Raw genomic sequence first — 72,089 nt, 5'->3', positions numbered from 1 at the left:
AGCATTTATTTCTCTGTGAGACTGGTATACCTCTTTATTTTAATTCAGATTCACTGTAATTGAACTTTTTCATGGCAGGAGTCCATTCCATAATAATGTTATTATGCCATTATAACAATGGTATTATCCTGGTAGAGCTGTACTGTAAGTTTACTCATCTGTTAGATTGTGAATAACCTTAGCAGGAGTATCCCAAAATGGTGCCTGATTCTTGAAAATATCTAGGACTATCTATATTGCCTGATAAAAGTACAAATATGTGCATTTTGACCATACAGTTACTTTCTAAAGAGAAGCAGTGCCTTTCTGTAGATCTTTTGGAATGCTTTTGATGCTAAAATATTTGTTCTTTTTATAAAGTTTATCTTCTGTTGGCATTTACATCCAGCCAGTATTGTCTTAGTGGTATTCTTCCTATACTTTTCCTTTTCTTTAAAATGTGTAGATTTGGTGGAGTGATCTTTTAAAAATCTCAAATATTGGAAATGGCATGAGCTTACTTACATTCTACACCCCCAGCTTCTTTTTAAGAATTATTTTCCTTTGCTGTCCCACCCTCTGTTGGTGCCAGTCTTCATGGGTGTTTTAACAAAGAGTATGCCTGTAAGCCATGTATTTCAGATTCACCTTTCCTTAGTTCCATAACCTAAGAATCTGCTTTCTTTTAATCTACAGTAACTGAGTAGTTACTATCTTTCAGGATGCATAGAAAACAGTTGACTGAATGGGATAAGGTGCAAATCACAGTTCAACAGAACTAAACATTTCTTTTTCTAATCCATGCATACTTTTAGAATTATCAAAAGACATTATGAAAGGCTTAGTGGTATTAGTGTTCCCTACTGTATCTGTAAGAAGCTTAATCACCCTAATCCAGAGGTTCCAATTTTGTGCCCCCACATCTACTTGTTTATCATGTTCATTTAAAATGGGAGTGGGGAAGAGATCCATGTGGACATAGTTTGTGTTTACAGGGATACCCTCTTCCATTGAGGTGAATGGCCATGTAGGAGCTCCTTGTGAGCATTAAAGCATCCTAAAGCTCTGGAGGTGGAGATGGTATATTTATCCTTGTCACATAATTTTTCTTATGGGAAGTATCAGAATGCCAACGCTTCATACCTATTTACAATAAGTGCATATGCTGTAAAGACTTGAAATACATTGTCCTCCAAAGTCAGTATTATGTACAGTAGTGAAAGTATTTTAGCTTTATGTGGTACTGCAAAGATATCTGTTAGACTTTTCTGTTGTTTCTGGGGTTTTTTAATTAATTTTGGTGCAATTAAAAAGCCCTAAAATGTTAAGACTATTTAAGAACTAGGCAAACATCAATCCAATAACATAATTGTAGGTCCTAATTCACTATTTAAAAACACTGGGTGCAACTCTGATTTATACAGGGCATTGTTAACCCTGTGATTGTAGGATTTGTTTTGAATCCAACTCTGTTGGATTTGCTTTTTACCATGTAATTGTTTTGTGTAATTATTTTTAAGAGTAAAAGCTACAAGAATAGCTACGCTCATTTACAAGAAGTTAAGGCTTTGATAACATATCTTTTCTTTGCTTGATCATCATATAAATCTGCAGCTTTTGTGTTTTATTGAGGAAAGCTTTTCTATTTTCACTTGAAAAGCTACTTTTCCAAAATTAAATCAAACACGTAAAAAGTCTACATGTCCCTCACTTGCTGCAGACCATGAGAATACACCCAATAGCAACAATTCCCATTTTCTTTTGCTAATTGCCTTTTGCCCTTATGTGGCATCTCACTAGAGCTCTGAATAGTCTGGTGCTGTGAAAATGATATCCAGTGGTTTGGCTACACGTCTCTCACCTTGCTTTCTTCCTAGTGCTGTCTGAACATGTGATCCAGTCAGCAGAACGGTTAAATTGATGTTTGAAAGGATGAGCCTTCTGTAATATTGGAGGGTGTTTTTGTTTGCTTGCTTGCAGCTATTGCAATGGGGGACATTTGAGGCACACCCTGTTAATTATGCTGCTCAGAACTGAATGATCTTTCTTTGGAGAACCAGGGGCCTTGTTCAACCTGGGACCTTCAGGGTTTACCTCTCTACATTTAGTTGCAAATCAATCAGAATGTCCTCAATCATGCTGGCTACGAATCTGAAATCATTGGGAAGAATTTGATTTGGAGAAGGATGAGTTTTTGCATATTGTTAATGATGGCCGAGATCTCTATGTGGCTGTCCTGTGCAAACCCCAGTAAAATGAGTGGGGGCTCTTCCAGAATTCTGTGAGGGCCTTGTGCAGCTCTTCAGCATTTCACTGAGGCTCACACTGAACAGCTACCCAATGGACTGCGTGCATTCACTGTGGATATTATGCCATTGTACATGCTTGGGAAATATAGTATTATGCAGCCTAGTAATTTTTAAAAGGTGTATGTATCTGATTGTTTTTGTTTTGGAAAATATTATATTTTTATTTGCATTTTTTACTTTTTTATTGAACTGTATGTGCAGTCATTTTCATATTTCATAGCAGTTACTTTTAAGAAAGGAGGTTGTATCCAATTGTCACTGTGGGAGACGTTATAGGTCATTTCCATATCACATTCTGATTGTCCTATTACTGTAAAAACAATATGGTCCTGTAAATAATTGCAAGATTTAAATCACCATTTTATTTGTTATGCATTTCTACTTTATTGTGGCCTCTACTTCAGACTTAATTCAAGACTGAACCTCATAAAATGTTATGAATTATTTGCTTTATTTTCTTTTTTTAAAAAAATCAATTATTCTGGTTTCTCCTGTTCTTTTCAGTTTTTAAATTGTTCCTGTTTGAGTTTTGTATTTGGTTTTTGTTCCTAGCTTGTAAGAAGTTGATCTTCAGAATTATTTTTACACTATTTATGACTTATTTTCATAATGTAAAAAGTGTGTAATTATTAAACTCTTAAATCTAACCATTAAGGGTAGTTTGCATTGCTATATATTATTCTCTTTGCTCCACTTGATTACTAAAATTAGCCATACATCTTGAATACAGTATACCTTACAAGGTTTGTTTTCCCTAAAGAGTGTATTTCTAAATGGCATCCTGTTAAAAATGATAATAGGAAGAAATTTGCTTAAACACCAATTTTTATGCTGAACTCACTTGACACTGTTTTCTTTGTCCAGAATTTCAAAAGCTATAAATCCACATTGATTTTTCAGATCAAAAAAACTTCAGTTTAAGAAAAGAGGTAAAGTTCTTGCAAAATCTATGCAGGAGAACCATGAAAATTAAGGTTGTTCCATGCCTTAAGTGCCATAAAAGCAACAAAGAGATTCTGAAGTTTCATAATGGGGAAATAATTGGAAAATTCCATATTCATATTTGGAAAATGTCTAACCCATTCAACCCAATAATCACTTCATAGAATGTGTATGATGAAAAATACAGCAATGCAAGAAAACTCAGTTGTCTAAAAATATAACATAAACAAGAAAAGCAGAAAAGCAGTGCATACAAATCAGTTCAAAAAGCTCAGAAATGTATAGAATGAGGGCAAAGAAAAAGATATTCACCTAGTACCAAACAGCCATCTGATTTGGCATCAAGCAACCCTCCTTTGGGGAGAGCATTCCAAATTTGAGGTGCCACAAATGAGAAGGCCCTATAGTAGGTTCCCTCCTGGCTCATCATCAAAGGTAAGAGATGGCTGAGAAGATCCTCTATAGGAAGATTATTCTATAACCAGAACAACCTACCATTATCAGATAAATGTACTGAATGAACAGCTTCAGCATATGTACAGCTTCACTGAAATGTGGTAAAATGGAAGAGTTGTATGTCCTCAGTGTACTAGTGATATTGCACTTCAAAATTCTGTATTATATTGACTCGGTGGCTTAGTATATTACGCTTGCAAGTGTCATGGATTTCATGCACCCACACTTTGCCCTGGCAAGCTTTGTGCCATTTGGTGCATGCAACATGTTTTATCCCAGGGCTGGAAGGAGGAATGAAGAGTCTGGGTTCTAACACCTGCTCTTCAGGAGACAACCCACTGGGCACCACAAGACCAATGACTGGCACGGAGATGCAGCAAGTTGCTCCATCCTTACAGTTGCCCTTCTCTTGATGTTGAAGGCTAGTCTTCAAAGGCTAGAAGTGCAGAAACCTGTGTGAAATGTGCAGCCAATCATGCCTAAAACCTGTAATCCAGACCAAGAGGGAGGACACATCATTTTTAAAATGACACATGGGCTATTTTTCATCTGCTTTCCTAGAAATTTCACCTCTCACCAAGGACATTTTCCATATCAAATATATATTGTCAGATTGATATAAATAGTATATCAATTTTGCCATTTTATAAAACAAATTATATCAATAGAATTTGTGCTTTACGATAGAAGAATGCTAAAAATAAACTCTGCCTAACAATAGAGTAACTACTCTGACATTTCCATTGTGAAATTCTTTCTCTGCTTCCTTCTATGTTACCTTCCGTTCTGCAGTCAACATGCTTCCTTCCTAATCCACCTAAAAATAATGACTAAACATTAATAGGTTCCATAATCAGATTTCATCGGCTATGAAAAGTAGAGAGACTCAGATATTAAGCTGCAATGCACTAAGAGCAGCAGAATCAAAAGCTGAAAACAGTTTGGTGGCATTGTGATTAAATACTCACAGAACCCCATGGCAACTTATATGGGGACTACCCTTTGCCATAAGAAAGCTTACAAAGAGGATACATGCGTCTATCAAACTTGGAATTCTTTTTATTATTGGCTAGAGAAACGGGACTATGCGTAGACTCAAATATGTTTATGGAACACTATTAAAAAAAAAAAAGTACGGGGGGCTACCCAGTAGGTCTGATGTTGCTGATGATTGATGATTTTTAGTTTCTTTTTGTTAGTTAGTAGAAAAAATAATAATAAAACTTAATTTTTTAAAAAAAGATAAAACTTGCTAGCCTATGCCCTTTAACCCAGATTTCTGGAAAGATCAAGGTTAAAGACACAGCATTTGAAATATTAGGTGTTTATTAGTTGTCAGGTGGTAGATGGACAGTCTGCAGACCTTCCAGCAAACTCTGGCAACCAGGATGACTTGATATGTATTTCCTGTGATAGCAAGAGAAATCTCACATATGAACCAGGGAAGACGGCAGGTGGGGGGATCACCCTGGCATCTGCCACAGGCTGGGGATAGACAGCGCATCACACAGTCATTACGTTACAACAGGCCATAGAACCTCAGGCCTGTGACCCAATTCTGTCCTGCTAGATTTCCAGTATGGCCTGTGTAGCTTCCTAGGGTCAGCACACGCCTTTCCTCTTGCCCACCCAGCTGCCCCAGCCACCGATCGGGAGCCACCCACTGTGTGGTGGTTATCCATATTTTGTGCAGTTTTCCTTGAAATGCCTTTCCTAAGGTTGGTTTATGGCAGTATGACAATTATGCTACGATGTGCCAGTGTTTTGGGTATCTGGGCCCTAATCCCTTTGCCTTTTCCCCTGCCCATTCCTGGAATGCATCTTCCTAGCTTCTCTGAAATGGGATTTAGTCCTCAGAGTCCCCACCTTGCAAAGGCAGAGGACCGTGCTGTCAGTATCTTACATCCATGTGATATAAATGCATCCTACATAATTATCATATGCCGCATTAACTGGATCCATATTCGGTGTCCCTTGGCAATCCTTCTACCCCCTACCAAATGCTACACAGAATTTAGGGAACCTCCTGAATGTGGTGAAGATAGATGAAGGTACTTCCTTTGAGCTGTTTGCAGATCCTCAATCTAACCCACTATTAACTCCTACTGATTATGTGTTACTCTCTTGTGCATCATATTTTATGCTCAGTCTAAGCAGAATTTTATACAGAGCCTTTAGGCTGCAATCCAATTGAGATACCTGTAAGAGTCCAGACTGGAGGATTATGACCACCCTGTGCAGAATGAGAGGTGTGTTGGAGGCTGTCTCCACCTTCCTTCTCCTCCCGCATTTCTGCTGGATGGCCATTTGCATCCATCTAGCCATAGCTCTTTAGTGCAGAGTGAAGGAAGCTGCAGAGAAAACAGGATGCATTGCAACTGGTCTCTGCAGCCTGTTCTCCCACACAGCCCTAGGGTCATCCTGTTTCCTTCCCTCCCTGAGGTTGCATCCTGAACCCCGAAAAAGCAGCCATCATTGTTCTTTGCTGTGAGGGAAGCGATGGGACTCTGACCACAGATTCTTAGCTCTGTTGCTGGCCTTGGACCTGGGAATCCAAAGGGGCTATTTCTTCAACATTCAGACTCTCAAGTGGCTGTACATTTTGATTGTTTGTACTAATCTGACCACTCTGCATTCAAGGACTGACTCTCTAACATTCCCAACTTTTCATAAGCAATTTAAAAACAGAAGTAATTGCAAAGTGCCTTCTGAAGTTTCAGTCTTTTTAATAGCTGTTTTCGACATGGTACTTTTCTTAGAGGTGTGTACTAAAGGCACCTTTGCATTGCAGTATCTGACTTTGAAATCTCAATTCTATTAACTCATAATAATTGTCTTGTGTGATAAAGATTCTGCATATACCTGGAGTTTTATATTATGTTCTTTTCAAACCCCCTCACAGAGTGCCATCTAGTGGCTTGATTATAAGACTGCTTCCCCAAAACTACCCATCTGTCCTTTGACTGGCTCAATGGCTGTTACTTCAAAACATCACAGTTCCATGTAACGAAATGTATAACTTTAACATGCAATTCTAGACTGTCTCTTCCTTCTGAAATTCTAACCTGATGCACTTGCTTGCAGGCAGTATACTTAGGCCGTTTTTATGCTCAATAAAGGCCACATTTGATGCAGGTATGAATTCCATTTCTGTGGAAGAAAAATGTTTTTGAACTGATCTGCATTCTAATCAGTATAGATTTTATATTCGAATTGTAGACTTAGGATATCAAAATATATTTGAGGGATGTCTATATCCTTGCATGCTGGTCACCAAACATGAGAGTTGTGCAAAGGCAGCTAGCAAGTCAATGACTATGCTGATTGGGGTTGATGGGAACTGTAGTTCAGCAGATCTGGAAGGTACCAAGTTGGAGAAGATTTCTGCAAAAAGGTGAGCCTTATTCTTCTGACACACCTCTGGAAGAAATGGCTTTTTGTCGTATATGCTTGGATGTTGTGGCTGCATTAGGGACAATATTTATGTACAGTAGATTGTCCGTTAACCAGAACTCCAGCAACCAGCACTCTCAAGCAACTGTCAAAAAATCAAAGAAATACTACTTTAAATAAAAATTAAAATAAAATCAATTTCCAGTGGAAATGTAAGTCTAAACTTGGGGCTCTGAGTGCCACGTACCATGCCGTGAAAAAGCCCGCACTTTCACACACCACACGTTTGTCTCCCACTCCCACCAATTCACCGAGTGTAAACACGCCAGTTGTTGGAATCTGTTGTTATTCAAATGTTGTGTTCTCACCCAACCCCAAGTGTGCCATCCCAAGAAAGCATGAATGCAGACTGCTTACCCTCAAGCAGAAGACGGAAATATGCAAGAGGCTTGAGAAAGGTGAGAGTCTTGCAGTGCTCATGATGGAACTTAATGTTGGTTTGGCAACCATCTCTGACATTAAGGCTCAGTCTCAGAAGATAGAAATGTGTCCTTTTTTGTCTTAATTTGCTTTTAATTACTGTATTTCAATATTAATATCAAGTCAATACAGAGGGTATGGTATGGTAAGGGGTATTGTATTACTTAGGCCTATTTTTAATAGAAACGCATCTACCAATCGGAATGGGTGCCGGTTAACTGAGCGTCTACTCTATTTATTTATTCCACTTGTATGCCACCCCACTAGCCATAGGCTGTCTAGGTGGCTTACATCTTATTAAAAACCATAGACAACATAAAACAATGCAAAACATGACATGATGCAATTACAAAGGTTCAATAACAATAAAAGCATGAGTCAGCTCAGAGAATTCAATAAAACCAAATAAACAGAATAACAATAATAAATAGAATATATAAATAAAGCTCCAAAATTAAGACAATAGCATCGTTGCCATTTGAGAGCAGAGAAAGAGTCATTACTGCCCAGTCCCAAATGCAGGTAAGGGTGTGACTTGCATTCAGGGCAAAACATTTCCATGGATTTTTAGGACAAGCAGCTTGTGTTGCACAGGGTTTGGCAACTGTCTATATCTAGCTGTCATTTCCCTTTGCGGGATGCTTCTCAGGAATAGCCATATTCAGATACCTTTTCCATAGCTCACGAAGTCTTCGCAGTTTGCTTGCAGCACATGCAGCCCAAGAACATGAAAGCCAAGAAAAACAAGATAATAAGGGGCTTGGAACACCTTTCTGAAGAGGAAATGCTATGTTGGGGTATGCATAACTGCAATCCACCCCAAAGGCTTCTGCCAAGCAGGGGCAAAATATATTTGGAGAAATGACTAAGAGAGACAGCATGGAGGTTTATGCAATTGTTCGTGTTGGTGGAAAGGCAGGATAATTTTCCCCAATCCAGCATAACAGTCCCTTCCTTGGCCATCCAGTCAGACAGACGGAGACGCAAAATGAGGCACTTCATGCCACAGGTACTGAATGTGAGGGTTCGCTGCCACCCGTTACTTGCTCAAGTGGCATGCCTATACCCACCTCATGGGGCTTACCTCTGAGCTGACAGGTATAAAATTGCACTGCAAGGCTGCTTTAAAAGGAAACCAAACACCGTCATGGAGAATAGGCTTATTGATGGCAAATAGCCATGATGACTGCACAGCACCATCACTTGTACCAAAATCCCAGCTTAGCCAGCTTGTACACATTAAATAATATTCTAAATGAAAATAAAAACAATTTCTTCAACCCTTCTAAACTAATATCCGCTTTTCCCATCAGTCTTTTGCTATGCCCATTACGTACTTTTTAAAGATTCAAGATATTCCTGAGGCTCTTTGTTACCAACAGGTGGCAGGCACTGACAAGAGGTAAATATTCTGTCCTCAAACAACCTGTTTATTTCATGTTTACTTTTCATGATAAAGACTTGAAACAATGCCCAGACTTTGGTGCTTCTTGTTGACATTTCATTCAAAGTCAAAGTTGGTAACTAGGTCACCATCAAGCATGTGGAGCTGGAGCTGCATCTGATGAATCATAATTCAGCTCTAACATCCATTCTCCTGGAGGTCTGAGAGCAAAAACAAAAAGTTGCAAGCAGGGAAAACAAAATTAGGAGGCAAAATTTAGATTGAATAGACTACATGGAGTGGTTTGCTGCCTGGCTGGTTTTAAACAAGATGGACTGTTTATTTCATTTAGGTTTTCATATCCAAGCAAGAAATTGTTGTGGAAATAAATAAATGAGCAAAATTACCTCACTTCCCACTGAACACATTCCTCTGTTTGGGTCTTACTTTGCATGAAATAGGTAGCATTTGGATGCCGGTTTCATGACCTTCACAGGGCAGCAGGGGAAGAGGCAATGACAGAAGATGCTGACAAGCCATTTCCAACCCCTCTTTTTTCTGAGTCACATGGCAAGGAACATTAACACATGGTTTGATATGTCCAGGTCCCTCTATCAGTTGTATATATAAATTTAATAGAACCATAGCATGTTTCAGTTTCTGTGTCTGACCTTCTTGGTCTGCAGTCCTGTGTATGCACTCTCTTGAGGAAAGCCTCCACTGAGCAAAAGAGGATCTGGGTCAACCTTTGCACTGGCCTTCAAGTCACTGGCCAGGTCTGGATCACCATGGGGAGAAGAAGCTGAGTACACACCATGCAGTTTGCCTAACCACCCCTGCGGTCTTCCAAGCTCAGCATCTTGAAACCCATGCAGGACCCATGGCTTATTGTGGGGTGCAGAGGTGGTTCTGAAGCTACCCGTTGGACATCTCACCAGGCTCAGAACTAGGTAGCAAGTTGGAAGTCAGTGTGATATAGCAGATACTCCTGGAATGAAACTGGGGAAACCTGGATTCCAATCCCTACTCAACCATGAAGTTTACTGGATGACTTTGGGCGAGTCACTGAGCAGCTGTGCATGTCATGAAACCCCATCCTGCGAATAAGTTATGCAGAGGGGTTGTTCATCAATTGGGCTCAGTATGGGTTGCTCATTACTTCCTCCCACCAGGTCTCCAACTGATATCTCAGGAGATTTGGTGGCAAAGCCACTTGGTCTTCTCTCCATGCTGCAGTCACAAACACTGTTTGCTTGTTTAGAATCAAAACAAAACAAACCTTCAGCTCCCCCACTTTTTGCCCCATAGATAATTTTTCATGATCCCTGGCTTGACAGACAGCGACAGCCCTTCCAAAGTGCCCAAACAGCAAGGTTTGCCACCTGTCATTGCATTTTAGGGTCCCAAATGTGTGCAAATATATATATTTAATAGTAGGCACACATGCACACAGTGCATACTTTCAGGGATCCAAAATGGGCAGACTCACTCAGGCAAGATCTGCTGTCAAAGGGCAACAGGCATCCACCATGGACATTGTCCAAGAGATGTCTCAAAGACATTTATTTTTTATTTTGTAGGGGAAAACAAAGCCACAAGTGATCTTTGATCATGAAGAGGGGTGGCCAGCAGATCACCCCCTTTGTTGTGAGATCCTTAACTTACTTGGTTGGACCTGACTTTTCTCAGTATTCTGCATCTTTTCACCTTTTCTCAAGACACTAGGTACTCACAAATATTGAAAAATGCAAACCACCCATTTACGGGAGGACTGGGCTTTCAGTTAACTTTCAAAATGCAAGGTTGCTATTAAAATGGGATTTTTGACATGGATAATCAGGTGGTGAGGGTTGCTTGTTTATAAAGATCTATACATGCATACATACATATACAGACACAAACACACATACATATGTCCCTGATATTTTTTTAATTGATTAGTCTTGTCCAAACGAGCCTCTGATTATGCAGAGCAGAAGAGGCTCATGAAAAGCACATGACTCACCAAACTGTAGCTTAATTAACCCACAATTTGCCACCATTAGAAAACAGGTCCTTTGTGTCTCCTAATTTTTGAACAAATGTTAAATTTGATAAACAAAGCAAAATGATAAATTTGATGAGTTGGTGAGATACTTAGGGGCAGTGAGGGTGGCAAAAAACAGTATCACTGCTTTTTATTTGCCATCCAGCAAAGCTTTTTAGTGACAGATTTTATTTTCCTGGGCTCCAAGATCACTGCAGACAGGGACTGCAGCCAAGAAAGAGCAGAGACATCACCCTGCCGACAAAAGTGCGTATAGTCAAGGCTATGGTTTTCCCAGTTGCAATGTATGGCTGTGAAAGTTGGACCATAAAGAAGGCTGAGCGCCGAAGAATTGAGGCCTTTGAATTGTGCTGGAGAAGACTCATGCGAGTCCCTTGGACTGCAAGGTGATCAAACCGGTCAGTCTTAGTGGAGATCAACCCTGACTGCTCTTTAGAAGGCCAGATCCTGAAGATGAAACTCAAATACTTTGGCCACCCAATGAGAAGGAAGGGCTCCCTGGAGAAGACCCTGATGTTGGGAACAATAGATGGCAAAAGAAGAAGGGGACAGCAGAGGATGAGGTGGCTGGATGGTGTGAGCAGTTGGTGTGAGCTTAAGTGGACTCCGGGAGATGGTGGAGGAAAGGAAGGCCTGGAGGAATGTTGTCCATGGGGTCACAATGGGTCGGACACGACTTCGCGACTAACAACAACAACAATGGTATGCTGGTCTCAAGGACATCTTAAACGTATATGAGTCCTGCTGTAATATATTTGCTAGCATCACCAAGATAAAATCTCTTATCTGCCAGGGCTTTGACTCCAATTTTTCTAGCAGCTGTATCTGGTAAGGTTGCCAAAGCACATCTTGTCCAGTTTTCCTAGATGAGTTTCTGTTTGCTCAGCTCAAGGATGTTGAGAAGCAGCTTGGACAGGTTCATGCAAACATGTTTGTACTGGATCTTTGTCCCTCCTGGCTTATAAAAGCTAGCAGGGAGGGAATAAGGAGGGTGAGCCATCCTTCTTTACAAGATGCAGTGCTCCATCCTGCCTTAAAGAGGTGGTAGGGAAGCTATTCCAGTAGAAACCCTCACAGGATCTGGAACACCCAAATAATTTTCGCTGATGGGCATACTCCAGGCACTCTTGGATGATACTGATTATCTGGGCACCTTTCAGTCAGGGCTCAGGCTGGGTGCTGGTGCAGAAACAGGTTTGGTCACCCCATATGATGACCTATACTAGAAGAGAGGCAAGGGAAATGAAATCCTGTTGATATCCCTGGATCTTTCAGCAGGCTTCAGTACCACTGAAATTAGTATGTTTCTGGGATGACTTTCTAAGCTGGAAGTGCGTTTATGGGGGTACTGCATTGCAATGGTTCTACTCCTACTTGGATGGTTGGCTCCCAGAGGGGCTGCTTAGAGGATATGGCTTAGTCCCCTGGACTTTTCAGTGTGGTCAGTTCTGTCCCCATGCTATCAAACATCTACATGAAACACCAAGTTTATTGTTATCCAGAGTTTTGGAGTATGCTTATGACATGCAACTCTATTTCCCTTTTTCATCTTCAGCAGTTCAGACTGTGAATGCGCTAAACTGGTGTTTGGCCATGACAATGAACTGGATGAGGGCTAAAAAACTGAAGCTGCTTACAGACAAGGCTGAAATGCTGTTGGTGGGCAATTTCTCTGACCAGATGGAAGGGTCCTTGGTCTGATCTAGACAGAATTGCACTCCACTTGAAGAAGCTGCTCATTCATTGGAGGCGCTCCTTGATCTGTTTTTGTAACTTGAGGTGTAGGTGGCTTCAGTGCCAAAGGGTCACCAGCTTTGGCCGCTGGCCCAGCTACTCATATATTTGGACAGGAATAGCCTGGCTTCAGTAATCAACATTCTGGCAATCTCTAAACTAGATTACTACAATGTTCTCTATATAGGGCTGCCCTTGAAGATAGTTTGAAAGCTACAGCTTATGCAAAATGCAAATACAGACTAATAACTGGAACCAGATAATGTGAACATATAAAACCTGCTTTAGTCAATTGCACGTATTGCCTATAACAGGGGTCCTCAAACTTTCTGAATAGGGGGCCAGCTGAAAGGTGCCAGCCGCCAAGCCAGTGCAGGCAGGGGGCACAGGCAGGGCCGGGGGAGGGGGAGTGTGCGCATGTGTGCACAGAAAGGCAGGGGCATGCGTGCGCAAAGATCCTTTTCTCCAAGCGAGTCCGAAACAATCTCCTTGCAAGCAAGCCAGCACCTCGCTGCGCACATGTGTGGTGAGCTATGGCAGGCCAGATCAATGGGAATGGCGGGCCGGATACAGCCCGCGGGCCGTAGTTTGAGGACCCATGGCCCATAAGCTTCCTAATTTGATTCAAGGTACTGATTTTAACCTATAACCACAAGATTTTTTTTCTGCAACAATGCCTCATGGAAGGCGTCTCCCAACAACATTCCTGGACATGACACACTATACAACTGATGCCTTTCTTTGAATGCCACCTCCAAGAGAGTCTCAGTTCATGACAACAAAGAGGAGAGCCCTCTTTGTGGTAGCCCCCAAAATATGGAAGCGCTTCCTGCTGAGGCCTCCCTAGCACCAACTTTGCAGTCTTTTCAGGTGCAGGTCCAAACCACCCTTGTTGCTGAGTATTTCACAAACTCCAAGCAGCACGTGGGAGTGTGGGAATTTGCCAGCTGCTCTCTCCTCTCCTCTCCTCTCCTCTCCTCTCCTCTCCTCTCCTCTAGCAGGCCTAGTGGTACGGCCTGGGTTTGCTTGTTTATTTTAAAATATTTGAATGTAATTTTACTGTTCTATTTTTAAATTTATATTTCATTGTATTTCTTAATTTTTCACTGCCCAGAGCTTCAGCTATTAGATCTCTGAGAATTTCTGACTTTTACAGGAAAAAGATAAAGCAGCAGCAGCAGCAGCAGCAGCAAACCTTGGGCTCTCTCACCCTCCCTCTTTCCCATCTGGAAAACAGGTTAGGAACCCCCTATCAGGGATACTAATACTGCAGGTTTCCTGCATCAGCAAGAGGTTGGACTAGATGCATTGTGAGGGTCTCTCCAATATAGAAGTTCTATTAAAGGCACACCAAGAGCCCTAGGAAGGTGAGACACAGGTCTGCCTCATTACTTTGTAGGCACAAATCAAACACTGAGCCAACTAAGAAGGAAAAGCCCAGTGAAAGTGCAACCCATTGGTTGTGGCATCTTAAGAGAGGCAGTTGCTTTCCTTAATAATCTTGCTCCTCCCAGGCTCTGCTCAGCAGGATGGTGTTAAATCTGCATCTGAATAATACCCCTTGAATATGGCAGATTTCAAGTCTTGTAGTGCCTTAAGGATTTAACAGTGTCAGGATGTTGTTGCTTTTCCTGTGTTGGGAAAATTTGGATAAATCCTGTCACAAAAACATTACTTCTGTGTGCTTTTTGCATTGTGGGATCAAATCCTGTACTTCTCAAACCAAGCTAAGTCACTGTTTCAAATGGCCTTCCTCCCCCGCTCCTTTCTCTCACCTTTAGCTGCAAACTACAGTACACAGGCCATTTAGTCCAAATTTACATTGTATGCCTTCACAATGATTAAATAATCATTGTTGGAATTCAGTTTTACAAGGAAGTATCTTCCTAGCCCAGGGCTTCATATGCCCAGGTCACTCAGAATGTCTAGAGTCTAGTTAAGAGTTTGAGCTTATCATGAATAGTTTCTCAGTAGCTTGAATTTATATATCTAAGCAGACCTGGAGATGGGTTCAAGCTACTGAACTAAATGTCAATACGCTGCAATTAGAAATATTGTAATCTCATCGTCTCTGTATGATTGACTGACATTCCTTTATCTGTTCTGTATGTGATGACCTCAGAATCTTACTGTAATGTCTGCATTCTGTCATCAAATGTCCTGTACCTATAAAATACACTGCAATGGTATTGAAGCTTTGCAGCAGAGTTCACCTCTGCCTGCCCGGTAATGCATGTATTATCGTGAGTACCGCGGGAACCTTGGGGTAATACAATAAAGCCTCAGATGGTCTGGACGCTTGATCTTTCCCACGAACCTGAGTTTTATTTCCTCTTCTCAAATTGAGGTTCCGGGATTCTGACACCTGCAACGGATGAACTGGCCTTCCCCTTCAGGCTTGCTGCAGAGATCAGTGGTAACGCGTGGGGTGCTACCTATTCCCGATTTAACGAACAGAGAAGCGGAGAGCGGCTCCGTCGCGCACCCAGCAGCGAGGCCCGGGAAGAGACCGTCCTGAGCGCGGACAGTTCTCGGAGGCGGGACGGCGCTGGAGGGGGAGGATCGAGGACAAAGGGGCCTGTTTGCCGGGGCCGGAGGTGGGGCTTGGCGTGCAGGCGGCAGGTTATAAAACGGAGGTCTTTTCTCCAAGACCAGCGCAGTGCGAGATCCAGGTGCAGGCGTGCGTAGGGAGGGAACGCGCCCTAGAGCCGGCGGGATGGCGCTGTACAGCAAGGCAGAGACCCTGGAGCTGCGGAAGAAGCACATCGGGTGAGCCCAAGAGGAGAGAGGGGCGAGGCGACGGATCTGGACAGGCTTAGCCGGGGGAAGCCAGGGGGGATCGAGGCCCCTCTTGCGCCCGGGATTAGTCCCCGCAGCGCCGCTGTCTGCCACACGCACCCCTCAGTGGCCCTTCTTCCCCCACGGAAAGGCGGGTTCCACCTGGAGCAAAGACCTTGCCCGCCCCTACGGGGCGCCGCGTCCTCGTGGTGGCCGTCTGGGACATCACGACTCCAAGCCATCGCCCTCTAAACCGGGCCGGTGCTTGCCCAGTCGCCCAGGATCGGGCCGCTCTCTGGAGAGGATTAGAGGGTTGCAGAAGGCAGAGCGTGCGGACTCCTTGGCTGGAGGTGCGGTGCGGGGGGCCCCAGTCCATTCGCGGGAGACCAAACCGGGGCACCCACGCGCCTTCCTCTCTTTCTCCGCCTCCCCTACTCCTTTTAGAAATTGGATCTGGCTTTCCGAAACAAGGACTGCGCACGTGTGGCTGTGAGAATCTTAGTTAAGGAACGCAAAGTCCTCCGGGGAGGGTTTGCTCGCCTTTTGTCGCATCTGTCTGAAAAGATAACTTCAACATTGTACTTTCCTTGATATTTCACGACACTGAAATGACATTTTCCAAAAAGCTCCAGTTTTGTACCTTTCAACTAACACGGATATGCTCTTTTCATATTTAAAAATCGCATATTGTCATCCTTTCAAACAAAATCTAGGATATGATCCAAAGTTTGGTGATTTAAAATATCTAAAAGTATGTTGTGAATCTTCTTCTACCTTTCCTTCTGAAAACAACAGGGTGTGCAGCCTGAGATCATCTGAGGGTCTACTCACTTCAGCGGGTCTTCTGGAGGAATTTTGTTTAACTCTGAACAAAATGCTTATTCGTACATAAATTTTCAAAGGATCAGAGCTCCGCTTTATTTAACATACCCCTGTGCATTTTTGCTTTAATTTTCATTAGTACTTTCTAAAGAGGCTTATTTTAATTCAAGGGGGGGAAGCTTTCTAAAAATACATTTCTAAAGACATGTTCAAGATTGCTTAGAAACAAGCCATTCAAACCTGCAATAGCATTTAAAATTGTGTTCCTCCCCGTTCATTATGCCATCTGTGGAAGCCCCACTAAGTTACCATGATGCTAATTCTCTTCTCTGGGAGGTGCTACTCCAGGGTAAGGCATCTGTCTGAGTGTAAGGAGCCATCTGGCAGCTATAAAATCCTCCCTTTGCCTTTGTGCATAGGCCTTCTGTGACCTTACCTAGCCCCTGTATAAATAGTTAGATTAACAGCTAGGAAGGTGGATCTGTGCTTGACCTTCCAGAGAGAACTTTGACAAGTGTAGTAGACGCAGAGATAGGAATGTCCTGTGAGTGGCCTTAGGTCGGCTAATGTTCGTCTCTGGCAGTATCTTCTTGCCCTTGCATAACCCATGCGCACCAGTGTTATGTAAAACCAAGTCTGTGCTTCTGCCTCTCAAAGCTGAGAAAAGTTCTGTACAAACTGTGACAGTTGCTGACTCTCCTTGGTTATTGCAGCATTAATGTAACCAATGATTTGGCTCTGATGGCAGGCATATTTCAGAGTAATGTGGGGAACCAGTTGAAAACCCACACGGTCAGAACTTTAGACTCTTTTGTAAAATCAGTACAAATGTCTTCCCTTAAAATCTCAGTTACAAAACCAGCCTGTGTTGCTTTCTCCTCCCCTGTCTCTTATTCACACAGCTTGGTGCCTGTGAGTTGTCCCCTCCTCACCCCAGGCTGGCTACATTCACTTTCCTGTACAAGCCAAACAGCATTGTGGGTGAGACAGCATCCTCCATCATGTCCTAGGCCAGCAGGCCAGCATGGGGGCGGGGGGGGGGGCAGAACAGGCTGTGTTGCTTTGCCTCCCCCACCACTCCCTCTGCTGCTGTTCTTTGCTCTCCACAGTCCATTAATATTTCAGCTGTGCAGAGAACTTTCTTATAGGAGTAATCATCTGCTCCTAGAAGATGTTTCTTCCTGAAGAATCAGTAAGAATTACTGAAGAATCAGTAAGAATCACACTTACTGAAGTGTGTAGGGCAGGGGTGGATTGAGTCCTCTTTTAGTAAAGTGCTTGATGTGATGTTATTAGAAAATTGTTTCCGGTTTAACACATTCACAATTTTTGCTGATGCGATTGTTCAGAAGAAAGGGAAGAGAGTTCTCGACTCACCTAAAATAATTTAATCTTGCTTGATAAATCCTAAGCCTCTGATAGCAAGGGGGATAGAGCTGAGCAATGGATTGGATTAAGATCTAGATCTGGGTATAGTGTGCAAAGCATACCTACTTTTTTTCTTGGATAGTTCCTGCATTTCACATTAGAATGCCAAAGGAAGAAGTTGGGTAACAAGACAGAGTAGAACTTAATGATTTATCCCTCAGTGACTGGGAACAGATGATCAGCCAGAAAAGAAACCACGGCGGCTTCCCGGCCCAGCACAAGCGTATCACGTGCTGCACAGTTTGCAGTATGAAACCTTCCCTGGATCCTAGAACAAGCCATAGGTTTCCGAGTAGTTCTGAAGTTACCCTCACTGGGTGCCTTACTAGGTATGGACAACATGGAAAGCTTCATGACCCAAGAGCGATTATGAAACTGCACAGTGTGCAAAAAATAGCACGCAGGGGGTAGGGAAAAGAAACCATCTTCCCTCTACCCCACAATGGACATCCGAACCCACCTAGTGACTCATAGCCAAAGATGTGAATTGTCTCATTTGAATTTTATTGCTTTCATTGACTCCAGTCTAACTAGAAAATAGCCTCCAGAAGTGCTGGATTTCAACTCCCATCATCCCCAAGTTTGCACACTTGTAGAAGTCCTCAGCTGAGGCACCTAACCAGTTTTGCTTCTGTATAGCCCGCAGTGCTTGATCATGCCTAATCTTGGAAGCTAAGCAGGGTCAGGCCTGGTTAGAACGTAGATGAGAGACACGAGTCCTGCACTGAGCTGGAGATTGGACCTGATGGCCTTCTAGGCCTCTTCCAACTGTATGATTCTGTAACTCCTGATGGGCAGTAATGTGTTCGCACATATATTGATAAAGGCTTGAGAACAACTGTTCAGTCAACCTGAACTAAAAGAATTTTTTCTTATATTTTTCAGGCCTTCATGCAAGGTTTTCTTTGCTAAGGACCCTATTAAGATAATGCAGGCTCGTGGCCAGTATATGTTTGATGAGAATGGAGAAAAATACTTGGACTGCATTAATAATGTAGCGCATGGTAAGAGATTCTAGTTTAATATGTGAATGAAAATGCTGTGAAAGTTCCCCTTCATTTTAAGGGGGCAGTAGGTGAGTTCTGGGGGTTATTTTTGTCCCTGTGAGTCACACTTCAAAGAGTTCCTGAATAAATTCATAGGGTGCTAACAGCAAAATAAATAAATAAATCACTGATTTTGCCTCTGGAAATCTATAGCAAACCATCACGAAGAAATTATATTGGGAGTATAATAATCCAAGTGATGCCAAAGACTGTTTTAGGACTGGGATTAGGGTGTATTTGCAGATTGTCTGTATTGGCTAAACAACTCTCCTTTATTTGATCCTCTGTAGTTGGACACAGCCATCCAGATGTGATCAAGGCTGCAGTGAAACAGATGGAATTGCTCAACACCAACTCCCGATTCCTCCATGACAATCTGGTCCAATATGCAAAGCGCCTCACCGCTACCCTTCCAGAACAGCTCTCTGTGTGCTACTTTGTGAACTCTGGGTGTGTCTGAAGGACTTTTTGTTGCTGTCATTTTTGTCTTATATTTATACGTCCAATTCTTGCTTTAACAAATCTGGGCTTTCTAAGATTGTTGTTCAGTCACAGAGGCATGCCCAACTCTTTGTGATCCCTTGACAACATTCCTCCCAGTTCTCCTGTCCTCCACCATCCCTCAGAGTCCACCAAACCCCACACCCACCTCCCCAGTGACCCCATCCAGCCACCTCAACCTCTGCCTCCCCCTTCTCTTTTTGCCCTCAATCATTCCCAGTATCAGGGTCTTTTCCAATGAGTCCTTCCTTCTCATTAGGTGGACAAAGTATTTGAGCTTCAGCTTCAGTATCTGACCTTCTAAAAAGCAATCAGCATTGATTTCCTTTATGATTGACTGATTTGATTTCTTTCCAGTCCAAGGGACTCTCAAGAGTCTTTTCCATTTCATTTCGTTTCATTTCATTTCGTTTCTGCATGTCTTCCAATAGCCAAATGTACATGAACATTTTCATGAAGAAAAAAAAAATTACATGGGCAAACTAGGACAATGTTTATTGATTGTGTTTATATCATGTCCCTTCTCCAAGGAGATCAAGACGGGATACATGACCCTTTCCCTTATTATCATCACAGCAGCCCTGTGAGGCATCTACTCATAGGTTGAGAGTCATGCTAGGCAAAGCCCTACAGTAAAAGCTGCCTGAGGGTTTGAACTTGGGCCTCCCTACTCTTCTTCTAACACTTGAAGCACTAGATTACACTGGCTTCTCCCACAATTTGTCATTATCGGTACTCTACTTATCACTCTCTTACCATGGCATGACAAACTCCACCTAGGCACCTTTAGCAGGTAATGGTCCTGTTTCTGCAAATGAAATCTCTATGAAAGTATATTTCTACATATGAATCAGTTTCAACCAGATGGTAAAACAAAGGAATTCATCTGCATAAATGTTTGCAAGGGTCTTCCTGCACAGTGACCAATGTGGAAGCAATAATATTTTGCAATGGGGAACTGTGGGCTTGTGGGTGCTTTCAGGCTATTGCTATATCTCTCAATGCAGACAATGCTTCAGTGTGCATATGGGGCTGGCTCCTCCACTTGCTTCTACTAGTGGACCATGTTTCCTTTGCATGATTGGGCCATATCATTTCAATCACTAATATTGCAAGCCCCACCCATGAAGTGGGGCGTTGGATCATGCCCACAACCATGTTACCTTTATACATTTTCCATGGCAATGATCCAGGTTGGCAGTGTACCAAAAGCTGAGCTACCAACAATCTGATACTTTGCACCCAATTTTAGATTTTATGGTATTCAGAACATCAGTTTATTCTCAGAATGCATACAGTGTTTTTAAATGATTGCTATTTTTATAGGTGTGAGTGAAGTATTTGTGAAGCAATGTGTTCTTGTTCAACTTTTCACTTCAAATTGAATAGCATCCTATTCTCTCTGACTCATTCCTGTCATATTAATAGCTTCTAGAGATACATTTTAGATGTCTGTCTGCTGTTTTCTGTTTTGTTTTTGTTTGAAAGGTTAGTTTGTTACAGATTCTGTTACAATACCTGATTTCATTGCCTTCTAATTTTCTCCTCCAGGTCAGAAGCAAATGATCTTGCTTTACGCTTGGCTCGGCAGTTCAGTGGCCACCAGGATGTGATTACTCTTGACCAGTAAGCCTGTAGAACTTGTGGATGAAATCAGCTACTAGCAGTGTGGAATAGATAAGATAATGTGCTAAGACAGAGCCTTGTGGTTTCATATGAGGCACCCAGAGCCCCCTCCATGGGAGTTTTGATGCATGCATGAAAGTTCACCACATGCCCCTTTTCAGCTGAGGTCATGGATGAGTTCCTGCATTCCTTTCTGCATTGGAATTGATGTTTACATGTAGGTGATGTGCATTTACAACCAGGAATAAATATATTTATCACAATAGCACTGTTGGGCCAACTGTAGTCCTTCAGACTTGGTTGGACTACAGTGCCCATTAGCCCCAGCTAGGATAGCCAGTGTTCCCCAGCCTACAATTCAAATGAAAAAGAAGAGGCCTTGGAGGATTTTATTAATTCTACCAAGGCTTCTTCCTTCTTGTTTTAATTATGAAACTATTTTGACTTGAACATTATATGAAATATGGAGGGAGAAGTTGTATTTGAATAATTGTTTGTCAGGAAGGAAAAACACAGTCATAGTTTCTGTTAATTATATAGCAGATGCTTCTACAGTTTTAATACTAACATCACATCTATCAGGCTGTAGTTAAATTGAGCTGTCTCATATTATTTGTCTTTCATTTCAGTGCTTATCATGGCCATGTTACCTCCTTGATTGACATCAGTCCATATAAATTTAATCAGCTGGGAAAAGAGGGCAAAAAAGAATTTGTACATGTGGTGAGTATTGTATTATTTTTGGATTTTTAGTTAGCATTTTTGATCCAAATAAATGCTTTTAGGCTGTAATGCTGTGCATAAGAGTTGGGCAAAGTGTGACCTTCCAGATCTTTTGGTCTTTAATTTCCATCAGTCCAAGCCAACATAACCAATGGGAAACTGGAAGTTGCAGCCCACAACATCTGGAAGATCACACAACTTCCGTTAACCCTCACCACTGGCTGTGCTAGCAATAGAGTTATAGGTGAAAACACCTGGAGAAGCACAAGTTACCCACCACGGACATATGCACTTACATGGGATTAAGCCACACAGAACACAATAGGGCCTACATCTATGTATTTTTATTTATTTTTTTTATTTATTAAAACATTTTTATGCCGCCCCATTCGCCGAAGCCTCGGGGCGGCTTACAACACTATGTAGGCTTGCATAGGGAGTGTTCAGTGTGCTTTCTACATCTGACCTTGTTCAGAAAAAATCAAGGTGGCCCTGCTTAGGGCAGAAATAAAGATGCTGTGCTTGGAATCCATTTATGCTACATGCTTCCACCAATACAATGAGCTGAGTGACAGCTCTTGATATCTGCCTCTTCCAAGTTGGTCCAAATGCTTCGCAGTCATGATTTCATGGCCAGCCTGGAGTCTCTGCTATACTAAACTGAACTGACATCCTACAGTAGTTGTCTGAATGGTGTCAACATTTTTCCTCCTTTTTTAGGTAAAAAAATGGGTACAGACGTATGTTGAAAATATGTTTTTCAGCTACCATTTTTTTCTCAGATATGGCACACTTCTATGCATGTTCAAACCAAAGAAAGGTCTACAACTCCTGGCATGCCATAGAAAGTCAACCTGGCTAGCGCATGCTGAAGTTGTAGATCTTTTTTTCAGGATATGATAACACCCTGAATTGCGCAAAGTGGTCCCAAAGCTGCTGTGCCAAGTGTTCTAAACATTTAACAGATCCATCATGAGGTCAAGCACAGGGCTACTTCTTGAAAGATGAGTTGTACATGGATATCAATTTGTTGTTGACGATGATGTTCTAGAATGTACAAAATTTATGCAGAGCAATCACCCTTGTGTAATGCATGCTTGTTGACATCTGTTATTGATGCATGCCTGTATCCCAAGACACAAGTGTGGGATGGGGTAGAAAAGCTTTTAATAAATAAAATAAAATAAATAAATGCCTATAGTCTTCAGGCTGATGGAATAAGCATGCATTTTTTATATATATTGCAGTATCTGTATCCCATGATAAAGCATCTCTGAAGAAATGACCCTTAATCTAGTCATGAAGAATTAATTAGTCTATCAATGACTAAGTAGGTCAGTTGGTAATTATGATGATCAACAACAGAATAGCCATACCATAGAGGGAGGCATGATGCTTCTGATTTTGAGAGTCTGGAAATAAATACAACAGAGGATTGGTCTGTCTGCCATGTCTTGCTTCTGAGCTTTCCAGAGCATCTAATTGGGCAGAGCTGAGGACAGATCTTGAACTAGACAAGCTCTTGGTTCTTTGTCTTTCATGCCTGCATTATAGTTCTAAACTTCTGCAGTGGGTTGGCTTCACACTTATGATGCCTACAGGGGACCTATTGAAATCACTGACTCTCCTCAAACCATGACTAAATCTGGAACCAACCCAATAAATTAGTAGAAGTACAGACCCTTGCCATACCTCAGATACATAATTTATCACTATACATTGTAAAAAAAAAATAAAATTAAAAGATAGCCAGTGGTTTTTAAAGACATTAAAATTGAGAATGATAGCCCCAAGCGATGCAATTAAAATGACAGAGTTTCTAAATACTTTTGTGTTCCTTTTTAGGCTCCTTCTCCAGATACCTACAGAGGAAAATACAAGGAAGACCATCCAGATCCAGGATGTGCCTATGCTGATGATGTGGCAAAGATAATTGAAGAGGCTCAGAAGAATGGTCGCAAGGTATGCAAATATGAGAAAGAGAAGGAGAAACAAAAGTCTGTTTAGATCCCCCACACCCCCGAAAAATGCTTCTGCTGATTTGGTGAATTGACTCTCTTAGACAATTGAAATTTCTTTCATTTTTATCAGATTCCTGGATTTTAAGGTGTTTCCTTCGTCCCTTCCCTGCACATGCTTACCTATCACAGGCAATAATGCAAATGATATGTATGGAGGATCCAAGTAAAGAAGAAAACATATATTTATTCCTTATTTATCTGTTTTATACCCTACCCTTCCACCAAAAATGGCACTTAAAGGAGTTATAAATAAATCTAATCCTCCACTTCCTATATGATATCAGGAATAAATAATCAAAATCTGTTTTGATTCTGTTCTTCATCAACACATCAACATCTTATTGAACTCCATGGGGGATGTATGAGGTAGCAATCATAGCTGCTATAAATCCTAGTTTACGAAAGACATTCTTTTATCTGAAGGCTTTCCAATTTAGATCCTGTTTAACGATAAAGCATTATAAGGAGCGAGTGCCACAGGGGCCTTGCAGTTGCCCACCAGCTGTTAGCACTGGGAGAGCAAACACCGGAGGGAGGCATGCCAGCTCACAGTCGTTCCCACTATGTGGAGATGCATTGTACTCCTATTCAAATTTTAACAATCTAACAATGGTGATCTGTAGCTCTAGATTTGCATCTTCACATATGAATTAGTGTATGCAAGTTGTATCCAAACTTGGTTGTCTTTGATTTTCTTTTTTGGGGAATGCATTGCCTCTTTTTCAGTGACGCATAGGGAGGTACCCCAACGTGACTGTGAGGTTTGTGTAATGTACAGGAGTTAGCAGGAGTATCCATGCTGAAAAATGTACTCCCTCTACACCAAAGAGATTCCCTGTGCATGTGGTCTGAAAGACTAAAACAGCCTTCCGCAAGCCGGAAGGCATGCTGGGAGTTGCAGTCCAAGACATGTGGAGGGTACCAGCTTTGGAGAAGGCTGGTCTACAAGCTATTAAATACTGTAAGCAGAACAGATTGAGAGTCCAGTTTCAGAATTTCTCTTGGTACCTGTGTAACAGAATGTAATCTTACAGAAAGCCATTATGGTTCAGTGAATAAAAATGTTGCACTTGGACCCAATGATTGAGCTTAAATTGCGGTGTAATATGTGGCTTTCATTATTGATTTTCCTGTGCTTCTTTGAAGTTAAATAATTAGAAAATTTTTGTCTTCAGTCTCTAAAAGGTAACAAGTTGATACATACAGTGTAAAGCATAAAAATTGCAAATTGTGCATGGTAAGGATATGAAAGTTAGTGAAAAGAAAAAAATTGAAAGTTTATATGAATAGGAAAGGAGATATGAGTTATGAAGAGATACTCCTCATTTTAGATGGTTTTTTTCAATCCAAGAAGGGAATTACAATCATAAGGCTGATCAAAATAGAGAAGTTTTGGACCTCTGCACATAACGATGGTGCTATTAATTATTGGAGCTATCAGGAAGAGCTGATATATACTATAAAATAGGCAAAATTGAAGAACAAATGAAGATTAAAAAGCATAGTATCCCAATGGAAGAAATAATTTAGAGATATAAATATATTTACATTTCCTTATTTAAAAGACATACAGCTCTCATGGATGTTCATGACTTCAGAACCATTATTTTTTGCCTGTTTCCCCACAGCCATCACTGCCAACTTAAAGTCCTAAGGACTCTACCACCTGTCTTTAATTCCTTATTGAGTTTAAAAAAAAGAAAGAAACTAACGGATAGTTTCTATTTTCTCCCCCTTTTTCTGTTTTCTCCCCCCTCTCGCATATCTTTATAGGTTTTGGTGCCGTAGACCTGTGCCAGGACAAGTTGGTAAAGTTTCACAGACTATTGGGGAACCTTCTACTGCCTGGCTGTAGTGTACCCTCTTCAAATATAGTGTATGCTTCTTTACACGTTATCGCTTGACCTTCTTTCCAGGAAGACTGGATGGGCAGCTTACGAAGACCCCACTGATGCTCAGGGAGGGAGTGTGGGAGGCTGCCACTTAAGAGCAGATTTGGGCTGGCCCTGCAGCCACACTTGGGGGAGAGCAAAGGCATAATACTGCAAATGTAAGCTTCATGTTCCAGTCTTATCTGAACTGCTGATCATGATTCAAAATAATCTTTTTTATTTTTATTCCTAGCAGCTGGAATTACTTCAGCCTTAGACTCTTTTCTTTTGTCAAGTTCCTCACCTTGATGTCTTCTCTACATAAGTTGTTTCCTAAAGCAGGGGTGCCCAAAGTATATTTCTGCACATCTCTAAAATTCAGGCCTTTTGTTTATTGAGACTTCTTAGCCAGAGAAAGAGGATAACATTAACTACAGCAGCTTGTTGTTAATATTTCTGTTTCTATACCACCCAGTAGCCAAAAGTCTTTAGGTGGTTCACAACAATTCATAAAACCACAGAAACCATAGTACAATAAAAACAGCATGAAGTTATCAAAATACATTCTTAAATCAGTTGTTAAGACATTTTTCCAGAGCAACTAGGCTAATTTATTTATTTATTTAAAACATTTCTATGCCGCCCCCATCGCAACAAAGCCTTGGGGTGGCTCACAACAAAACAAAACAAAACAAACAAAATCATACAAAAATTTATACACTAAAAATATTAAAACCCGGTGCATCTCGGCTTAAATTTTTTTTAAAATCCTACATAATAAATTAACACTTAAAATAAGTTTTAAATAAAAAGGTCTTAGCCTGGCACCGAAAAACAAATAACGACAGTGCCAGGCAGACCTCTCTGGGGAGCGCATTCCATAGGTGGGGCGCCACCACAGAGAAGGCCCTCCTCCGGGTACTCACCCTCCTAATATTCCCGGAGGGTTCCCGGAGAAGGGCCTCTGTTGCTGATCTCAAGGGGCGGGCGGGCATATGTCAGAGCCTTCCCATATGCCATTAAGTACCACACCTTACTGAATAGGAAAGGCCTGAGCTGGTACCAAAATGGCTACTGGGATGGTGCCAGGTGGCCTCAGTCCACTTGGGGCATCTCTACTAAGAAGACTCTCCCCAACCCTGTTGCTGCCCTGCAGGCCTTGCTCAGAGATGGCACTGAGAAAGGTCCCCCATGTTAGTCCTTGGGTCCAGATATATTCAGCCAAAGGAGGTGTTCCATCAAGTACTGCAGTCTTGAGCCATGTAAGGCTTTATAGGATAGAATCAGGCTTAGAAGCCCACAGACAGCTAATGCCTCTTGTGCTTGGTTCACAGGGTCCTTGCCATTAATCTGGCTGTCACATGTTGAGCAAGCTGCAGCTTCTGAATAGTTCTCAATGGCCGCCCTATGCAGAATGCACAGCAGTAATCTAACTTACAATACCAGAGCATGGAAAACTGATACCAGACTAGCCTGTTCTTGACAGGGGCATAGCTGGGTCTCCAGACAAAGCCAGGAGAAGGCATCCTGTGCCACTGAGGCCATTTTAGTCTAAACTGGCAAAGGGGGTTCCAGGAGACCCCAAGCAATGAACCTGCTCCATCCAGAACAGGTCCAACACCCTCCATCTGGTCTGAGAAATCTCCCACTAACAGCATTTCAGTTTCATCTGGCCTGAACTTCAGTTTGTTAACCCTTATTCAGACAAGTGCTGATTTAGTGCATCCACAGCCTTACCTGATGGACAAAAGAGAAAGAAATGGAACCATGCCATTAGCATACTGATGGCAGTGACCCCTTTTAGTGGTTTACCTAGATTTTAAATAGCGTGAGGAATGTCATACAGAGTGATGCCACTATAACAGGGATGCAGAACTTCAGCTCAAGCAGCCAAATTTGGCTCCCTAATGATCTCAATTCAGCTGCCCAGGGTTTTGCAGGAAGCCACAATGCTTTCCCTGCTCACGTTCCTTTCCCCCAGTCTTCTGTGGTTTAGTAGTTTCACAGCTTTTGTGCAATGTTTACATCCCAGCTAAAAGGTTGAGATGTCTTCCTTGAACAGAATCATCCATCAGTATTTTTCTTTTGTATTCTGTAAGTGCACCCTGGCTGAAGTAGATAATTAAATATATGTGTCTGCTTTGAAGGCCAAATTAAACACTTTTGGTACCTGAAGTCCACAATTGGCCTTCATATCAAGAAGAATTTGACTGGATGCTTGCTCTGACATTGAAAAATTGGGCACCCCTGGGACTGTGTTGTCATTGTTTCTTGTAGCTGCTGAAGATGCAGTATAGCTGCCCATGCCATTTGTTCATTATCTTGCCTGTTTTTGTAGGGTTCATGCCTCTAACTGTTGGCTCACTTGCAAAAAGAGTAGGCAAAAGAATGTTCTTCTTACAACATCTTCTCTTGCTTAGATTGCTGCCTTTATTGCTGAATCCATGCAGAGTTGCGGAGGCCAAGTAATTCCGCCTGCAGGCTATTTCCAGAAAGTGGCAGAGTATGTATAGTGCTTGGAATGGGTTAATTATAGCATGTTACTTAATAAAGCAGAATTAGTTAATGATGCCTAGGTAGTGGTCCATTCTACTTATCTGGAAATATCTGTTTGTAACTTTCAGACAGTAAATGGCTTTGATGACTTTTTAAATTCCTTTGTAAATAAATAAGACAAGCGCTGCTCAATTAGACCAAATGTTTGTCTAGTTCAGCACTCTGTTTCCACAGTGGTCAACCAGTTGCCTCTGAAGAGCCCACAAGAAGGATGAGTGCAATAGCTGCCTTGCATTGATATTCCCCAGAAACTAGTATTCAGAGGCATACAATTTCCATAGCTCAGCTGCACACTGAATGAAGACGTACTTCCTTTGCAAGTGAAAAAAGAATAGCCTTTGTCCAGCAGTGTTAGCATGCTGGAGAGTCAAATTTGTCCGAATCAAATTTCATATATGCACATATGGAGCTGAGTTATCTAAAGAGATCTGAATATGCAAAGAATGGAATGCCTCCTTATTGCAGGTTTGAATTGATGGACACATTCAGGGAAATTCACATAGTACAGCTTTCCTACCCTGTACTATTTGAGAATGGAGATGGCAAAATGGCATTTTGAATCTCCCCCTCTTTTGTTTTGCTTTGTTTTTAGTTTTTAAAGGCCTGTATGTAGCAAAGGAGCAGGTTGTCAAGAAGGGCACATTAGAATTTTTTCACAAGCATATTAGCATTATATAACTCACTCAGGGAGATGTGTGGCAGGCTAAACATTTAATTAATAAATAATATAGAAAAAGTGTCTTAGATGGGGAACATTTAACACTGGGATCTCCATCTGTATTCTCTAAAACAATGTTGTATGAGGGTATAATTTTCATGAGCATTTGTTTATTTTTAATAGTCCCATTCTCTGCTTAAAGTAATGAATAATAATAATAATAGGTCAATAAAATAGGCTTATAATGCATTAAGAATACTTTCAAAAGCCCATTTGATTGCTGAATGTCAGCACTGAGCAACTTGTGGCCCTCCCAGCAGCTTTAACCTCACAGCAAATGCAGGGAGCCGCAGGCCAAAACATCGGGAGATGGCCACATATTGTGTGTTACTGTGTGCTGGATGCGTTGAATCTCATCCAGTGTCTGAAGTCCAAGTAGATCCTTCTGCAGCCTGATAGAGTAAACTCAGATCATCTGAATCTTCATCCAATAAAGGACACACAGCCTGATAAAAAAGCCCTTGTGGGACCATGTTTGAAGCCTTCAAATGATGGTTTATGTTTTGGAAAGCAGGGAATTGTACTTAAGCATAATCCAGCTCTTTGGGGTCTTCGAAGATGGTGAGGTATCTGGACTGTTCCTCTTTTATTTGCAGATATGTCCACAAAGCAGGTGGTGTTTTCATAGCGGATGAAGTCCAGGTTGGTTTTGGTCGAGTTGGGAAATATTTCTGGGGATTCCAGCTACAAGGTGAAGACTTTGTGCCTGACATTGTCACTATGGGAAAGCCAATTGGCAATGGTCATCCAATGTCTTGTGTAGTTACAACAAGAGAGATTGCTGAAGCCTTTGGTGCCTCTGGACTGGAGTATTTCAACACTGTGAGTGTCCCTTCTAATATTATGACTGAGTAATTGGTCTCATGGTGGTTTTTTTTTTTTTTTTCGATTTATATCCTACCTTTTTCCTACAAAGGGCTCAAGGCAGCTTACATCTCCTCCTCCATCTTATCCCCACAACAACAACCCTGTGAGGTAGGTTGGGCTGAGAGTCTGTGACTGGCCCAGAGTCACCCAGTTGGCTCCATGGCTGAGCGGGGACTCGAACCCACATCGTCTGAGTCCCAGTCCCACGGTCTTAACCACTACACCACACTGTTGATCACACATGCCTCATTATGAATTGCATGCATAATTGCCCATCACAGATCACCATCAATAATTTCCCTGTTACCTAATAGCATGGTTTTTCACTGGAGATTGTTCACACATCCAGCAGGCTTGGCCAACTGACCCTGGTCTAACCTATGGAGAGTAGAAAGTAAAAGCACATCTTCCTTTTCCATTCATCAAGTAGACGTCGTGAACCACTGAATGGACTCTGGGGCTCCCCACTTTTGATTTTATGCATATAGGTGTGTATTATGCTTCCATGGTGATATTTGGGGATACTCGAGATAGCACAGGTGCACATTTGCTCCCTATTATGCATCCAGGGAGGGGTATCATCCAAGCCAGTAAGGTGTGTTTGTGTATTGAGTGCTCAAGGGATGTATGTGCAGGTGTCCATCAAGCAAAGGATTGTTCTCTGAAAAGTAAGACCCTTGGCCACCTAAACCAATACCAAGCCCTGACTTGCACATAGTCACAAAACTTTCAAGATGCATATATATAAACTGAAGTAACAGCTCTGTTTTTTCACCCATTGTTGCTTTCAGTTTGGTGGTAACCCAGTATCCTGTGCAATTGGATTGGCTGTTTTGGATATAATAGAGAAAGAAGGTCTTCAACAGAATGCCACATGTGTTGGAGACTACCTCACTGGGCTACTAAAAGAACAGAAGGAAAAACATCCACTGGTGGGAGATGTCAGGTAGGCCCAGCACTGTACACATGCTTTTACGTAAGAGTCTTATCTAGAATAATACCTGGGAAGAGCCACACACATGTCAGAGGTGTGGTAGCTATCATCTAACATTGTCCAATGCATTATATGTGGGGCTCTTTGAAACATGTTGGAAACTCCACAGTGGGGCTGCCAGGCAATGGCAACATACCTTGCCAGCAATGAAACGCTTTATGGGTTGCAGTGCATTTCAAGTGCAACAGTTGCAGTGCAACAGTTCCAATTGCTGGTGCTTACCCTTAAAGCTTCATTTGGCTTAGGAACCAGGTACCTGAAAGAACACTTCCTCCCTTATCAACTCACCTTTGCATAGAGGTTATCTTTGTATAGAGGTGGTGGTAATGGGGGTGATTTTCTAGACCTTTCCACAGCCAAAGCTCTCTGGACAGTTTACAACAATCCATAAGACAGATAACAGAGTATGATAAAATATATAAAATCAGAAAAAATTAAAAGTTTAAAAGAGTTAGAAAAGACTTGGAATGGGTAATTCCTTCAAGCCCCTGGCTATCCAGATGAAAGCCTTGGCGTTAGGGGCCATCTTAACCTGGCGCTGAAAAGAGGACAGATTTGGTGCCAGCTGAGCTGCAGTGAGAGGCTGTTCCATAATCAGGGGCCACCACAGAGAAAGCCCTTTCCCTTCATGCCACCCTCTGCCCTCTGCAAGTGGGGAAAGTCAGCAGGGGACCTTGGAGTGTGGCCAACATGCAGGGGTCACCTCTCTCTTGATACAATGATAACTCTGTGATGATAAGCAATGATAACTCTGTGATGCTAGCCACATTAGGCTACTGAAAACTACCATTCTGGGGAGGACACTGTGCTGTATAACCTTTCCTCCTTGCATCTAGTTTTCTGTCCAGAGGAGGGGATTTACTGTAAATTTTTTGCTAGTCTGAAGTGACTCATCCCCAGTGATAGTGAGAATATCCTTAGTGCAGTGAAATTGCAGCTGTTTTAGGCTATGTATGAAATATACTTCTGTAGCATTTTGTTTCTTTTGCATAAGTCCGGGGTGGCATGCTAGGTACAGAACAGGGACAGTTGGTTGCTGGAATGCTGGTCTCACCAGGATGTCTCTTCTTTGTATTTTAGAGGTGTTGGTTTGTTTGTTGGTGTGGATCTGGTGAAGGATCAACAAAAAAGAACACCTGCCACTGCTGAGGCCCAGCATATCATCTATAAGTAAATATCTTGACTGGTTTACATTAGATGTTCCTGCCTCTGGTTAGGCTTTGCAAGATTTCCTAATCTAGACAAACTTGGACATATCTAAGTAGAAAGATCTCAAGTTCATAATCAAGCTGCACTGAGTCATTTAAGACATCCATATCTAATTAATTTTGTCTAGCAGTCCTTGAACTAGGGTCAGTTCTACTACTAGGCAGAGTGATACGGCTGACTCAGGCATCTGATTTCAGGTGCCTCAAAAGGGCAGCAAAATTATTGTTTATTATGATTATTGCATTTCTCCTCCTAAGGAGAGACATTTGTGGGAGGCTTTTCCATGGCCAGCCTTGTATATCAGGCACCTTGACTTGAGGGGCTCCATTTGTTCTTCTGTCCCAGGCAGAAAAATGTCTTTAGCTGACCCTAACTATTGGACAGAGAATGCTGGACTACATGGTCCTTTTGTCTCGTGTACCAGAGGCAGCTGCACATTTGTTTGCATGATTGCCTGTTTGCATAATTGCTGATCCAAATGTTCCAGCAGATGGGCTGGGGGAGAACCTTCTCAAAGGTTGGGAGGGGGTGAACTAGTCAGTGGGAGCAGAGGATTTTTTCTGGTGGGAAGACTCACTTTTTAGCCAGGTGGCTCAGTGGTCTCCATCATTTTTAGTCCCGAAAGATGAACAGGCTACGGCACTCATAAGCCTAATTGTAAATAATCACTTTTAAGAATGGCAATAGGATCATTATGACATGATGACATAGTGTAGGTCCCAGCAACATGGTCAAGAAAAAAAATATATGGCTGCCTCCTTGGATCAGGGGTGCAGCTCTCTTTCCCCACCTTTCTACAAAAGTAAGTATCCCCCTCAGAAAGTAAGTACCCCCATCTGCAAAGTCATTGCAGCTTATATGAAAAGCCTGTGGAAGTTGCAGAACTTTTCTGCCTATCTTCCTGGGAGGACCATATATCCGAAAGCCCGGAGGATTGGCTGGGATTAATCCTAATTTGGATAATTTTTCTGGTGTAATTCAGCACTGCTGTATTATCCTAACTCCTCACATATCAGCCCAAAACAATGCTGAACATTCAGTGAAAATAAATTAGGAGTCCCTCAGAACTGAGAGCTGAGACCTTCAGTTCATCCCTGACACAAGATATAGCTTTAAAGGAATATGTTGTAATGTGCCTTCATTTCACTTTTTGTCCTTAAAAGTAAGTATGTTTCCTTCTAACCAGACTGAAAGAACGGAGGATACTTCTGAGTGCAGATGGACCATATAGAAACATACTGAAATTTAAGCCCCCCATGTGCTTCAGTATGGAAGATGCAAAGTTCGTAGTTGATCAACTGGATGAGCTCCTTACAGGTGAGCATTCTTGCTGAACTGTAGGCCATGCTTACCTGTTGATTTACAAAGCTGGTATCTGAGTTTGTTCCACAGTAAGAAAGGCAGGGGCTTGGGATGTTAAGAGAACAAGAGGAGAACTGTAGAAGGATTTAGTGAATGTATGCTTACTCAGCTTCCTGGCACTTTGCAAAGATATAATCCCCTGTCTTCAGGGAAGATTTGGCCACTTTATCTGCCAGGAAACAAAACAAGAGTGGGTCAGTTTGTGAGTTTTCCAGAGGCATCATGCTGATAATTGTTGAAGATGAAAAGTTAGGCTATATAAACCATGGTTTGATCCAGTACTTCCCAGGTGAGCTCTACAGGAAACTCTGGTTAATTGCTGTTTACAAAGATGTTGCCTAGGAGTTGGGAATGTTTATCCTGGAAAGGAAAATTTTAAGAAGAGATATGAAAAACAAGTCACACGTTTTGGGCAAGTGTGCTTGATGCTGCTCCAAAGGGTGGGACCTGGACCAACAGGTTCAACATACAAGAGAGGGTTTTGTCGTGGTTGTTGTTGTTTTATAACTAAATATTTGGAAGGATATCCTGATGAAAATTGAAAATAGGTAGTGAATTCTCTGTTGATAGAGATGTTTAAGTGAAGGCTGTATGGCCACTATTTCCAATACTGTAGCATTCACCCATGCATTGGATGATGGCTGATGTTCTTCACAACTTGGTGACTCTATTATTTAAAATCATGTCATCATTTCTATACACTTTCTCAAAAACATACACCTAACAAAGGAAAACATTTTCCCCTCTCTTGTCTTAGATTTAGAAGAAGTAAGTGTAACCCCAACTAGAAATGGACTATCTACAAGCATACAGTGTAAAAGAAAGGTACGTTTGGAAAATAGGGAACAAACTGATGTCACACTGCTTCAATGAGTGCAATCATTGAAGAATATAGGATATTCTTGTAGAATATAAGCTACAAAGGCTCCATGAAATTCAAACAGATCTAATTTTTGAATCTTTGTCTTCTATGTAATGAATTAAGGCTCTTTGTATTCCTTTCTTTCTTCTCTAATCCTTAATCCTGGGACATTTATTCTAAGTGATTAAATGTTTGCTGTTTGCTCACACCTTTCCCTTATTATCCTTAATTTTTGCATAGTTCCCCTCTCTGTGTTTTCTTATACTTCTCTCTTACATGTTTTCTTCCCTGTTGTCTTGTATTCTCCTACTTCTGATGTCTAAATTTAGCTGGGAAGTATCTGTCTTTTGCAGCTGTTACTTCATAAGATACAGATAATAATGATGATAGTGACTGACAATAATGATACTGAGATCATGGGAATAGATGGATCATTCTAAATCTATAGGTGTTACTTTTTCATTCATTATTATTTATTCATAATCTGTTCCCTCCCATTTCTTTATTAAAATGGTAGGTATTTTATTTTTTGTTTCACATAGCTGTTACATTGTGCAGATTCTTTCCTGCTCTTAGCTCTGTTGTGGATGATGCTTTACATGAATGTAAATATTTTGTTTTCAAAATGCTAAATGTTGCCCAGTGCTGAAAGGCAACTCATAAGTGTATAAATCAACACATTTTAAAATCCTAACAGACATTTCTAAACATTTCTCCCTTGATATATGTATTGTAAATACATTTCATGTGCTTTTTAAAAGCCAGGAACTGCATATCAAAATTTAGAAATGTGCAAAAATTGAAAGAGGAACTTCTGGTCCACACATTCACCTGTGATTGGGTAGGAAATGGGCTGCCTGCAGCATCTCCAGATACTTTTCTTGATGCCTACTGAGACACCCTATTCCTTCCCATTTTATTTAAAAATAAAAATATTTTGATTGGTAGCAGCTGGGATTGCTTCAAAGTGAAGTGGAAGGCTGTATCTGACTCAATTTAATTTCCCATGTTTGCATCCAGGCAGGTTACTTTTCTTTTGTAACTAGCCATACTCACCACTGTCAGCCATTTTGTGGCTGTGCCCACAACACTCTCTCAAATTTCCAAATGTGCCCTGCTCCTGGTCCAGTTCAGACCACAGAGAATTCTATGAGTATCCCTTCCTAAAGTCCACAGGAGTGAGACGTGGTCCTCATACTTACCAGGACTCCAAATACAGACCAATATCAGTCTTCGCTTATTCACTCAAATGACTCCCTTTATTTTAGGGACCTACTGATGGGACCACACAACTGGAAAGCATCAGCGAAAGCATCAACCATCTCAATGGAAGTGCCTTTAAACATGAAAATGGATTTTGTGCTGAAGGCCATAAAGTGCCTCTCAAAAGGATCAGGACATGAAGTTTGAAAGAAGAACCACAATAAATGGTTGAATGTTTTTAAAGACAAACAGATATGTACTCTAGGTGATCATAATACTGGCTGATTCTCATAGATGATGGAGATAGTATTCATTTACCTACCATCTAAATTTGAAGCATCAGGCTTTTCAGCCATACTGTAAAACTTGCGTAGCCTCCTTGTTTGAGATGCCTAACACAGGTTTGGACAGATCTTTCTTCCTCTGTTTGAAATTTCAATATGCAGTATTGAAATATTACTAATATCCCATGTTTTAATGGCTGATGTAATACACTGTGCAACATTTGGCCAAGGCAATTCATGCCAATACTGAAATAAAATATTGTACAATTAAATATTTATCTTGTAGCCTTCACGTGCAACCAGACATGGAACAACCAAGTGCATTTTTAAATTTTTAAACCTAAAAATTCTACCAGTCAAATTTTTAGATTGTGGTTCTATACACATTTACCTGGAAGTAAATGGATCCAGGTGACTCTGTTAGCAAGAAAGGACAAATAAATCCAGCACCCATTTCTCTCTGCCTCTCAAATTGATTTCAGCATTTTTTTTTAGATGCAGTATATATTTGCACATGGAATTTTCTCCTGTAGCTAGAGATAAATGCACAGAATCAATCTTGTTTTATATTCCCTAATGAAGACTTTTATTACCGATTATATAATATGACTGAAGTGTACAAACTGTTGGATGACTGTCAACTGTAAAGTATCTCTATATTTAAATCAGATGCCCTCTGGTTATATATGTTTGTCAGTGCTTTCTTAATGTTATCAGCATTCTTTACAAACTGATAGAATACTAGTGAGTTTTCCACTTACTAGGCAGTCTTGTTTATTCCAAGAATAAAATTATTTTAACCTCTGAATCATCAAGTTGTGACATGAATAATTTACCGTCAGGATATAATAATTACTTGGTAAGGTTTTTCAAGCTGGTCTTTACCCTCATTCACTCATCTCAAACTAGGCTTAGCTATAAATTAACATGATAAATGCAGATGGGTATCACTTTCTTGCAGGAGATGCATCGCAGTCCAGGGGTCACTCTTGCAAGTACTTTTCGCTGTGCACAAACACGGACGTTAGCAAGCGCTCTAGCAAATACAACCCAAAGGAGTTCAGTACTACATTGCACTTCAAAAGGAGGTTTGATAAATGACAAATGGGACATGCAACAAAAGAGAGTGTTCCTGCTTCAACAGAGAGTAGAGCCAGCCATGTCCTCTTGCAGGATACTCCATTCCATTCCCCTTGCCTGTGTTTTCATGTCACCCCTGCCCCCATAAACGCAGTACTTCATATCCACTGAATATGTTCAATCTGTGATGCATTTATTTTGAAATTGTTTCCCCTCTTTGTGGTTTCTTTTTTCTCATTTTTTCTTCTTCTGCACACCTTGGAATTTCTCAAACCTGCTAATACGTACTTGTGTGTGGATGATGCCCTTTGACTTCTTAAGGGTGAAGAAGTTTGGAGCTTCTTGACCTGACAAAGTGGCTGGATATTTCCTTTACACATACCCATTTTGATAAGCTGGTTCATACCTGTGATACAGCTTTTTTAAATTTTATTTTTCAGTAAAGTAAATCTTTATTGCTTGTTACATATCCATTGCATATTTCTATGTCAGAATATTATTGGAAACAGTAGATTGAAACCAGATGTAGTTACACTTAGAGTAGCACCACTGAATTCATTGAGACTTCAGTCTTTATTTAAATCTCATTGATTTCAGTTAGTCTACCCTCAGTAAGGCTGAATCTGGATCCAACCTCGTATAATGGGTTACATCCAAAGATTTCCTTCTTCTGCCAGAAGGAATTCTCAACAGAATTTTGGGAAAAGACTCTTCCTGTTGGGAAATACAAAGCTTTGGGAGCTTTCTTCTATCAGAAGAAATTCCAAATCTCTGAATTCAACTCTTTGAAACCTGGACTTCAAAAAAATTCTACCTGAAAATGTATCATGTCTCCATTCTTACAAATTCATCAGCTTTAATAATTTCATAGCTCAGTACTCTCTTGTTACTGCAAAACTGTTCCATCTCCATTGCCTTAGAGATGGCACATTTAAATTCCTTTTTTCATTATGCTTAGCATGGAATCTGCCTTTCTCACATAACTACATAATGAGTTGACATTTCATTCAGTCTGAACACCATGACCAAGATCTCTTTCTTGGTCAGTCACTACCAGCTCAGATCCCATCAGTACATACAGGAAATTGGTATTTTTTACCTGCATCACTTTAATTTCCTTGCACTGAACTGTATGTGCCATTTTAATGCACATTTTCCAAATTTGGAGATATCTTCTTGGAGTTCTCCCCAATCGATTTTTGTTTTAACCACTTTAAATAATCTGATTTCTCAACTTGCACCTCACTGCTCATTTCCAATTCCAGACTGTTTACGTACAACTTTAAAAAAAAACTGGTCCCAGTGCAAGTCCTCACATGGGACTTCATTCCCCTGGAAGAAGTTACAATTTATTCCTACTCTCTGCTTTCTGTTTTTCAACTAGTTATTGATCAGCCAGTTTTAAACCAGCACTTTTTATCTTCTTGAAACATTGCAATAGTCACATCTCCAGTTAGAATAATATAATGACTCAGATTTATGGAATGATGTTAGAGCACTGCTTTTCTACCTGCCATACAAAAACAGATCTTTTTGAAAATCTGCCACCTTTGTGTGAGACTTTATTTTTATCAGCCTTCTTAGAAATATAGTCACAGGGCAAGTTCAGGCAGGAAAACAAACTCTCATAAACTTGGAACAGCTGCTTTGAATGAATACCTAAAGAGGTCAAACCAGACTACCACCTCAGTTGATGTTTGAACAATTATTTTAGACTAACAAAATGAAATAACATTTTGTGTAGGCAAGCTGAATGCTAAGTCAATGTCAAGGACAAATATTAAATTCAATGTGAACCCAGTCTTCCAATCAGTAGACTGTGTGGCTTAAGTCTGTTGTTACACTGATTATGATTCCTTGATTATGGCTTATAGTCAAAGAAAGTTATCCACTAAAGTTGAAATTAATGGAGCATTCAGTAGTCACACAATTCACTGGCCCAATTAAATATAACTATTACTTAATGCAATTAGTCATTAAGTACAACTAACTTTTCCAGAATGAAGATGCTTTATAGTTTGACACATGATCCTTTAGCTGATTGGATTATAACTAATAGCTAATCAAAAGCACTAAAATTTCTTCCAGTAAAGGAAAACACAGTAGACCTTCTGGTTCAAAAGAGTGGATAGAATTCACACTGGGTAGTATTACCTGATGGATGGTGGACATGTGGAAGATACAGTAAAAGAACAAATCACAGCATTACACGGCCTCCAAACTGGTGCCTTCCAGATATCCTGGACTTCAGTTTGATCAGCTCTAGCCAGCATGACCAATGGTCAGGAATCCTGGGATTTCTAATCTAAAACATCTGGAGGGCACCAGGCTCCAGAAGGCCATATGAGATGGTATTTTCCAATTTCTATTAACTACCTATTTAGGGAGAGCTGTGCTGAGCTGATTGAGGCCTTTCTAGACCAGCATTCTCTTCCTACAGTGGCCAAGCAGCTGCCTCTGGGAAATCTCTAAGTAGGGCAGGAGTACGAGTATAACAGCACCTTCCCAACAGCACCCTTATGTATCCAAGTAACTGGTACCCATAGGCATACTTCCTTCAGTGCCGAACGTAAAATGTAGCCTTCATGACTAAGGCCACTGAGAACCTTAACCTCCATGAATTTGTCTAATCCCCTTTTTAAAGTTGGCTTTACAACTTCCTTACATCTTCCCATATGCATTGTATAAATGAGGTAGTCTCTATCCAATAGTTTATGACTCTAGTAAAATTGTTACTCATGAAGAACTTTCCCATACATAACACAACCCCAAAGAGCTGTAATATCCAATGTGAAGCAAAAGTGATAAAACAATTTGACAAGTACAATTTCACAAAGCTGGAATACAAGGTTTTCTCACAAATATTTTAACAGGTCGTAGAAGTCATCATCATCAAGATCTAATTCAAGGACAGAAATCGCCTGGTTGTCCAATGCTGAACATGGCATATTGCAATGTCCTGCTCAGGGCATTTTTGCTGCCATCACATGCAGAGGGAAAGACCTTCCATGCTAGTGAATTTCACTCTCTTTCTGATACACTTTTTCTTATATGTATTTCTTGCTTGGGAAACCCAGAGAGGCTTATATTCCATGCTTCTTTCTGCATTTGCCACTTTACCCATAATAAGCTTCTTTATCATCTACTCTATAAGGCAAGCTTCAGAAAGCTTTATTATAAAGTCCATCTGCTGCAAGTATTGCAACATATCACCTGGCTTTACTTGAGATCTTGATAATAATCATGTTGAGCATTCTTTCTGCCATCTCATGACACCTTGCCATAACATTCTCCTCCTGTCAACTATTTCTCATTCATAAGCAAGAAGTAAACAAGCAGCTCAGCTTCTTCCAAGATCTACAACCTTAGGCTAACTCTATTTAACCCTATTAAACTGGTTCCCCTTATTCAGACAAAATGCTGTAAACAAGGACTTGCAGCCCTATATCTTGTGCTTAAGTGCACAAGCAAAGTATCCCTGGCAGAATAAGCATCCCCCTCCTGTCCCATGCGCATACCACATTTGCCTTGGGATTGCCCTTGGAGCATGGGAACTGCTCCAGTGCAACTATTCTGTTGTTGTCAAGTGCCATCAAGTTGTCTCAGATTTATGGCAACTCTGTGAATGAATGCCCTTCAGAATGTCCTGCCCTTCACAGCCAGGCCTGCTCAACTCTTGCAGACTTGAGCAGACTCAAGGCTGTGCCTTCCTTTATGGAACTGAACCACCTCATACCTGGTCTTCCTTTTCTCCTTCTACCTTTGACTTTTCCTAGTATGACAGTCTTCTCCAGTGCATCTTGCTTTCTCATGCTGTGCCTGAAAGACGGATGCTTCAGTTGTCATTTTTGCTTCCAGGACAAGTTCTGGATGGATTTGATATTGGACCCACTTGTTCATTCCTCCAGTATATTGAACTAAACTGGACTGTTAGTATAGTGGTATTAGTACTTATTAATATTTCAAGTATTAGTATAGTCCCATATATTCATCCATGGTATTCTCCCCAAACACAATGTTTCAAATGCAACCACTGCTGCCCCTACAGTCTTTCTGTCTGTTTCATGCCTAGGAAATAGGGCAGTGACGGCAAACCCTTTAGAGACCGAGTGCCCACACTACAACTCAAAACCCACTTATTTATCGCAAAGTACCAACACTACAATAAAACCTGAAAACTAAGGTTTTAGTTTAGAAAAAACAACTCACAGCCAGTCCCTCGCACTGCCAATCCTTTCCAAGGATGCACTTGCCCCCATACGCACTGTTATCCAATGCTCGGCTGCTGGGGTGATGCTGCACTGACCTGGCTTGGGTGCTGACAAAAAGGGATCACATGCCCGCTGTGGCATGCGTGCCATATGTTCACCACCACTGCTCTAACCCTACCTGGTGCACACCCCTAACCCTGACATAGGGCTAGAGTTCCATTGAAAATAGGGCAATTTTGAAAAGCCTTCCGTCAGGAGATTTTCTGCACAGCTCATCATTTCTGTACATTCTAAACACATTCCAACCAACAAACTCTTACCAGGACACCTCGTTTTTCTAACCCAAACCCTACCCTGGTGTGGGTCCCTAATCCTAACAGAGGACTAAAGTTGCACTGAAAATAGGACAATTTTGTAAAAACCTTCCTTGAAGAGCTTTTTCTGGACAGCTCATCAGTTCTGCTCCTTCTAAACACATTCCAACCATTAAAATCTTAACAGGACATGTCGTTCCCTAAAAAGACCCTGGAGCACACCCCTAAGCCTAATATAGGTCAAATGTTCGTTGAAAATAGGGCAATTTTGGGAAAGCCTTCTTTGAGTAGGTTTTTCTGCACAGCTCATCATTTCTGCCCTTTCTAAACACATTCCAACCATTAAAAACTTACCAGGCCACCTCGTTTCTCTAACCCCATCCCTACCCTAGTGCACACCCCTAACCCTCATATAGGGCTAAATTTCCGTTGAAAATAGTGTGATTTTGAAAAAGCCTTCCTTGAGCAGCTTTTTCTGTAGAGCTTTTCATCTCTGCTCATTCTAAACACACTCTCATCATTAAAAATTTACCAGGACACCTCATTTTTAACCCTCTTACAGTGATGAAGAACCTTTTAGAAACTGAGTCCCCAAACTGCAAGCCGAAACCCATTTATTTATCGCAAAATGCCAACACTGCAATAAAATCTGAAAACTGAGGGTTTAGTTTTGAAAAAAAAACAGTTCACAGTCAGTCCAAGCAAAGACATATATATCCTTGGCAGCACATTGTCCGGCCATGAGACAGCTCAGACGAGTCACGGCGAACGATCGTGGCTCGTGACATCATCGCCTGGCGCCGCTACTCCTTTCCGAGCATGCTCGTGGCGCCTATGTGCTCTGTTATCCAACGCTTTGCTACTGGGGCCATGTTGGGGCAACGTGGCTCACATGCCGACAGAGAGGGCTCTGCGTGCTCGCTGTGACACGCGCGCCATAAGCTCGCCACCACTGCCATAGGGGATCGGCGTTGAACAGTTACATTGCTGATCTTTGAACTGAGTTGGTGGGCTGAACTATTGTGTTGGCTTCTCTTATGACTCTTTTGAGGGCTATCTTTTAATTTTTTTAACAACTTGTCATTATTCATTTGGGTCAGCTGTTTAGTTGGGTTTTATTGACAACTTTGTGTTAATTTTCCATCTGTTTTGAGGATTTCTTTTGCCTGTTATCTACTTATTTGCTTTAAAATTACCTGTCCTTGTGACCATTTAATTACAGCTGTGTTTTCTAATTACCCCTTAACAAGCTCTTGTTATCTGTAAGTTTTAAAGGATCTTATTAATGTCAGCTTATCCAGTGGTCATGGGTTGCCAGCACCTTGTGAGATTTCAGAATATTTGATATGGAAGAAGATGTTATCTCAGAACAATATGTTGAGGTTCATTTTGTTAACTGTCTTATTTGGAATGCTAGTACTTGGGCTATTCCTGTCTAATTGTTTTTTTCACAGAAACATGGTTTCAGCAGAAAGTACCCCATCTGTGCTGACTTTTCTACACTAAGATATAGTTGTTCATTTCCCCATAGGGAAAAAAGATGGGGAGAAAGGGTTGAGACCATGGAAGTGGGCTGGGGACAACAAGATGGCATTCAATGCAGATAAATGCAAGGCCTTGCACTTGGGGCATAGGAATGGGCATCACATGTACAGGTTAGGGGACAAGTGGCTGGATAGCAGCACTTGTGAAAAGGATCTCAGGGTGCTGGTTGACTACAGGTTAAACATGAGCCAGCAGTGTGAAGCAGCAACCAAGAGGGCGAATGCTACACTTGGATGCATTGCCAGAAGTGTGGCTTCTAGACTGAGAGAGGTATTACTGCCACTCTATACAGCTCTGGTGAGGCCGCAGCTGGAGTATTGTGTTCAGTTCTGGGCCCCTCATTACAAGAGGGATATGGCAAGGTTGGAATCAGTGCAGCGAAGGGCCACTAGGATGGTAGCTGGTTTGCATGGTTTGCCATGTGAGGAAAGACTGAGGGAGCTGGGTCTTTTCAGCTTTGAGAGGAGACTCAGAGAGGACCTATTAGTGACATACAGGTATGTGAGAGGGTGCCACGCAGAGGTGGGTCATGACCTTTTCCCTCCTGTAGTGGAGGACAGGATGTGTTCCAATGAAGACTAGAGGCCCCTGGGAGGCCCCTTCTGACTCAATCTGTTTCTATGTTTCTATTATGGCACAGTCTTTGAGTCTCTTGAAAGCATGGCCACTGAATGATGGTGGCCCCTCCAAGTTCAAGCTCCAGGTAGCACTTACTGAGGAATGCAGTCTGCACCCAGCTGGTGTATATCACAGCCTGGGGGAAGTTATGATTTTACTGAGGAAGTTATAGTGTGGCTTTCTTTAGGGTAATGTTGCATTATTGTGGGTGATTTCATCAGTTTGGATTCTAATGCTACTGGATTAAGTTTACAGTCTATCATATCTTCTTTTATTTTAAGATTCTCCCTTTTCCTCCTACAAATTCAGCTGGTGGCATGCTGGTCCTTGTTATAGTTCCAGAGTTAAATCCTTTGCCTTCACTTGTGGGACTACATTCAGGTCAGTCTGACCATTTCTAGACCATTGTTATTTTGATCTTGCCTTCTGCCTCTCTAAATGAAAATCAAAAATTACACCAGTGGCCTTTCAAGGCCAACTGTTACAAAGAGCTGCTTAGGCTGAGGTTTTGGCTATGAAGAGGTCTTTCGACAGCTGACAAAATGATGGAGTTATTCTTGTCTGCTACTTGCTCAGCTCTTGATCATCTTGCCCCAGCTAAATCGCAAATTCTTCCAATTTGCTGGCTTCCTGCTGAGCTGATGCTGGAGCAAACTCAGGCTTGGAGAGTTTATTTGTGGTAAAGTACCCTGTTGGTTTGTGTCTTTACATGAGTTTTATGCAAGAATTATTGTTCTTCTGTATATTCATTGAGCTCTTTGCTAGATTTATTTATGAAACTATTTTGCTCCTTAAAGTTGCTATTTTATTGTTTTGGAATACTGTGCTATATAGATTAAATTGTTGTTCTTCGTGCTATCACTATGACTAGTGTGCCCTGTCTTGTGACTAGATTTTTTTAAAAAAGGAGTTTGCACCAGTTTCACTGCCTTTCAGGGCTGGACTAATCTTATGCTAGAGCCAAACTGGGTGAGACAGCTGGTTCCAGGACTTCAGTCTCCTGCAAGTTTTAAAAAGTGTGAACACAGCTGAGGAAGAGAAGTTAAAGCTGTGCATCAGAATCAGGCTGAGAAGCGGGAGGAGGTAAAGCTTCCCCTGTGTGCTGTTATCCCCAGTCCAAATCTTCCCTCTGCCCATGAGGTGTTATTTGTCCTGGTGGGGGAAAGATACAGGTACCTGTACATGGGAACCATTTTTCGACATGTTTTTTTTTTTTTTTTGCAATTGCTCTCTGGTTCAAGTCTGGTTTGAAGAAAAGGAACCCTAAGCATCCATGCTCTGGGAACCTCCTGCTTGGACTACTGTATTGCACTCTGCATGGGGCTACTCTTGAAAAGTGTTTCGATACTTCAATTGGTACCGAGCAGAGCACTCAAGCTGCTAGCTAGGGCTGATTGACAAGATCGTATACCAAGTCCAAGCCCAATTTAAGGCACTCATGTTGACATACAAAGTCCTAAATGGTTTCAGACCTGGATATCTGAAGGAATGTCTCTTTCCATATACATCTGTCCAGGCCTCAAGATCCTGCCAAGGTCCTTCTCTGGAACCCTCTTTGAAAGGGGCTAGAAGAGTGGCTACTAGAGGAAGGACCTTCTCAGTGGCAGTGCTCCAGCTGTGGAAACTTCTTCCCAGAGAGAGGCACCTGGTGCCAACTCTTTATTCATTTCAGCATCAGGCAAAACCTTTTTATTTGCTCAGTATTTCAATGGTTAGAATGATCTCCTTGCACATTTTATATTGCGATTTTATTCAAGTGCTGTTATGGATTTGCTGTACTGTTACTGTTGTCTCGTTTTTATAAACATTTAAATAAACAAGCAAAAAATAATAAAATGAAAGATCAAGTATTTATAGATTAAAATGGCTATGCAGATCTGAGCCCCTTTTGCCTTCCGTTATTTGCATTTCTTTCTTTTTTTCCTTCCTTGTTTTTAATGATGCATAAATGGCCACACTTTCTTGGGTGGTTCATGCATCCATGCACATTCCCATAACCTCATCCTTTGATGACTTATCGAACTACTCAGTTGTTCAGTTGGAAAGTATTGTGTGTAAAGTGATGTCAGCTGACATGAAAACAATGTTTAGTCTTCAAAGTGTTTTTTTCGCACATGGATGACCATTGTTTTTATTACAGTCATCAGGTAAAGAAGTCACTTACTTTGGAAGGAATAAGGATTAGCTCTGCAAATCTGTATTGTCTATGAAAAATAAAATTGGATATTGCATACAAACTTTTGTTAACCATGCAGGGATCCTTTTGCTATTGGGAAGCAAAAAAATTAGACAGAAAGACAGACAGACCTTTTCAGAGGAAGTTTTGCCCCTATAAAATGATGGGTGGAGGTGGGCATTTTATCTCCTTGCCACTCACACAATCAAAATCCTTATTTTGCTTCTCACTTATTTGTATGGAACTTTCCAGTATACAAAGCAATGAATGGCAAGTCCTTTCATTCTTCCATTACTTGAACAAAGTGGAAGTCCTAATTAGAAGTCATTGCAAATAACATACCAGATGATACACTCCTTGAGCCTCTTCTAGCAGGTTTAGTGCCTTGCACCTCTGATCTTGTACTGTGGTAGATCTTTTGTACAAGGTGACCCGGTTGAATCTGCTTCTTGAACTGTATCTGACCACTTCTCTGTGTTCTGAACTTGGCTGCTGTACAGAATCTTCTTTTGGAACTGTCCCCACTTGCCCGGTAAAACTCTGCTTTTGAGCATTGCTTGCTTATTTCTTTTGGATTGCCCCTTATTTTAACCTAATGCTGAGCCTGGTCCAGCAATTGCAGGATACTGGGATCCTTTAACATGTTGTTTTTATGGTTCTGCAAATGTCTGTGAGTGGAAAGGAAGGCACTCCAGTGGAATTTAATGCATCACCTAGGAGTCTAACTTACTAGCCTAAATTACTTAACTGCTTCTGATGTGCCTGGGAGCCCATTCTGTGTCATCTGACATGAAATGCTATAATAAGAACTCAGAGGTTCAAGTGCTTAGACTTCATAAGCTTCCTGTGAAGCCAGATGTCTGCAAACCAATCCACCGAGCACTTAAGAGGGAAGGACAAGCACAGGTGGAACACCAACAGGGGACTAGAAGGGGCTTTGGAGGAAGGGCAGAGTGTGAAGTAGAAAATACTTTGCTGGAAGAAGAAACAGTTAGTTTAGGTGCAGGTTTTCAGTCTCAGCAATTCTAGGCCGGTCACCATCATGTGGCAAGTTAAGGTAAATACTGGGTCCCCCGCGGGGTCAACTGGCACGCTCACATCCCCCAGGCTCTCTGCCATTACCACTGCGGCAGTGGTCAGTTTCTTGCTTGCTTTTAGTGGCATCTAGTTGGGATAGAATGGAATCCACTGCTGTACACTCTGTGCCAAATGCCCCAACACCATGGATTCCATTACATTAGTGTGGCCAGGTTTTCTACCTGACACTCCTCTATTTTGAAGAGCTAGAAGAGACAAACTTTTATTTGAAGATGCCCTTTTCATGGCCAGCCCACCAGGATGGAATTAAATGCAGCACAATAGTAAACACTTAGCAGATCAACACAAAGTAAGAACAAGTCTCAGCATGGCTGTTTTCCTTGCCACAGCTAGGAAGGTTTAACGCCAGGCCCAGTGGCAAAAAAACAAAACAAATAAGAGATTAAGGTTGGTGGCCACTCCCATGTGATCAGCAACTCACCTGGCAGGTAGGGGAGACAGGGATTCCCAGAGACTTCTTGCAGTTACAAGCACAATAACCAGAAGTGTGGCTTTACAGAGGGCACTCACACAAACTGGAGTCTTTGAATTGTTATCATAATTTACACCCAGCCCCACCCACCAAGAGACTGTTGATTTGCTGTGGACAGAGATTCGTATGTGGATATGCAGAATTAAAAAATCCAAAGACTGAGATGATCTCCTGAAACTATGTGGTTACTTCCTGGACTCTGAAGAGCTGGATGCATGTGGTTGTGTAGCTCCAGAATGCCATCTAGATTACAGTTAAAAGCACAGCAGTATGTCTCTAATGGGCAGTTGCAATAATCATTTGATAAGGTGTTCTAGAAAAATATTTTTCTTGCTGAAGACCTTATATGAATGGCCACTTGCACATCATGGAAAAAGAGCAAATACGTTACTAAAATGATCACCAAAGAATGATGATTTGCCTACTATCTGCATGTGCTCCATTATAGTACAGGTGCAGCTTCTGTACCAGAGAGCCAGTGTAGCACGATAATTCAAATGGTGGCACTGGCCATTGGCAATGCGGGCTCTAGTCCCTGCTCAGTCATGAAGCTCTGTGGGACAGTCACTGACTTTGGGCCAGTCACCAACTGTCAGCCTCAGCCAACTCAGTGGGATCGCTTAAGGATAAAGTGGAGCAGAGGAGGATCGTGCCTTGGGCTCCTGTAGGGGAAAAAGTGGGATATAATAAATTCAGGAATATTTTATTTGATTTCAGTTAAAACTAAAGCCGAGCTTATTGCTGTGGTAAAACCTGTGACCAGGAGACCCTTATGCCTGCTCAGTCGGCTGGGTCAGAGCTCATTGCTGATCACCTGGTGCCCACCTAGGCCCATCCTTGACTGGGGTGAGTTCTGAATAGGGGTTCTTCTCATGCTTGCCTGAAGCCAAAGAGTACTTCCCGAGGGACTGGGCACCCTGTTTTATCAAGGTCCCTGTTTTCAGGAGGACATGAGTGGAGAGCCTGGTCTGGGGATGGGGTTATCCTGCAGTGGACATAAACACAGGACCAGAACACATGCAGGAATGTGACCTGAACAGGTTTGACACATGGACAGGCCTTTGGTGGAATTTCTTTAAATCCCTTCTCGTCACACTCTGTCTTCCATATCTGCTTGTAGCACTAGGTCATCGGTCTCCAGGGCAGAACCAACAAGTCCCTGTGTGTCCATAGACACCTCCCTTGGTACCGGCTAAGGCCCTGTGCTGCTTCCAATTGGTGTGCCCGTGTGTGTGTTGTTTATTGTCTGTTTTCACCATGGGTGACAGCAAACTGAAACAGCCCATTGGCAGTCACCCACCATATCATTTTCCTTTTCCTGGAATGCCTTTGGGCCCTCCATGGGTATTTCTGCACCCACTATGGTAGTTATTTTGTGAATGTCATGGGTGTTACTCTATGATATGATCCCACCAGCCTAAAAAAGCCAGGACCCTAACTCTAGTTATCAGGTGACCATAGTCTGGCATGGCTGAAATACAGAACAGTCCTTGTCCTCCATTCGAAACTTGTTAACAAAACACACAATGTATTTGTTATATATTAATCACTGCCTTCTCCTGCTGACGTGCAGGCTGGAAACTTTCACAACTAACTGAGGAAAAGCAATCGCTCTCGACATACTTGTGACCTTGCACAAAAGCCAAAGTCTTGTGCTTGCATCAAACAAAGATCTGATTATGTGGGTTGACAAGAGATAGTTAAATAGCATTGTGAGACTCATTATGGATTACTAAGGTGGCCAAATTAAAGAGCTGGGTTCTGTATGACAGGGTAATGATAAAATCCCCTTTCATGATCCAAACACATATTATTTTTCTATCCTACTTCAGAGAGGAAAAGCAAAAGAGATTTAAAGACTGCCTATAGTCTTTCCATGGAAGGATGCATTGGAAATAACACTCAGGATGAGCTCCTGACAAGATCGCTATCTATAGAAAAGTGGCCCAACATCAAAAGCCTGAGGGGAGGCAACATTGTCTTTCAGCCAGAATTGGTAGGATTGGCTGGATGAGGCTGTTTGCTCAGAAAGTGCTGAAGTAACAGGAAAGCATGCGATAAGTCCTGGACCCTCCCATTGAGAACCCAGCATGGTGATAGGTGCCTTTTAAAATGAAAGTTTGCACAAACTCATGGACCATGGAGCAAGTAACATGGACTCTAGACTACCATGGGACAGCGGGGAACATACCAGTTGGCTTCTGATTTGAAAACTCTTGCTGTATGTTTTCAAATATCCATTATAACAGGGGAAAGGTCATTTTTTCTCCAGAAAATTCCCCACAGAAATGTTCCTAAAGATTCATATTCACTGTAAAGCTATGGATGTCGGAACAAAATGGGGGAGAACTGGGTTGAATCTTGCCTGAAAGATTCCAGAATTTGTTGTGCAGATGTGAACACTCATTTGAGACCCACAAAACAGTGAGGGAGCCACTGAGAAGTTCTCAGTGAGAACTAAGCCAGACTATTCTCACAGCTGTTTTCCTTAATCCCTACTCAGGTCCTGTTCCTTAATCAACTGGAGGGTAGCAGAAAGTGGAAAAAAGGGACAGAGAAAGAAAATAATGAACATACATATCCTCTATTGCAGGACTGGAAATGGTCTGAAGAAGATTCCAGCAGTCAAGCCTCTGATTTCAAAATAAATAAGCATTATTTCCAGTTCTACAATTCTTGCCTCTAAGATTTCTGTAAATAGAATTATCAGTGTGGATCCCCTGAGGTGATACATTTTAAGACCTGACAGGAGGTGGTTGATAACTGCTAACATGTAGATGGTGATGTGCTTCTGCTGGAGTGGGAATGGCCCATGAAGGTTGAGCGTGATGGGAGGTGAAGTCCCATTTTTCATCTCTTCCACTAGGCAAAGAGAAGAAGGGAATAAAATCTCTGTGTAGCAGGAAACTGTATCTATATTGGAACTGTATCTGAAAAGGATGCAGAGAATTAACCTGCTTCCCTGCAAGAAATCTAATGGCACTAAATCTGTTGGGGTGTTAATGCTATGAACTCCCATCTTATGCTCAGCCATCTTATACTCTGTGTATATGTGTAAATAAACTTTATATCACAAAAATGGCATAAGCCTCCAGTGACCCCTTTCTAAGGAAACTGAACCCTATTTAAGCAGTGGCATCTCTGAAACGTCTTACTGTTCAGAGACGGTGCACACGCACATCACAGTATGTTTAAAATTATCCGGGCTGAACATTAAATGTGCATGACATTTGCACCCTTGCCGTGACTCACTGAGATTCTTGTCCATGAAGCAGCCATGCACATTACTTGACCAACACATATACTCCACCAGAGGCCTTGATTGCGGCCACAACCCGAACTTTTCACTTCTCCTTAGCTGGTCAGTAGGGAGGAATTGGCAGGCTTCACCTGAAATTAGACATTGGTCTGTAGGCAAGAGATAAAACTGAAGTCATATGCCTTGAAGAAAGTGCATATAGTTCAGATGCAAATACCAAATGAATCAAGACACACACATTCCAAGACCTACTGAGACCGATGTGGTGGAGTGGTCAAGAGTGTGGGACTGGGACTTCCACAATCTAGATTCTAGTCCCTGCTCAGCCATGGAGCCAACTAGGTGACTTTGGGCCAGTCAGACTCTCAGCCCAGCCTATCTCAATGGTTGCTGAGAGCAGGAAGAGGAGCATGGTCTAAGCCACTTTGAGTTCATAAGGAAAAAAGTGAGATATAAATCTAATTGATGAAGAAGAAGAAGAAGAAGAAGAAGAAGAAGAAGAAGAAGAAGAAGAAGGAGATTATTCTTATTGGATGGAGAATTTTCAAAACCTGTTGAGATATTAACATACCTCAATGCTTTCTGGAGATGATACATATTGTCTAGAGAATGAACAATATGCCTTCAAGATGTGTACATTCCAAGAACTGTTGAAGATAATGCATAATACTTGGAGAACATGAAGAAACTTGTTAAGATATTCCCAAGATGAAAGGTAAGTTTATTGGTGAGGAAATGTGCACAATTCACTATCTATAGACAGATTTAACTTCTGTGAACCACCCACAAAGCCTTGGCTATTGAATGGTATAAAAATGAAATAAAAATACATGTATGTGCATATTTTCCATGAGATGTGGTGAATGTGCCTAATGGCTGGTTGTTCTGTATATTGACTGTTCACCTCATACACAAATACACACATGTGCACACACATGACTCAGGATGACCCTGATGGTTACACATGGCTTTCAAATATATTAATACTTAAAAGCCAGTGGATCATGAAAGCTTGCACTTTAGTATTATTTCATCTTGCTAGCTTGAAGAACGTGAATGAAGACTTTCAGTGGGTGGAAAGCATTTCTGGCATTCTGCAAATAAAGGCAAAATGGAACAATGTTGACTGCAACAGTATTTCAAAGAAAGCTAGAATCATGTTGAAATCCAAGCAGGGAAAGTGCTATCAATTGTGCCACCTAATAGCAATAGACTATTTATTATTATTATTATTATTATTATTATTATTATTATTATTATTATTATAACAACATTTCTATGCCGCCCCTTGCCGAAGCCTCGGGGCGGCTTACAACACAATAAAATACAATGAAATACAATAGAACATAATAAATTACCATTAAATACAAAAATACAAAAAAATACATTGAGTTACAAACATAATAATATAAAATTAAAATTATCAGTATAAAATAAGTAAATAAATAATATAGGAGGAGAAAAGAGAAGGAAGAAGTTGCCCTGGCCAGATCATATATTTTAACAATTAAAATGATGTTTAAATAAAAAGGTCTTTACCTGGCGCCGAAAAACCAGTAACGACGGTGCCAGGCGGACCTCTTTGGGGCGTGAATTCCATAGGTTGGGTGCCACCGCAGAGAAAGCCCTCCTCCGAGTACTTACTCTCCTAATTTCTTTCATGGAGGGTTCCCGGCGAAGGGACTCTCCTGCAGATCTCAAAGGGCGGTCGGGCATATACGGACGTACGCGCTCGTTCAGGTAGCCAGGACCCAAGCCGTTTAGGGCTTTATAGGTCATAAGCAACACCTTGAATTGGGCCCGGGCTTCAATGGGAAGCCAGTGAAGCTGACGGAGGACTGGAGTCATGTGAGCATAACGCCCTGTCCCCGTCAGCAACCTGGCAGCTCTATTTTGCACCAATTGAAGTGTTCGGACCGTCTTCAGGGGAAGCCCCACGTAAAGCGCGTTACAGAAGTCTAGGCGGGAAGTCACCAGCGTGTGTGTCACCGTCGCCAGGCAGTCGAACTCCAGGTAGGGGCGCAGCTGATTAATCAGCCGAAGCTGAAGGAAGGCGCTCCTCGCCACCGCTGTCACCTGAGCTTCCAAAGAAAGCTCCGGGTCGAGGAGTACTCCTAAGCTGTGGACCTTATCCCTAAGAGGGAGTGTTGCACCATTCAGGACCAGGTCAAATCCACCCTCTCCGAAGCCCGATCCACCAACCAACAGGACCTCCGTCTTGTCTGGGTGAGTTTCAGTTTATTGGCCCTCATCCATTCCATTACCTCGGCCAAGCACCGGTTCAGCACAGCCACTGCCTCACCTGGATTAGTGGAAAACGAGAGGTAGGGCTGGGTATCATTCATTAAATTCATAAGTAACTATTGGGCATCTTGCTTGAAAGAAAGCAGTAAGATTGGTTACTCAAAACTTCTCTTCAAATTCATTTTTTAAAAATCGTGATGGTTGGATATAAAACACAAACCAAAAGATCACCTTTTGTGTATAAATGAGAAATAGTAGATATGTGTATAACATTCAGTAGCTCTATATTTCCTCACACTCCCCCAGTTAAAAAGTCCTCAACATCACTATCTATTTTAGCAGCTTGATGAAGTGCCTTGTGCGTCTCTTTCCCTTGTGCTGTAATCTTGTAATGAAATCTGCCCTGGTGGTATTGAGTTCTCAGTCTTTTGACCTTTTGGCTGCCATTTGGAAATGCATCGGTTCTCTCCAGTCTCTGATGACTTCAAGTTCAGTTACACCGATGGACTTTCAGAACAGCAAACCTGGCCTAATGCTTTGCTGTTATGAACTTCTCATAGTTTGGCATTCTAAACTAGATCAGTATTATGATAGCATGTTTCCTCTGGGTGATAGTAATCCATTTAGGAAAAGGTGGGATTCAAAGTTACCTCTTTCTTGATCTTTACAGTGATATCATTGTTTTCTTTTTCTTTTCCTTTTCCTTTTTGGGCTCACCTTAAGTGCTTAAGAGTACAAGCCGACTATGGCCTCCCAACCTCAGAGCCAAAGGCTGAGCCCTCCACCCGCTATTCCCATCAAGGCAGTCATAGAAAGAACCACACTGGCTGCCTCTCTGAGTGCTTTGCACAGGATAAAAGGGGCTGATCTTGCTGTGCAATCGTAACAAGTTCCTCTAATATGGGCTGGAAACCTGCGCCTCTCCAGATATTGCAGGATCCCAACTTCCATCAGCCACAGCAAGACCAATGAGTGGGGGTGATAGGGATTGTAATCCAACAACATGTGGCAGGTCATGGGACATTCAGCCCTGCTCTGATAGGTCTTCCAATACATGCCTGCTTTCTAGTGTTCATCCATCAGAAATCAGGCTGTCAAGAGAACTTAGTTTCTCCTTATTTATTTCAGCACAGGCTGCCATTATTTAAATGGAAGCTGAAGAGGAAAATGTGATGGACGATCTCCTTGTTTGATATATGAACACCTCTGCTATACATAAATATAACTGGGCTCAAAATTGCCACAAGAACGTGCCACATCAGTCATGTTCTGAAACAGCCGGGGTGCTTCTGAGGAGCTTTCACATCCATTAACTCTGCCATTCCAATAGACATCCTTCCAGTGTGATGAATACCTGCTAGGTGTGACAGGACATTTCTGTTCTGATAGATGTTCCTCCTTACCAATCCCCTTTATGGCCAGTTTGTCGAACAGCCAAGCTAGAGAGCACAGAGACCTATGATCTCATCTCCCCCATCTCCTCTAGTTTTTACCAAAAGGAGCTGCAGGTGCTTGTACTTCAGGTCAGAATCATGGCTCTGCGGGAAGGACTGTTGACCGTTTCTTATTGAACCATTTCCTAGCTTAAACTGCTGCTCCCAAAGTAGGTTTTTGTTTACAGGGGAAAGCTGCTGCTTCCAGAATGGGGCAGTTTTCATCAGGAAGTTAGAATGGGAATGTGACATGCTTCCTTCCCCAACACATTGGTTTTAATCTGAATAAGGGCTCTCTCTCTCTCTCTCTCTCTCTCTCTCTCTCTCTCTCTCTCTGTGTGTGTGTGTGTGTGTGTGTTGTGATAGTAATAATAAGATGAGGGGTCATGCCACAGATCTTGACTGCCTCATCCCTAAAGGTGATTCTTACCTTGCAGGAGAAAGAGCTGCTAGAAATTCTTGGCGATATAATGTCTCCTCCAGAGCAGCAGATTTAGCCAGGACTCACAACCCCTGCATATAAGAGTGTGGTCACATATATCAGGCTACCCATGACAGGGTAGCAGGTACCTGGCCACAACAGTCACCTCTCTACCATATGCCAGGTAGGAAGATGTTTGTAGTGCTCAGGTATCTGGACAGATAAAAAACCAAAGGTTTGTTCCTCTAAAACATGGGTGTACAACCTGTGGCCTGAGTGTTGTATTCATCCCCCCATGCCACAAGTCTTACGTGTGGCCCTGCTGGAGTGCCCTCCCTACACTGCTGAACACCCCTTGACTTCTGCCGCATCAGGATCGCTAAGGCTTAGGGTGGGTGTCCATCCCCAGCCTCAGCCCATGAGCCAGCACCACATGTGGCCCTTGGGCAGACCTGGGAATTTTGTGCATCCTTGCTCTTACTCACCATTAAGCAGTGGGCATAGAAAAGGTAGTTTGTCCAACCTGTTTCAATCAGCCCCCTTCTGCCCCCTGTCTTTGATAGACACAGCGTACTACACAGCAGAGGGAGAAAGGAACGCCAGTGTGATTCAGTGACCCATCGCAGGAAGCTAAGCTTTCACCAACTTATTTCCCAAAGGGGTAGCCATGTGTCCTGTATGACGGAGGACAGTCTTCTATTTGAAGGGCTGTCAAAGGACAGTCCTCTGTCTGAGGCAAATTCTTACTGCTGTCGAGACCAAGTCCAGGTTAAAGGTAAGAAAAAGCCAAAGAGCAGAGGCCCAGAAGTTGCCCCTGGACAGCAGACAGACCCCAAGTCATGGCCTCCTCATGGTTAAAGAGAGATGTTATGCATTTCTTCCTAAGTTACAGCAATTATTTCTAGTATTTCTATTTACATTATAGCAGTTAGTTCTAAACGGGTATCTATGAATATACATTGGGGCATGAGGAATTAGGAGAAACAGTGGCAACTTCTGCCCTCTATTTTGATGATGCATTTCCTCCTTCTCAGCCAAGGGGCCGCCCTGCTTCACTGGGAGCTTTGCTGTGCAAAGCCTTCAGGTCTATTAATCCATAGGTTTGTAAGTACTAAATTGTTTCTGAAGAAAAGACAAATGGAAAAAGGAAGACAGAGAAAATAAACAGAGCAGATTATTACTGGCCCCAGTGGTCATTTCTGAGGTTTTGGTCAGGATGGGTTGTAAAATGAATAGTTGAAAATCCAAGAGCTACAATGTGGGAGTAGCAAACCATATGTTCCATTATGTTTTACTGTACACCTTTTTACAAGGAAACCCTTCTGCTCCAAGGGAGGAAAATACTCACATCATACATCATTTACATGACATCTAATCAGCACAACACAACGGTATTTCTTAGCCTGACTAAGTTGAAGGCAGTCTAAAGTTTATAGCCACTGATTTCAAAAAGTAATTCCCATCAGGAGAAAAAAATTCTTCTGAATTCTCTAGGCATCAGTATATCCAAATCAAGTCCATAACCTTTTGGGGCCCAGGAGAAACCAGCAGCAGCAAATTATTAAACCAGTAGAAGTGAGAAATTCTTCAAGTCATAGTGCAAGCATTAAAAAGGACAATAGGATTTATTATTGTATTTATTTGTGTTTAATGTGCAGGCTCATTTTTACCACACGAGGCCATGAAGGCAGTTATGAAATGTGAGTCTGTGCAAGTGTCTGAAAGGAATTAGTTAAGTAAGGCAAATTGCAGATCCCGCACAGTCATTAGAGGAGAAGAAAATTTGAGACACAGGATGCGTCTAGATGAAGTTTCAAGGAGAGAATTTTAAGAGAGGTCTGAATTATGTCATTTTCTATTCATAACCCTTCTGTATTTACTCATACCTTTTCTCATATTTTTTTCGTACTGCAGAAAAATCTAATACAAATGAAAACATAGAATAGTTTCCCAGTGTTTTTTGACTGGTGTCACTAGGAACTATGAGAATGGGGCCATGTGTCCTACTTCATAGTATACCATCCTCTGTTTGCAGAACTGAGAGAGGACAGCTCAGGTATTTGAAGCTGTCCCAGAGCAAATGTCAAAGAGCCAGAGAGAAGGAGAGCTGAGCCTTCAAATTTCTAATAATTTCCCTATTTAAGTGAGCTGGTAAAAATCCTGCATTTCCCAAGGCATTTTGCTTTGGACAATCCCTTCAGACAAACCTAAACAGGTTGGCATTCACAAGATGCAGAAGCAGAGAGTCGGAGCATCCTGGCCTAGAAATTGCTCATCAACACCTGGACAGACACACAGATCACCTGGCCATCATGGTCTCCCCCACTATGGAAATCTACTGTATTTCTGTGTAAAACGTGCTTGTTGTTTATAAATCTGCACCTATACAAATACACGTGCATATGCACACTGATGTTCTCCTCTGACCTCTGCTTTTGGTGATGCGCTTCCACGCATAATGAGCCCGGTCCTGGAAGCAGCGACCGTCCTTAAGGGTGCAGTCCTGTGCCCCCACCCTTGCCCCATGGAAGCCCTGACCGCAGAGTCTGCATGCATGCCGTGCACGCAGTGGGCCATGGCAGTCGTCTCCAGCACTGCACCACGCAGCATGCATTTATCTCGGTGGCACTTTTTGGCTGTCTGAATAGAGCACCAGAGAGGCACCGGAGGGGGACGCTGGGTCATGTTCAGCATGAGAAGCTCAATATGTAGCTGAGCCAAGGCATTACTACAAGACAACTGAAGCAAGGAAACCAACCATCAAGCTCTGTGGTCAATCAGGACGCTTCTTCCTAACCTACCCACATGCACCACCACTGGTAAGAATTCAGGCGATGCATGAATCCATCGATTTATCGCTTTCAACCTTAACTAGCATAACTGCCAAATTTGCAACTCATAGCTCAGTCAGTAATGAAAAAAGAACATGGCTTTTGGAAATATTAACTTCAAAATAAAATTTCTTGAAATGGCTAAAGAACATTTAGATTTTAAATGTCACAAATAATCTGCAACACTGGAATTCCAGACTGAGGCTCTCTTAGGAATCACAGTCCATTATGAAGCTTGGTCTCTAGCCTCCACTGCCTGGACATATTCCAGGAGACACCCACGCAACATTCTTTTTTCTTATTATTATTTTACAAATATTTTATAGTCAGAGGGCAGACCTCTACGTGGTTATGAATGAATGTTGTTCACTTATTACTTTAAAGACACATTATTCCTTTCAACAACACAATGTTGTTTAAAGATGCTGCTGTTTAAAGTGAATTGCAAAGAAACTGCAGATGCTCTGAGTATTATCAAGGTGAGCAAACTGCCTTTTTCTCCATCATAGTTTAGCAGAAATAAGAAGCTGTAAAGCATAGAATGATGCAGAGAAGAGACATATTACATATTTGCCTCAGAACTGAAGTAAAACACATGGTGGTCTAAAAGGGGATTCCCATAAGACCATCAAGTCAAGGATTCAAAATTCCTGCCCAGGCAGTGCATTTTACTGGTTACAGTATTGCCCTGGAATCTGGGAGATCTGGGTTCTAGTCCCCACTAAGCCACGAAGCTCACCAGGTGACTTTGGTCCAATCACAGCTTCTCAGCCTAACCTACCTCACAGGGTTGTTGTGAGGACAAAATGGAGAGGAGGGGAATCTTGTAAGCTTCCTTGGATTCCTTACAGGAGGAAGACATGTGGAGTAACAAAAATATTCTCCTCCTGCAGGCTGAGATGGGGACACTAAAAGGATATGCCTGCCCTTTGGAGACTGGGCACAACCACACTGATGGATTCCCAGCTCAGAGAGGTGAGAATGTATTTGCTCTGTAGCCAGAGAATCTCTCCTTCCATGCAGAGCCTGCTCTTTCATTCTCAGGGTGTGTGGCTTGCACAAACTGGGGGTAAAATAGTTTTTAGAAGTCTGACACGACTTGCTGATTTTATATTCCCTGTTTCTGGCTTCTCATTTGAGCAACAACTCATAGCTAAAGGAAGCTTGCGTCCTCTCACTGAACAGTGAGAAAGAACTCTGCACAAAGCCCTGCGGGTGCAGGAAGGTTAGCTCAGGACAAGGCACAAACACATGCCATCATCATCTGGGGAGTGGATTGGGTGCCAGCGGGTTGTGTCTGTCTGTGTCCTTTCTCATCCCCAGGCAGAAAAGAGCTCCAGACCAAAATAGTGAGAAAGGGATTGACCGGCACTTTGTGTGAAAGACAGACCTCATCTGGGTGGGTTTAAAAGAGCACTGCAGCAAGCATATCAGCACTTGGCAGAGAAAAGAAAAACAGGCAGGGAGAGAAGGAGGGGGGAACTGATAGGTTCACCCAAGAAGACAGGACTCCTAACGTAGCCCCAAGCATGTCTTAGCCTCAACATGTATATCTGGTGCTGAGATTTGAATCTTTCTAACTAGATCAGTATCTGAGTGAGTCAGGTGTTAAGAAACAGGCCTGAGAATTAAGAATGTGGTGTGTGGCACTTTCGCTGTATGAATATGGATCAAAGATACTTTGCTTGCAGCCTGATGCTGAAAAATGGAGAAATAGCACAAAGCCCAGTGCTGCAAACAGCTGGGAGAAGGGAAAATGAAGGATAAGGAAATCCCGTGTCACCAGAGGCAGGGCAGCTTCTGCCTTCTTTACCTGGGCTGCCACAGCCTGCTGGGGAGGAGAGAAGGGCCAATGCACAGCATGTTTCTTAAAAGAGGACACCCCCCACATCTGTTCAGGTTCTATTTACTATAGAGCTGCATATGTAAATGTTTTAGATTAAAAAAAATCAAAGCAGTGAGCCAGGATATTTTTTAAAAAAGTCAACAATTAAAGTCAACTTTAAAAAGGCAGTGCCAATCACTGCATTATCAAAAGGAAGAATGAGAAACGAAGATTTTAAGGAGTGGGAGCAGATGCAAAAATAAGCAGGACTCCTGTAGTTTTAACAATTAGGAAGAAGAAGGAGTTTGAGCAGCTTCAGGATACCACATGATATAGTCTAACCAGGTAGTCAGGCAGACAGAAATGACTGTGCAGCCTTGAAATGTGCTTTTCTATACCTGAAGTCTGAGGTGCATTGTCCTCACTTGGATCTTGCCAGCCCACTCCAACCAAACAATTGGAAGGCATCAAATAAATCCACTATAAGAGAACTTTCTGAAGTATTGGGGTAACAACTGAGAAGACCCGGCTTCTTGAGGCAGCCAAACCTGCCTGTACATACACTTCTACCATGGCTGTTTCACGTGAGAAGAAGATGCTCCTAGGAATAATCAGGATCCAAACCATCTATCTATTAGGTTTATATCCCACATTTTTCTTACAATGAACTCAAAGCAGCTTATGTCATACTCCTCCAGCTGCTTTCAAGCTTATTTCCACAACAACCCTGTGAGGTAGGTTGGGACAAAAGTCTGTGAGTGGCCCAAAGTCACCCAGTTGGCTCCATGACTGAGCAGGGACTAGAACCCAGGTGGCCTGAGTCCCAGTCACACACTCTTAACTGCTATACCACACTGGCTGAATATAATAGACTCATATGCCTGGAAGGAGCCTAGAAGGCCATTGGGTACAACTTTCCTGCTCAGTGCAGAACTCAAGTCTCCCATTCAGATACTAATCAGGTCTGACTCCACTTAGGTTCCAAAATTAGGCAGGATCAGGCACTATAGGCTATATAGAAGCAATAATTGTTATTGTTTTAATTTATTGTGTATTTTATTCTATGTTGTGAGCCGCCCCGAGGCTTTGGCAAGGAGCAGCATAGAAATGTTTTAATACATAAATAAAAATAAATAAAGATCAAAACCAGCACCTTGAATTGAGTCTGGAGCCTGGGGTCTGACGAGATGGTTCAGGAGACCCTTTGTGACTCTCTGTGTTTCTATGTTTCTATGAGTCACAAAGGTGAACTGACACTGTGATTGTATTAAAATGGTGGTGTGGAATATGTGACCTGCAGGCCTACTTGGGCCATGGAGGAGCTGCATCATGCTTGCATGGCATGAAAGCGTTGAGTCAAGGCTATCAACTGCTGAACAGGATTCTGGATTTTCAAACACTCTTCCAGAGCAGCTACATGTATAATTATAGTGATCTAATCTGGCAGTCGGTAAAGCAGAAAATGGCACAGAAGTCCCCAACATGGTATCACCCAGATGATTGGGATTACAACTCTCATCATTCCTGGCTGTTAGACAGGCTGCCTGGGGCTGAGGGACACTGAAGTCCACAACAACTGAAGCGCACCATCTTGGGGAAGCAACTGTTGTGTCTGGGTCTCTATCTTTGTTCCACCAGGCATAGTCTTGGCCGCCAATTTCCATCACTTTGAGAGGGGATTGGGCAAATACCTGAAGAGGAAGGCTATGCATGGCTGCTACTGCTGGCCCCATGCTGCTTCTAGGATCAGAGACAGTAGGCCTGTGTACACCAGTGGCTGGGAACACGGGGGGAACTATGCTGTCACACTCATGTCCTGCTGGTGGGTTTCCCCTGGACAGCTGGTTGGCCCCCATGTGGAAAGAATGCTGGACTCTTGGTCTGATCCAGCACCAGGGCCCATTGCATGCCCTGATGTTCTTCCAGAAGTAGTGGGCATGGCCAGCACATCACCTGAACCTGGAAAACGGTTACAGCAGCTACCTGGGGTGAGCAGTCCAAATGCCTTTCCTGTTTAAGAGGAATTCATGAGATATTAATGTGCAAACAAACCCAAAACCAGCTGTAACCCTTCCACAAGTTCTATACTGAAGTACCTACTCACCCACAAGGGAACAAGAAGGAACACTTAGCATTACCTAATCAGAAAAAAAGGTGGCTTGCCTCTAAGAAGACTCCATTCAGGTAACAAGTTTCAACTGCACAGAAACACACTCCTTTCTCAACCTTTCCCTTCAGTTCCTAGAAACTTACAAGTTCATGTTTAGCACTTCCTTATATTTCCTGGTTGGCTCTAGGCCAGAAAGATCAATGGCACAGGTCTGCTTGCTCAAGCTTCATTTATTTACAGTTATTTTCAAATTAGGCGAAAAGATTATTTCTGGTGATCTGCTGTACTATGAGCTGCAAATACAGCAGAGGTCTGGCCTCAGCTGAGTGTATTGCTTGCTTTGGTTTGCAGTGTTATTTCAAAAGGGTGTTATTGTGAAGGCTGACAGTTGTATAACATGTAAGAGATGCATTGATCTGTGAAAAATTGAAATACCCCTCAGCTAAATAATTGCATTTCTAAGAGTGCAATGCTATGCATGTTTAGACAGAAAAAAGTCCAACAATTCCCAGTCAGCAGTGTGCTTTTTAGGCTTTTTTTCCTGGCCAACATTCATAGCATTACTCCCTAAGTCACTTAAGAACTTTTTGCATTTTAAAAAGTTCAGGGGCATTTCAACAGCCAAGACCTGGACATTATACTTTAGTAACAACAATGTCTGTGTTAAGTTTCTAGTAAATCTTGCCATAGGATGTTTTTACTGGTTTTACTAAGCTGCCCTTGGGAGCCTTGTTGCCTGAAAAGCAGTGTAAAATGCTTTAAATAAATGCATATTGTTCATACATGCACCTTCACTGAATGAGGAAACAGAGCTATAAAATTCCTTTTAAAATGTGAAAGGAAATAAAAATGGTGATGTAATCAGCAAATTAAAATGATAATGGCAGTCCAAGGATCCTCAGTTGTGAATTAATGCCACAGTATATTAAAAAAAACTGTTTACTGTGAACATTTAGGGACATTGATAAAAACAGCCTTTTCCATGCTTCACTCATACTATTTTATTTATTTAGGAATGGTACTTAATAGCTTTTAGAGTAGTCTGTGTGTTCCACAAAATCCTTGCATGCACATGCAGTGCCACCTGGTGGCCAAATTATGTAATGCTTTCAACTTTGTTCGGGATGCGACAAATAACACCTAAAGATACAAATATGTGTGTGTTCACTGTCAGCCAACCATAAAATGCTGCTCCAAATGGAAGTCTTCCATCACCCCTGCTACATGATCAGGCCTTCTAGTTAACCTCCATCACAAGCAGTCTTCCAAAGCCATTGAACATGTACTCAGAATATCCTTACTGCAGCAAACCGCACTTGCTTGGGATCAAGACACCTATGTACAGATTAGCCCCGAGTTATGCAGTACTGTGCCAATGGATGCAATAATGCCTTGATGTTCTCCGACGGTCACCTCCCCTCCTGATATTTTATTTTTTTAAAACAAACCTGTGCAGAATTCAGAGGTAAGAATTCTGACTGCTTAAGTGGAGCTATATCGTATCTATTCTGAAATAATTATATTGACTGCCTGTTTCCAGACTTAATTCAAAGCACTGGTCCTTCCTCTTGAAGCTCTAAGGGGTTTATGCCCTAAATACCTGAAGCGCCTAAATACTCTTCCAAACAAATTTCCCCATGCATTAAACCTATCAGGTGAGCTCCTTCTATGTCATCATTAGGGTGTACGCACACCGGAAAGGTCCTTTTCTATTCTATTATCTCAGCTAATTTGACTGGCACCAAGATAATATTTCTGACACTTGGTTGAAATATTTTTTCTATGCCCAGGCATATTAATGTGGTCACACTGTTTTACTAGTGATAGTTTTATTATGTTTAATAGGCTTTAACAATTAAAAACCCCTCTTTTTGTATTTAAACTGTTGGTTCTTTGTTTAGCATCAGTACAATTTTAGGCATTTTGGAGTTTAGGAGTTGTAGTAGCTTAGTTCAGGGGCTGGAGGGGCCATTACTGGGGTGATAAAGGGTAGAAGCTACTATGGTTATCAGGGGGCAGATGCATCAGATGAGAAGCCATGGATAACCTAATTCCCTGCTGCACCATCTTCTATTCTGTGTGTTATAGTGGTCCCTGCAAGCCCTAAGCTACTGCTAGGAAATGCCAGACCAGCTAATGAAATCTCTCTGATTTTATCCAGGAAGATATGCCAGGATCACCTCTTTAAATGAAATCTGGGTAGCTAAAGACAGAAGGGCAAATCTCTCCCAGAAGTCTGCACCAGATTACCAACTTCAGCAAGAAGCAAGCCAAAACTACTGCAATAACACATAAAAACCTTGAAACATTCCCAAGAAAATTGATTATTTGACACTCTTTAGGATTGGAGCACAAGTGAACGTTAAAGCAGAAGTGGGGGGCTGGAAGGAGGACTGTAAGTTGAACATTCATCTCCATCATGTTCATGTTCTGAGTCCTTTATTTCCCTACCCCACCCCCATCGAATCGCTTTCTTTTATTTCCAATGAGCACTGAAGGATTCAAGACTTCTCAGAAGCTTTCCGTGCTATCAATCATGATGAATCCATCTGGACTTGTCCAGGATAGCAACTAGGGATACTGTATTCCAATGGTTCTGTTCCTACGTATACAAGCACATTAAGGACAAGGGGTTCTTCTTCTTTTTATATGTTCCATTACACAACCACAAAGTGGTTCTGCAGTATAGTGCAATTGTGAAAATACCTCAATTCTGCAGCGTTTTATAGCATGCTAGCCTGCAAGATCAAGCCCATCAGTCCTAGAGGAGATCAACCCTGATTGCTCTTTAGGCCAGATACTGAAGATGGAACTCAAATACTTTGGTCACCTAATGAGAAGGAAGGACTCCCTGGGGAAGAGCCTAATGCTGGGAACAATAGATAGCAGAAGAAGAAGGGGACGGCAGAGGATGAGGTGGCTAGATGGAGTCACGGAAACAGTTGGCATGAGCTTAAGTGGACTCCGGGGAATGGTGGAGGACAGGAAGGCCTGGAGGAATGTTGTCCATGGGGTCGCAATGGGTCCGAAGTGACTTCACAACTAGCAACACAACAAAAAAAAAAAGCCCATTGCCAGTTCATTATCCTCATTCTAAAAAAAAAAGGCATGGAAATGGTCAGACAGAACAAGAGAGGCTCTAAGAGGATGCCAATTATCATGTGAAGCACCTGTAAACTACCTTTAGTGAGAAAACATTAGCACAATACATGCCTTGTGGACAGAAGTCCTACCAGTGCAATCCTAGGTATATCTATTTAGAAACAAGCATCGCTGAGTTCAATGAAATTTGGCTCAGCTAAGTAAATCTAGGATTGCAACCTATAGACACTTACCGAGGATATAAGCCCAACTAAACTGAAGGGTCCAATGTAACACAGGATACTGCTTTAAGTTTGAAATCCTACACCCTGTTAACTGGAAGTAAGCCCAAGTAAGCCCTCTAAAACCACATACAGAATTGCTCAAAGTAATGGGAACTGAAACTATTAAAGGTAGGAAGTAGAGACAAGCCTTCATTGCTTCACATTAGTGGAAGAAAAAAAGGCAAGTATCCATTTGAGGTTAAGCACTCAAAAGCTAAGAATACTAGCGAAAGAGAACACTGTATAAATGCACAGGATAGTTTTGTAGAAAAGATGTTTAATATGTCTTATTTTCATATTTTTAAAGAATTACTTTCACACAATAACAGGTTTTCTTTTGTACATATGTTTCTCTTAGTCTATTAGAATGGATATCAAAGTTAATGTTGCCTAGGACTTTGCTTTGACAGAACACAATGCCCCAATTCAGAGAAGCCAATCCATCTGCAGATGTAGGTACGCTCTGCTGCCTTCACAAAAGGCTGATGTGGAAAGTGACAAACCTAACTCAGCATCCCAACTTACACGAAAGATGGTCCATCCCCACATGTGCACCACCCTGTATGTTGCACAGCACCAATCACCTGTGAAGAAGGGGTGGGGATAGAGGAGGAGGAGCCCAATTTCAAGAATCTTCCACAACTTTCCAACTGTGCATCCTCCAATCAGTGCTGTCACCTTGGACTGGCTTTTCAAGAGGTCAGCAGAAGAGGTTGACTTCCGTTTGCTGGATCAGATCCACCGTATTCACTGGCAATCATCAACAAACACTTCTTTCCATTTACAGACATGAAATGGCTCAATTTATATTATCCCCCTCCTTTTTTCAATATAACTTAACTCATAAGAGGATACAGTAAACCATGGTGTTACAAGGTAGTACAGAATTATTGTTTAACTTGACTCATGGGGGAGAGTGGTGGTTTTACATTTTAAGCTTCATACAGATATGCCTAAATAACACTTTAGAATATTTTCTTCTTTTCTACATTCAAGAAAAATAGACACAATTCTGTTAACAAAGCCAACCAGCAGTGACAAATGTTGCTATTCATATGGAGAGAAAAAAGGAGAAATCAGTTCTTTTCTTAGGATGCTCTCCTCTTCTTATCTTCAGAAAGGAAGGGTAGGACTGTGGAGTTTTTGCCGTCCATTCCTCTTCATGAAAAGAGAAGCAAATCCAATCTGTGCTTTGTGGCAGTCACAAAAAGGCACTAACCCATTAAGTAGCCCCTAAGAGAAAAAGAAAGATTGGAAGGGGTATGGGGAGAGAGGGGAAAGGCAAAAAAGAAATATTCTGTGGATCAGTACTGGGGAACTTGGGTCTTCCAAACGTTTCTGAACTCTAAGTACCATTAACTTAAGTCATCATGACCAACAGTCAGGATCATGTGAACTGCAGAACAGGAGCACTGGAAAGGCCACAGTTTCCTGGCATGGACAGACATGAACTAGAAGGGCTGGAATCAACCATATATAGCAGATACATCTGTGTAAGAAAATAGGAAACCAACAGGGGAGTGATGACTGCATGTACACATGCCTACAACCTAGGATAAGCCATGTGATTTACACATTCAATACTCTGAATTATGTTTTGCCTGATAAATGTCCCTTGGTGGACCTCAAAGCATCCTGATTTTCCTTAAAACTTTTATTGACAAAAACGCTCAGCCTCAGACTTCCCATCTGGGGATAATATCCAACTATTTGGATTGGGTTACTTATAGTACCTTACAGGGTAATAACTGACTGTAGTATTTATATAGCAATTTCTCCTGTTGTTACCTCTCAGAATGCAGACACTGTATTAGAACAATTTTCTAATATCCCTCTACTCATACAGCTATGCAATATCACTGACTTGTTATTTTAGGTTATTTTTCTCTTTAGAAGAAAGATTTGAGAAGAATTTGAAAACAACTTCTGTGACTTTAGCCCAGGTAGTTTTATTTGTCCTTAAGCCCCAATTGTGCTTGCAGTTTATACTGAAGATTAGAAAGAAGGTTTATCACAGAAGAAGTCACTTACGGTAATTTCATCCGCATGAACACTCTGGCCATGAAGAAACTTAACAGGACACTGACAAATCCAATAAAAAGCAGCAGAAATCTATTCAGCTTTGGGATGTTTGGTGCATTGGAACGATCCAATATTATAAAGCCAAGGCCTCCCATTGTGAAGAGGAAGCTGGACGCAAGCCCTTCCATAATGTACTGCCCATTTACTCTGCATACAAAATGAGCAAACGTTAAAAGTAAAATAAAGAAGAGGGTTATTTCTGTTGAACAGTAGTGTTAAACATTATCAGGTATCCTGTTGTTTCCAGGTATCCAGGTATATGGAGTTGTTAGTATGAGCATATAAAATATATAGAAACACATATATCAGTAATCCTGTGGCTCAGAAGGCAAAACAAGAACAAAATTCTTAGTTCCATGTTGCCTGGAATCTTGACCCTGTTGAATGGCATTAACTCTGTAAATCCATTACAAAGTTAATGCCATTCAACAAAGATGTGAACTCCCTCACAGTGGAGACAGTGCCCTTATTTAGGGCTCTATAATTTAGTGTGGACTAAACCTATCAAACCACAGCAGATCCCAAAAAACAAGAGGTATTCCTTTCACCTGGCCATGGTTTTGCTATCAAATCCAGAGTCTTTCCAAGAGTCTTGTCAAAGTTGCCAATGGGCACTAATTTACAATCACTACTTCTACTTGCTGTCGCCTCACTTCTTCTTCATATAAGTCACTACTCCCCAAAGCAGATAGCCCTACTACTCACACAGCTTGCATTTAATAACTTACTTGGTGGCCACAGGAGATTGGAGGTAAGCAAGTGGGCTGTTTTCTCCATTGCTAACTAACTGTGCTGCCCAAGCAGATACAGACTACTCCATTTCCCATACACTTGGTGTGACACACATACACAAGATATTAGTTGCCTATATTTCAATGCTACTCATTTTTTAGCAGGCTAGTAACTTTTGTGAACTTTTTTAGAACACTGAACTGTGATGATGCTTCTTCAGAAGGCTGTTTTACTTCAGATGAAAGCAAATGAAAGCTCCCCTGAGCCCAGAATACCATGTATTCTACTATCCAGACTAACATAAAAACAAAGGTTCATTGTCAGAATACCCTTTAGTAAACTTTGGAACTGGAATTTATGCTAATGTAAAGCATTTTTTACCTGTAAGCCAAGAATGCCACAGGCCTTTGATGTCCATGCTCATCTGTCATTGAGCCAACACTGGGAGGTTCTACAATCACATCATAAATTATTCCTATAGAGGAAAAATGAACATTTAATTTGAAAAGGATATCAACTTATTCTTAACCTTATATGATTTAACTATCAAAAGCTCTTCATTTGGAGATGAAAAAACACCCACCAATAGATGAGGCTTTAAGTGTTTTCTAGCATGGTAATAAAGATGGCTGCATCACAGGACCACTATGGACCCTGTTATAGTTACTGGAACCTGTCAGGAATTTTCTAGGGGCTTTTGAGTTAAGCTTCTTGGTATACAGACACACACAGGGACACTAACTTTATGTATTACACATTATGTGTTCTATTAGGATATGAAATAACTGAAAGTAGAATAATGATATTGTGCAGATTAGCCTCATCTGCACATCAACAAGACTGAGAAATTGTAACATTTTACACAGCCTGTATATGTTGCAGTACTGTGAAATAAACAAAACTGAACATGGCCAAAGAAAGATAAGTTAACTTCTGAAAGACTGGCCATAAAAACAAATTCTGAAACACAGAGGAGGCATGACCACATATGAATTAAATTATGAAGCACTGACAGCTTTGAGCTGCCTAACTCTTAGTTGGAAAACATTGGCAAAGGAGAAAGAAGTGTCACAGCAGGTATATCAGACAAAGAAGGGCTTAAGATCTTCCCTTTAACCATGAAATTCTCTTGATTTCTAGAGTTGAACTATCATTTTTCAGTGCACTCCACCTTTTTTTGGCAAAGTAAGCTCTGCAAAACTAATCCACAGTGTGCCTCGCAGGGTGCATTGGTCTGTCATGTGATCTCACCCAGTTCTGATGAGATACAGACAGAGATGAGATACAGATACAAAAACATTCTGTATTTTTGGCAAATGATTTCCTAAAGCAACATGGGTATTAGAAGATGAGTATCTGTATGAATACAGACTTTGTACGATGTGTTCAGTCCACAACTCCCATAATCCACAGCCAAGTTCCACCCCAGTGAGCACAAATGTAATATATATAAAGTAGCCAATGAGTTCTGTCTCCTATTTAAGGGGCATATGATCTACGATGAAAAATGTATTCCCAACAAGTTGCAGAAGCATGCTGGCTGGGATGATGGGAGCTGTAGTCCCAACATTCCTGGGAGGCGCCATGTTGGGATAGCATGCTGGCTAGGGATGATGGGAGCTGTAGTCCTAAAACCCCTGGAAAGCGCCAGAGTGAGTAGGACCCCTGTAATGAGGAATTACCTCCGGTGATGAGGAAGTACGAGACCACCACCAGCGCGTAGACCGTCATAGCCGAGGGCATGTGCACCCAGCTCGGCCGCTTCAGCTTGATGTTGGGGCACTCCAGCACCGCGAACGGCACCCGGTACAGCGTCTCCATGTCGACCGCGGTTCCAGCCTCGTCCCGTCCCGACACTTCCAGCCACCACTACCTTCACGCCCACCCAATTCTGCTACCGGATTGAACCGTCACGGCCTCCGTCCAGATAAGGGAAGCGAGCTGGAGAAGGCAAAAAACGAGCTAAGTCCTGGAAGCTTTATAAGACAAACGCGACGGGAAGGGGGCGTAAAATATCAGGTAATAAAATGAAAGGCGACAAATGAGAAAGAACGGGCATTAGAAATGACGCGATAGCAAAGAAAGAGACTGTTTCTTCCTCCTTTGCAACAGCAGTAACTAGAGATCTGGGGTCGATATTGACCTGCTAGGTCCTAGCAACGTTGGACGTGGACTCTAAATGGATCGACGTGGATCTCCCAGGGAGCCTTCTAGCGGGGCAGGAGATGAATGGAAGCCACGCCCACACGCAAAGCGGGGCGGGAAACGAATGGAAGCCACGCCCACACGCAAAGCGGGGCGGGAAACGAATGGAAGCCTCGCCCACACCCAAAGCGATACTGCCAAACGCAGTGCTTTGAACGTGTAGAACCTACTCGCGAGTAAACGTGTAGGTTTACCGGAAGCAAGCAAGTGGCAACGATTAAAACTGGCATGATAAAATCCACCCCACTCCTGGCCCACGCGCTGCAAAACCTCTAGCTTCCAACTGTGTCTGAAGGGAAGCCCCATATATTGCAAATTTGTAAATTAGCCCAGATACAGTACAGCATGGATAACGGGCCCAGACATCTTCTAAAGATGGAGTTGCCACACCGGTGAAAGTTGACATAAGACTTTATGTGATTTACTAATACCTTCCGCACATGCAAGCAGCGATGATGGGTTTAACAGCAACCTCTGAATTTGTTCCGTAAGAAATTCTGATACTGTCTGAAGCAGGCCACGTAACACTTTCCTGGTTTCATAAGCCGTTGGGCACCACTAAGAATGTTCAACTTTCCATTTACAACCAGAACATGAAATGTAATCATGATATTGTAGTGGGCGGGCAGGGAGGCAGAGAAAAAAATCAGACAGGAACATTCAGAAGAGCTGCTGCTTTTCATCGCTGAAAGAAATATATTGAAGCTTTGTTTCTAACCTGTCTTCAGAGAGACACTAGGCAAACAAAATTAGCAATAGTAATTGCAGTTGTAGAGAACACACACAATATGGCAGAATTGCTTTTTAAAAATAGGATCCCTCTGTTCCAACTTGACTCATATTTGACAATTCAACCAGTAAAGCACCTAGGATTCTCCAGGAATTTTAATAAGCAGGATGCATATGGAAGTTTATAATTAAAATGCATTTTTAAAGTAATACTGTTTGGTTAGCTTAAAAGGGAAAGATAAAAGGTGGTTAACTATCAAAAGACCATTAAGAACAACATAAAACCATTTTTAAAAGTTGGAATTCTAGTTTCCTGCCCAGTTGGAATTTCTAGTTTCACACAAGGCTGCAGTGTGAAGCTGAGTGTAGTAGTCCTCTAAGAAATGTGGGGCACCACCAGAAATTGCCCTGCACAGGCAAGCTGAGGATGTATAAATCTAATGCCAGTTTAGAACAATGCTAGGAGGAAAATATTGCCTTCAATGTCCTCTTTGTGGTCTTCTCAGAAGCCTCTGGAAAACAGGATACAGCATTGGTTGGACCATTGGTATGATCCAATTGGCCTACTCTTGCACATTTAATAGAATTTCAAAGTCTCCGCTCAGATGATGCTTTGTTATGATCAAACATCCAGGCTGTTGATCTCTGCAGAGCTATTTTGCTGATCCAGCAAAATAGCTACGAACACCATCCTAGTTAATCAAGCTCAGCAAATAGTAGACTATGAAGAAAATGCTGTCAGCCTACAGTAGAAGTTATTGACTTTGGCAGACAAGGTTTATATATTACTATGGCTTCCCTAACCCTGTGCCCTCTACAGTTGTGAACCAGAACTGCCATCAATTTGTATAAATGAGACACAGTATGGAAGTATTACCAACCATCACCATTCTTTTCAATTGGCCATGACATCCATAGTTGTAGTCTTTAAATCATCTGAAGGACACCAAACTGAATCCTGGGTTTAACATTTCAGCACCTCAGTTTGTGACCACTACTCCATAAAAAGCCATTCTAGATGTTGGAGCAAGAGCAGTCCCTGGATCATCCTTACTGCACTCCTCTGAACCCTTTCCAGTTTGTCTCCATCTTTCTCAAACTATGATTACCAGGATTGGACACAGTACTCCCTTTGCCAGTGCTGATTAAAAGCAAACTAGTACTTCACATGATTCAGCCCCACTTGGCTTATGCATTTTCTTCTCTGGCTTTCTGGTGATCTTGAAATGTCCTTCTGTAACTGATCCCAAAGTCATTCACCTCTTTTTCAGTTTAAGACTACCAGTGTCCTCTTTAAACCCTTAAACTGGATTCTTGCCAACATCAATGCTCTATCTTTACACAAATCCTTACATGCAAATTGTTTTGCAGTTAAAGCTCATCTTGAACAAACAAAAAGCAGCAAAGAGAAGTAAAACCATCCCCCTCGAAGCTCGGAAATCAACCACAATAAATTTTAAAAACCTTAGAAAAATCGCACTACACAGGGAAAAGTTAAATTTTCATTTATTAGGCAGACAATATGAATAATCACTTCGATTTCTGACTTTGTGCTTGTGCCTTCAACACTTTGACCACAATCTTCTGTTCCTCAATAAGAAAAGCTCGTTTGATCCTAGAGAGGAGAAAAGGTTCTGTTAATATTTCAACATCATGAATCACCGCTAACACACAGGATGCTTTTGAACAAGCCCACAGAAACAAGCCCTCTGTTTCCTTGGTCCCCTTTTTCCTTTCACATGCA

General features: G+C 41.8%; 3 protein-coding genes across 4 annotated transcripts in view; 1 reads left to right on the top strand and 2 right to left on the bottom strand.

Annotated features, from left to right (window-relative positions):
- The first annotated feature begins 15,407 nt into the window (after nucleotides 1-15,407).
- Nucleotides 15,408-36,393, top strand: ETNPPL (ethanolamine-phosphate phospho-lyase). Its single transcript, XM_044428857.1, has 13 exons — nucleotides 15,408-15,493; nucleotides 18,638-18,756; nucleotides 19,089-19,248; nucleotides 20,851-20,925; nucleotides 21,555-21,648; nucleotides 23,494-23,610; nucleotides 27,961-28,043; nucleotides 29,411-29,636; nucleotides 30,473-30,627; nucleotides 31,756-31,845; nucleotides 33,071-33,201; nucleotides 34,004-34,071; nucleotides 35,377-36,393. The coding sequence occupies exons 1-13, from the start codon at nucleotides 15,441-15,443 to the stop codon at nucleotides 35,509-35,511; spliced, it is 1,506 nt and encodes a 501-aa protein (XP_044284792.1). The 5' UTR covers nucleotides 15,408-15,440; the 3' UTR covers nucleotides 35,512-36,393.
- Nucleotides 36,394-64,854: 28,461 nt separating this feature from the next.
- OSTC (oligosaccharyltransferase complex non-catalytic subunit) lies at nucleotides 64,855-69,334 on the bottom strand. The gene is made up of 4 exons (XM_044429575.1): nucleotides 69,094-69,334; nucleotides 67,793-67,886; nucleotides 66,629-66,826; nucleotides 64,855-65,830 (listed from the first exon to the last, which is right to left on the bottom strand). Exons 1-4 carry the CDS (start codon nucleotides 69,230-69,232, stop codon nucleotides 65,812-65,814), a joined length of 450 nt encoding a protein of 149 aa, XP_044285510.1. The 5' UTR covers nucleotides 69,233-69,334; the 3' UTR covers nucleotides 64,855-65,811.
- Nucleotides 69,335-71,834: 2,500 nt separating this feature from the next.
- RPL34 (ribosomal protein L34) overlaps nucleotides 71,835-72,089 on the bottom strand; it is a 6,294-nt gene continuing 6,039 nt past the window's right edge. For both annotated transcript variants that reach the window (XM_044429383.1, XM_044429382.1), the window contains exon 5: nucleotides 71,835-71,960. In XM_044429383.1, coding sequence (XP_044285318.1) covers nucleotides 71,876-71,960 — 85 coding nt within the window. In that variant the 3' untranslated portion in view covers nucleotides 71,835-71,875. The remainder of the gene's footprint in view (nucleotides 71,961-72,089) is intronic.

This window comes from Varanus komodoensis, unplaced genomic scaffold (genome assembly GCF_004798865.1).
Source record: "Varanus komodoensis strain SLA01 unplaced genomic scaffold, ASM479886v1 scaffold2, whole genome shotgun sequence".
In the NCBI taxonomy this organism is placed as follows: Eukaryota; Metazoa; Chordata; class Lepidosauria; order Squamata; family Varanidae; genus Varanus; species Varanus komodoensis.
Note: the sequence above shows the minus strand (reverse complement) of the source record. Positions and strands in the feature narration are given on the sequence as shown.

Excerpts from the sequence above, each read along its gene's own strand:
- ETNPPL (XM_044428857.1), top strand. The coding sequence starts at position 15,441 with ATGGCGCTGTACAGCAAGGCAGAGACCCTGGAGCTGCGGAAGAAGCAC. Across the intron at positions 15,494-18,637 it reads CTGCGGAAGAAGCACATCGG|GCCTTCATGCAAGGTTTTCT; the intron begins GTGAGCCCAAGA and ends TATATTTTTCAG. Across the intron at positions 23,611-27,960 it reads CTCAGAAGAATGGTCGCAAG|ATTGCTGCCTTTATTGCTGA; the intron begins GTATGCAAATAT and ends TCTCTTGCTTAG.
- OSTC (XM_044429575.1), bottom strand. The coding sequence starts at position 69,232 with ATGGAGACGCTGTACCGGGTGCCGTTCGCGGTGCTGGAGTGCCCCAAC. Across the intron at positions 67,887-69,093 it reads GTACTTCCTCATCACCGGAG|GAATAATTTATGATGTGATT; the intron begins GTAATTCCTCAT and ends TTTCCTCTATAG. Across the intron at positions 66,827-67,792 it reads GTGGCATTCTTGGCTTACAG|AGTAAATGGGCAGTACATTA; the intron begins GTAAAAAATGCT and ends TTTTGTATGCAG.